This window comes from Macaca fascicularis, chromosome 16 (assembly GCF_037993035.2).
Source record: "Macaca fascicularis isolate 582-1 chromosome 16, T2T-MFA8v1.1".
Lineage (NCBI taxonomy): Eukaryota > Metazoa > Chordata > Mammalia > Primates > Cercopithecidae > Macaca > Macaca fascicularis.
In genome coordinates, this window is record NC_088390.1 from 89,608,487 (window position 1) to 89,662,358 (window position 53,872).

The 53,872-nt window shown below is 51.1% G+C and overlaps 1 long non-coding RNA gene across 1 annotated transcript; it reads left to right on the top strand.

Moving 5' to 3' along the window:
* The first annotated feature begins 1,677 nt into the window (after nt 1-1,677).
* Nucleotides 1,678-12,264, top strand: LOC135967803 (uncharacterized). Its single transcript, XR_010582091.2, has 3 exons — nt 1,678-2,705; nt 3,346-3,494; nt 8,024-12,264. It is a non-coding gene; the product is annotated as an uncharacterized lncRNA (long non-coding RNA).
* The last annotated feature ends 41,608 nt before the right edge of the window (nt 12,265-53,872 follow it).

Genomic DNA, 53,872 nt, shown 5'->3' on the forward strand with positions numbered 1-53,872 from the left:
CTGCCTTTGCCACATACCAGCAGCTCATACACGCATTGAGGTTTTTTTTCTGAACTATATTCTGTTCCATGAGTCTGGCCGGGCAGGTGCCAGGAGGTAGTTGATACCTTGCGCCTGTTTTGCGGACTGGAACACTGAGGTAGAGGCAATATCTTGCCCGTGGCCTGACAGCGGAGTGGCGCCAAGCTTCAGGCCCCAGGGTCCCATCACGCGCCCCCTCTTCCTGCCTCTGTGTTTATCATCAGGGTCCCTCCTTCCTCTCCCTGGTCATCGTCAGGAATGACTAGAAGGCAAAGCATCCCAGTTGCTCATCTGTGAGCTCACACCAGAAAGGCACCAAGTTGTCCAGGGGCTCACGGAGACGCCGCGTGGTACCGACAGGCCTCGACGCTTCTCCCGGAGGGAACTGTTTCTGTTGAGAACTTCACCAGACGGTTCTCTAACTCGAGGTGGAAGTTCGAGGTGGTCATTGCCTTCTGCTGCTCCTACACCCCCGCCAGCCGCCCGGCCTCGCACATCTGGGGTGCTCTCTGCCCCTCCCTGCTGGGATTTCCGCACCCATCGCCCACCTGTGGACGCACAGCACCTGCTCCGTGTCAGTCCTCTCGGAGACGTCCTGACCCTGCAGGCAGACTCGATGGCGTCGTCTCTTGAGGACCGCTGGCCTCCTCATGCAGCTTCTGTGGGACTGAAATAAGGTGTCTGCACGTCTCCATCTGCCAGCTGAGCCCAGAACACCTTGAAGCCAGGGCTAGGCTCTGTTTCTCGGCGTCCCCAGGGGTCAGAACTGCAGTGACTGACTACTCAGGGAACTGACTGAGGGGCCTCATGGCTTTTAGACTGTTTTATGAATTGCAGGTATTTGTTCAGCTTAAGACAAGCTGCATGCGTGTGCAGTTTTATTTAACTTCCGAATACCTGGCCTTCTGTCTGAGTCTGACTTCTGTGTTGCTGCATAACAAAGGTGGCTGAGCGTTGTCTGGCGCGGGAGGAGTCTCTACGGGACCTTCCTGAGTCCTCGCTGCCCCACTTCTCCCCACACCCCTATGTGCCCAACACCCTACACCCGCCGAGGCCCAACTGGGCAGAATTACCAAGCAGGTGAGGCGGGTTGGCCATTCTCCCCAAAGTACCCTTCGTCGAGTCTCTTTCCTCATCCCTGTTCTCCCAGCTCGTGGTCAGCTGACCCCTCGGGTGTGTTAGTGACTCTGGCTTGGCTGTTTTTGCCAAGCTATGATACCCAGCTCCTCCCGGTGCCGCCTGCAAATCTGTCCACCCTGGTGTCTGAAGTTGGCCTGTGGTCTTTGGCCAGGGGCTGTGGAAGGGCCTCCGGGGACTGAGGGTCTGGACCCATTTGGGGTCATTGAGAGTAAATCTACTTGTTAACGGGGCATCTTCCTCGACCCATTCCTCAGGGCCCCACATCCATGCTCACCAACTGCACACGCAGACCAGGAGGTGCATGAGCTGAAGTCTGTGGGCCACCGAGTCGTGGCCTCAGAAGGAGCCACAGTCCACCAGGCCGTGGATCTCAACACGTGGTGGGGAGAGGGCCCGACACGGCCACATCAGTACAAGTGGCTTTCGTAAAGTGCACGTCTCACACGCACAGCCTATGCGTGGCTCCTCCCAGGCGCCCACACCTGTGGGTTGTTCCACAGCGGCAGCGTCTCGCGCAGATGCCAGGTGGCGCTGACGGAGGCTCGGGCGCAGGCTGCAGTGCCACGGCTTTCTCAGGGAAACCGGTTTGTCTTAGCTGTGTCTTCTTAGGGAGTTACCTGCCAGGCGCATTAAAAGCACCGTGCCGCATGGCACAGAGTGATGACAAATTCCTTCAAGAAAAAGGAACCCTAAAACCGTAAGAACTCGAAGGTCTGGTCTGTGCTGGTGCAGTTTGTCCTGGGCATGGGTGGGGTCTGCCCAGCGTCACTCCAGCTGCAGGCTGGGAGCTCCTTGGAGCCCAGTCACTCCCAGCCCCCATCCTGCACCCCCACACCCGACTCTGGCCTGCATGATTAAAGCGCTGGGGAATGAAAGGGGGGAGTTGGAGGGCAGCTGCAGCTAGCCATGAACAAGGATGCACTTCTCCTGGTGAACGATGCTTGTTGGGTGCCCTGTCCCCTAAGGATATCTGAGTAAGAGCCAGACAGATGGGAGAAATTTGGGGATTAGGAGACCCTCAGTTTCTCATCCCTGTGGAACTACATGGAGCTTATTCTGAAAATCACCTTCTCCTGCCTCCTCTGAGGTGACTTAAGAACTCCGTTCCCCTCTAACCTGGGCTTCATGGGCCCTTCCGTGGAACCCCAGGCCGCTGGCTGCCTGGACTGACCATGTCCACTTGTGTCAGCCAACACGTGAGCCTGAGAGGCTGGAGCTCAGAATACACCCTGGGGCATGGGGACAAGTCCTGGGCAGTGGCTGGAGCTCTGTCTGTCATTTTCCTTCAACCAGCAAGTGTGTCTGAGCCAAAATAGAAGGATGGAGCAGACATTCAGAAGCATCTCTCCTGAAGACAGGCCAGCGTCCAGCTTCCCGTCACTCACTGAAGAGCACTGGGCGCCCGCGGGGGCTGCGTGGGCTGCTGCACGAGAGCTACAGTGAGCAGACAGGCAACGTCCCACTGCTCCAGGGACGCGTGTTCTACTGGGGCAGAGACAACAGCAACAAGCAGACAAGAAACGCCGCAGAGTGCTGTGTGCCAGGTGATGCTCAGGGTGGCCGTGTGGGCACCTGTGTCAGAGTACCAGGTGTCAGGTGCTGTGTGCCGGGTGATGCCCAGGGCAGCCGTGTGAGCACGTGTGTCAGGCGGGCTGCTGGGTGCTGGGGGTCGCTGCCTCACCCCTAGGGCTGAGGGGCAGTGGGTTGCTGGGCTCCCCATGGGGGTGACAACCTGGCAGTGAGGGACGGCCATGCAGACACGTGTTGGGTACTGAGCATCCCTGGTGGTGGAAGCCCTCCCATGCCGGGCTGTGGGGCAGGGCTCTGAGAGAGGACGCAGGATACCCCCTGCATGCCTGTCTCTGCAGATCAGCTTCACCTGCCCCCACCCTGGCCCGTGCTGCTCAATCTGCCGCCATTAGACCCACCTGCCCCCACCCTGGCCCACACCGCTCAATCTCCCGCCATTAGACCCACCTGCCCCCACCCTGGCCCGCACCGCTCAATCTGCCGCCATTAGACCCACCTGCCCCCACCCTGGCCCGCACCGCTCAATCTCCCATCATTAGACCCACGTGGTTTCTTGGTGATTAAACGTGTGTGTTGCTCTCTGTACATCCACGAACTGCAGAAAGAAGTTTTTCTCATTGCTGTGCTAAATGAAAGTGTAATTTTTAAAAATAGTGACACTATTCCTGCAGGAGAGAACTGTGACTGGATTCCGCCAGGGAGGAGCTGTGACCAGCGGGGCGGAGACGGGGGAGGGAAGAGCCGGTGTCACCTCCAGGCCTCCTGTGCCCGAGGGGAGGAAGAGCCAGCGTCCCTGGCCACAGGTGAGGAGACTGGGCTGCCCCCATAGGGAATGCAGGTCCATTCAAATGCACCCAGGGATGACTCATCCCCGGCCAGCTGCTCTGGCTTGCAAGGCCCGGGGTCTCAGAGCTGGGGGCTGCAGTGGGCACAGCAGCTCTCTACTTTCGAGAGATCATCCACAGCCGCATCAAGATCCCTGGTCACCATAAAATTTAACTTTATAACTTACTGATAGTAAATTATAAACAAAAGCCTCATAATTTACAGGCTTGTTGACTACTGAGTACTCGTGAATGGAGTACAGTTGCTTACTGTACCAAAACTGTACAGGTGAGAATCACCGCATCGGTGAGAGCTGTGGCCGCATCTGATCTAGATGCAGCAGCTGAAGGTCGGGAGTGCTTGTGGCTCACCTGTCGCAGGCTACGGAGCCCTCCTCGCAACCTTGCGGAGTACGGTTTCCTCCAGTGACTCGCCTGTATTTCATCTCTTCCCTGGTGGAACAGGTCACCCTGCAAACGTGGTTCATTAGTACCCTGGGGGAACGTCCCGGGGGAACGTCCTGGGGGACTGAATGGATTATGAGGGAAAAGCAAGCAGGACAGTGAAAGGGGAAGAGACCAGGCCGAGGACACCCCAGGGCTGAAGTGAAAGATCCCTGATGGGCAGGGGTGGCGTGACCGGGCTCCCAAGATCGGGTCCTGATCCGGGTTTTCATGTAGCAAGGTCACGTGTGGAGACCGGGGCCCCGGGGCTGTGGGCCGGGGTGACGCTGCCATGCGTGGGGGAAAGGGTGGCAAATTGTGGCCTCGGTCTCTTCCGAACTTTCCAGTTCAGTTGCTTTTTAAAAAGGTGCTCAGCCTTCCTTTTCAGGCCAACTTTAGTGTGACCTCTTTATCTTGGGGTGGGGCGGGTGGCTTGTTACGGGGGAAGGTATCACAAGGAGGGAGATGGTGTGGTTCGGTCAGGGTGGGGGGAGGGAAAGGGCTTCAACCTCTTCTCAGAACAAATGTTCTCCTAACTTGTGCCTCATGCCAGTTCACTGTGTTAAGAATAGAAAAATGAGCTAAAACCATTGAAAGAAAAATAAGTAAACACATAAAGAACCGAAGGCCCTGAGCGTTCGAGGGTGTGCCAGAGCGTTCGAGGGTGTGCCAGGACCCCCAGGGTTCTTCCAGGGCTTTCCGGGGATTGCGGGCATCCTGGGAACCAAGATGTCCACTGTCGGAGCTTCCACCTTCAGGAAATGCACCTGGTGACTCGGCTGAGCTCTTGCTAAGAACTCCTGTTGCCATGATGAACACCCTTGGTGCGGGGACTGCTCTGTGAAAGGTTCCAGCTCCATCTCCTGCCACAGCCTCAGACCTGGGATATGAACCACTTGGTATCTGGCCATTATCACTCTGATGGTGAACTGGGCACCTTCAATTTCAATATTGAAGCGTCCGTCGCTGGAAACTATATAGACAAGTAGATGTCAGCATAGGTCACAATTGTTCCACCCTTGTCTTAGGTCATTCTTGCCTTGCTGTAAAGAAACACTTGAGACTGGGTAATTTATAAGGAAAAGAGTTTTAATTGACTCACGGTTCTGCAGGCTTTATAGGCACCATGGTGCTGGCAACTGTACAGCTTCCAGGGAGGCCTCCGGCGGCTCACAATCGGGGCAGAAGGTGAAGGAGGAGAAAGCGCGCGGGAGGTGCCACCCACGTAAAACAGCCAGGTCTGTGAGAACTCACCCTCGTGAGGACAGCACGAGGTGCTGCTAAACCATTCACGAGAAATCCACCCCCAGGGTCCAGTCACCTCCACCAGACCCAGCCTTCAATACTGGCGATTACATTTCAACATGAGATTTGGGCGGGGACAAAAATACCAGTTATATCCCCCCTTGAGGCCCTTCTTTTCTGTTTAATTATCTTAGAGATTCAGGGACTCTTAAGGCACGACAGGATCTTAGAAACCCAGCCTTTTCCTTTTGAACACCAGGAAACTGAAGTCTGGAAGAAAGTGGCTTGTCTGAATTTCAGCAGCAGGTTCTAGCAAGCTCTATTCTGTTCTTCTAGGGTGGCACGCTCTACCTCGTCTCATGACCATGATCCTGGAATCCAAGTTTTCAGGGGACTCGGATACAGAGGGGCTGCTCAAAGCTCTGGGCTGGAACCCAGGATAGCAGCCGTGGGTTGCTGGGAAAGTTACAGCCGTTTGCAGGTGTAGACCCCACCCTGCTCCTCAGGACTTCAGTACCCTCACCCAGCCTGTGCGGTCTTATGAGTTGCGAAGAAATTACATCAAGATTAGATGTCTTCTCAGCTGAATTTTTAAAAATTTTTAATGTTGTTCTAATTCAATAATTAAAATTTTTAATTATTTTATGAGACAGGGTCTCACTATATGGCCCAGGGTGGTTTTGAACTCCTGTGCTCAAACAGTCTTCCCACTTTGGCCTCCCAAAGTGCTGAGATTACAGGTATGAGCCACCATGCGCGGCCTCAGCTGAATTTTAAGTCCAATGTTATTCAAATTTTTCCAACTTAATTTTATGAGCTTATTATTTAGTTCAATATGAAAGTCTGCTGCAGACAGTCTAGAACATTCCTATACCCCACTTTATTTTATGAATACAGATGCATTGCTTCCAGAGAAGATATTCGAAAATAAAATTCAGTCTTGCATCAAAAATAGAATATACTGTATTAATGATTGTTGTGTGACAAATTGCCCCAAACCTTAGTGGGTTAAATAGGAGATGATTATCTCCTGGTTTCTATGGGCCAGGAACCTTGGCATGGCCTTAACTGGGCTCTGCAGTGCAGGGTCTCTCTCAAGACTGTCAGGTGTCAGCTGAGACTGCAGTCATCTCAAGGCTCAACTGGGGCAGAACTTGCTTACAAGCTCACTCATGGCTTGGCAGGGGTTGTTGGGGGTTCCCTAAGGCTGTTCCCCTGAGGGCCGCCGGTCCCCACTGGCCGTTCCCCTGAGGGCCGCCGGTCCCCACTGGCTGTTTGCCGGAGGCTTCTCCTAAGGCGGCTCACAGCACAGCAGCCGGCTTCATCAACATGAAAGGGCGGGAGAGGCTGAGACTGAGAGTGTGTACCTGTAAGCAGGAGAGAGATGGAAGTCTCAGTCTTTTCTAACCTAATCTCAGAAGTGACACTCATCACTTCTGTCATAATCTATTTGTTAGAAGCAAGTCACTAGGCTCAGCCCACGCACAAGGGGAGGAAACAAAAGGGAGCGAATACCAGGAGGTGGGATCATTAGAAGCCACTTCAGAAGCTGCTGATCACGTATACTCTGATCAAGTTAGGTTTATTCTGGGAATGGGTTAGGGTGGTTCAATAATGGATTATCAACAAAACCATCACATCAACAATTTGTAAAGAATTAAATCATATCAATATATGTTGAAAAGACATGTAATACAACTTAACAGCCTTTCCTAATTAGAAAAAATAACTAAGTAAAATGGGAACAGAACGAGACTACTTAAGTGTAATAAAAACCAACCAACAAACCTTTCAGTTAAATTTAGGAGCTAGACAGGGATGCCTTAATTACTATTATTTAACATTGTGTTGGAGATTATAGAGAATGCAGCATAAGAAAACAAAAGGAAATATGTGGTATACAATTGGAAAAGGAAACATCAAACTACCTCTTGTGCTGATGACATGAATGTATATCTGCAAAACTCAAGAGATACTAATAACAAACTACTAAAATTAATGAAGAATTTGGTTAGGTGTCTGGATACAAAATAGCTATATAAAAACCAATAGCTTAAAAAACAAAACAAAACAGTCCAACAAACAAAGAAGTAACTTTCTTTCAACAAAGATGCCAAGAACACACAATGGGGAAAGGCAGTCTGTTTAATAAATGGTGTTGAGAAAACTGTATATCCATGTGAATCTGTATCTCACATCTTTACAAGAATCAACACAAAATGGATTGAAGACATAAGTTGAAGACCTGAAACTATACAACTACTAGAAGAACATATAGGGAAAAATCTCCATGACATTGATATGGGCAGTTATTTCTTGGATATGACCCCAAAGGCTCAGACAACAAAAGCAAAAACAGACAAATGGAATTACATGAAACTAAAAAGCATCTTCACCACAAAGAAAACAATTAATAGAGTGAAGCTGCAACTCACAGACTGAGAAAAAATATTTGCAAGTCATATATTGTGTAAGGGGCTACTTTTAAAAATATATAAAGGACTCAATAACAAAAATAAAAACCCTGTTAAAAACAGACAAAGGACTTGAATAGACATTTCTCAAAAGAAGACATATAACTGGCCAACAGATGAATGCAAAAATGCTCAACCTTTCTAATCGTTAGAGAAACACAAGTGAAAACCACAGTGAGAGATCTCGTACCTGTTAGGTTGGCTGTGATAGAAAAGATAAAAGATAAGTGTTGGCTAAGATGTGGAGAAAAGGCACAGTGTTGGTGGTGTTGTAAGTTAGCATAGCCATTTTGGAAAACAGTAGGAGGTTAGTAAAACTAAAACTAGGCTTATCATTTGTTTCAGCAACCGCACTACCGGGTATACACCCAAAGGAACTGAAATCATCTGTGGAAGAGGCAGCTGCGTTCCCAGGTTCGCTGCCACGTTATCCACAATAGCCAAGGTGTGGAGACAACCTCAGTGTCCGTCAGCAGGTGAATGGATTTTTAAAATGTGGCACACACACAATGCAACACTATTTAGCCTTAAAAACAGGAAATTCTGTCACTTGCAATAACACGAATACATCTGGAGGACGTTAAGTGAAGTGAAATAAGCCAGCTATGGAGAGAGAAAATACGTGTGATCGTACTTACATGTGGAATTTTTAAGAAGTCAGACTCATAGAAGTAGAGAGTAGACTGGTGGTTACCAGAGGCTGGGTGGGGCTGGGCATGGGGAGAGTGTGGATGAGGACGGGGAGATAGTGGTCAACGGTGCCAAGTTTCAGTTAGACGGGGGGAATGTGCTCTGGTGTTCTGTTGCACGGCATGGTGGCCAGAGTTGACAATAACGTATTACATATTTGAAAATAGCTAAAAGGGAGGATTTTAAATGTTCTCAACACAAAGAAATGATAAATATTTGAGGTGATGACTATGCTATTTAGTGTGATTTGATCATTCCACAATGTACACATGTACCAAAACATTACATTGACCCCATATATATACACTATTATTATTTGTCAATTAACACCTAAAATAAAAGCACACCTAGCTTCATCATAGTCCAACAGCCGAAAACAAAATGTAAAGAGAAAATTTCGAAAGCAGCCGGGGAAAATGCACAGGGAACGATGATAGAACAACCACTAACTTCTCCTCAGAGACCAGAAAACAGTGGAATGTTTAAAGTGCTGGGAGAACAAAAGAAAAACACTGTCAACCCGGTGTTCTACATCAGGAGAAAATATTACTCTAGAACAAAAACAAAATAAGAACTGCAAGCAATATACATCCTACCAATGGGAGAACAGTTGAAAAATAATAGTACATCCACGACATGGATATGTACTATTAAGCACCCATTAAAAAGCATGAGTTAGAACCATGTCAGTTGACAAAAAGGGGTAAGAAATAGTTTTACAAAAATAGGATGACAAAATCTAATATATTTGTCTATATTTGTGTGTGTGTGTGTTTATGTTTGAGTGGCATGCCAAGCGGGAACGTGGGTCAGTCTCTCCCAGGTGTTGACCATAATGGGGTAACTTGTAATGAATTGAAAAACAATAGTAAAAGTGGCGAGAAGTTGGCCTGCTTTTTATTGTCAGCGTACATTCTAAACGTGTCAGTGAGATGACGCTGTCCCCTACGGTGTTGGAAGGCCTCTCTGCTCGCTCTCTAGACAAGCCACTATGTATCTGCACATGGTTTCTATAAACATGGAGGGCATACAACTGGTTGTTAGCCCAGGTGACCTGGAAGGGGTTGGGGTTGGCATGGTGGAGGGAAAGATGGATCACAAAGCAAAAATGGAAGAGGAAGCAAAAGGGACTGCACTGAAATCCTGAACGGTGTCATGGTATCATGATGTATACACAGTTACTGAACTTACATGTGTATATAAGAGAAATTTTAAAAAGAAAAAAGAAAAAGCCCCAGACTCCCTTCTCAGAAAAACACACTTTCCCATTGAATTCCGAAGGGTTAGATTCCCCTAAAGGTCTTGTGCGGCTCAACCCCGGAGTTGAGCACGTCTGCTGTAGGCCTTGGACTTGCCTGGTCTACAATGTGGCATCTTCGTCTCTCAGTCTGAGGAACAGTTTCCCATCTGCCCAAGGGCACTTGCCTCACAGAGCAGCTTTGGGTCTCACAAACGGACAGCACACGTGAGTTTACTGCCAGGCGGTCCTCAGTTTGTGCACGGAACAGTCTACTTCAGAACTTCTAAGAATGATGTCTCCTCCCACCCTAGACTTCCTCAGACAGAATCTGCGAGGGGCTGGCCCAGGCAGAATTATCTTTTAGAAACTTTGCATATGAGGTGCTTGATAAAAGCTAGTTGGATTTGAATTTGGCCACAGCTCAGATAATCTGGGGAACTGCGGTGTCTGCCAAGGATATGTGACCATCTCCTGGTGTAAACCCTTCAAAGGATGGGGAGGCCGGCATCACTGAGTGAGAGTTGCGAAGACTCGCTTGTTCATGCTTGCTTGAAAGCAGCTGCGCCTCACTCAATTTCTCTGTTTCTAGAAATCTCTCATTCTTTCTTTAATCTCCCTTTCCCCACCCACTCTGCCTATGTTCTTTCTCCCTCCACCTAATCTTTTCTTTTTTCCTTTACTTATTCCTCATCTTAACAGGTCCTAAGTGTGTGCCGTATGTATTTAAAAACTTTTTATCTCTGTTTTTAATTAAAAGAAGTGGCGCTTGCTTCTGTTTCCAAACCCTTGCACGTGATACAAGGAACTGGTGACGGTGCTTGCTGGGCTTACGAAGTGCAGCTGTGTCCTCCCTCGCTCTGTAACACCCTCTCTGCCAGAAACAGCTCAGCAGGAAGGCAGCAGGGCACCCCGGAAGCGTGCCCCTGGGCCCCACCTTACAGCCTCTGCTCCACTCCCTTCGCGGCAGAGTGGCTCAGGAACAGTCTGCATCCCCCTGCTAGGAGGCCAGAAAAAGCCACTCCTGGCCCTGGGCAGCTACGTGGCTCTTGGTGGACCTCAGAACTCTGTGGGGGCCAGAGGGCTGAGTGAGTCAGGCCGTGGAGGGCAGGCACCATCCACACTCCCAGACACTTTGGGGTGTCGTCTGTCTCTTCCTTGATTAGAAGAAGCCTGGGACCAGTTCAGCTGGCGACTCTGGTGTTTCTGACTTTGGCTATCAGCAAACACTGCTGGGGCGTCCACACCCAGCTTCTGTGAGCACGGAGGAGACATAATCCGCAATGTCTGACACAGCCCATGCCTACGTCTCCACGTTGCAGCCTGACCATCCTTGACTGGCTACCTCCAGTGACACAAAGCTGAGAAGCAAAAACGCCCAGGAGGCAAGGCTGCAGTCCTTTAGGAGAGTGGACTGATTTCAGGGCCGTGCTGCCTGCAGCCTTTGTGGGACTCAGTGAGCGGATGAGCGGCCCATGCCAAGCCCACTCCCCGGGGATGCTGCCTGCAGCACTCACGCATCTCATACAGGGACACACGGGAACTGTGGGCTCCACCCTGCAGCCTCTGCACCAGCACGCGGTGGTCCCAGGAGATGCAGAGCCAGCCCTTCCTCTGCCGTTGCCCTGGGTAGGTGATGCTGCGGCTGTTATCCATCAGAAACGCACGGCCCACTGCTCCACCAGTCAAAGTTACGCCTACTCTGGAATTTTCTCTCAGCCATTTGCTGGGTGTAGGAAAAACCTAAGCTTCTGCCTCCCCGATTCACCACAGACGCTCCCCGTTATCACTCCTGTTACGTGTGAAGGCTGAGTTATCGCTAACTCTCAACAGGTCCTAGAATCCTTTATGTGCATTTGGGGGACTGGGGGAGGTCCTGGACACGGTGCCAGGTGCTGTGTCTCAAGGTTCACTGGACCCGACAGGGAGACTGGGAAGAAAGGCCCTGAGAGATGTGGGGGCAGCCTTCGTGTCTGAGCTGTCACTCAGCTCTCTGCTTTATGCCACTGGCATACCTGCTGGAGGAACTCCATGTGGAGAAAGGCTGGGTCCTGTGAGGGGCATTCGATGGGGACACTCTGGCCAGCCTCAGGCTGGGTCCACCTAGGAGGAGGAGGGGACAAGCCACCTCATGGATGTTGTACACAGTGGCCCCAAAGTGACCTTAAAAATGGATTTAAGGAATAAATCCAAATCCAAATAGAAGACATAAGCCATCCGAAGAAACAGCCTTGGAGATTGTCTCTGAACCTCCAGACCGTGGGGTGACTTGCGTCATACAGATTGCTGTGGAAGTGCTTATCTCAGTAACTTCACTGTGCTCTGTCTGAAGAGAAGACGTTTCAATGGCTGGGTGGCCGGCATTGCACCTGGTAAAAGCAGAGCCCAGGGAGACCACATCTGGCTTGTGTCTCTAGCATTGCTTGAGAGTGGGGACGTTTTGGCCCCGAACACAGGATTCTGACCTCTGTGGGGGGCACGTCCCTGTGTTGGAGGCGGGTGCCCCCAGCTTCTACGTATTAATGATGTCCGTTAGGGTTACTTTGCCCATCCCCTTGGCACTGATTCTCTGTTAATTTTCTGATTATAACTTATAACTTCAGGATTGTGGTTTTGGTGTGGCATCTAAGATTTCTTGTCTAATATAAGGTCACAAATATTTTGTCTCCTATATTTTCTTCTAAAAGTTGTAGAGATTTAGCTATTATGTTTCGGTCTGTATTAGTCCATTTTCACACTGCTGATATAGACATACCTGAGACTGGGTCATTTATAAAGAGAAAGAGGTTGAATGGACTCAGTTCTATTTGGCTGGGGCGGCCTCACAATCATGGCAGAAGGCAAAAGACATGCCTTACATGGCAGCAGACGAGAAAGCTCGTTCAGGGACCTCCCATGTATCAGATCGTGTGAGACTTATTCACTGTCTTAAGAACAGCATGGGAAAGACTCACACTCATGATTCAGTTACCTCCCACCAGGCCCTCCCATGACGGATGGGAATTACAGGAGCTGCAATTTGAGATTTGGGTGGGGACACGCCCAAACCACATCAAGGTCTATGATACTTTTTGAGTTATTTTGTGTGTATGGTGTGAGGAAAGGTTCTATATACACCTTTCTTGCATATGGGCAAGTTTTCCCAGCATTATTTGTTAAAAGACTATAATTTCCCCCACTGAACTGCCTTGGTACCTTTGTTGAAAATCAGCTGACTGTAAATATAAGGATTTATTTCTGGGCTCTCAATTCTGTTCCATTAATCTCTAAGTCCATCCTTAATGCCAGTTCCACACTGTTTTGATTATTGTGGCTTTGTAGTAAGTGTTGAAATTAGGAAATGTAAGTCTTACAACTTTGTTTTTCTGCTCCAAATTGTTTTGGCATTCTGGATCCTTTGCAGTTTCATATAAATTTTAGGATTGTCTTTTTATTTTCTGCAAAAAGAGCCTGCTGGGATTTGAGCATGGATCATGTTGAGTTTGAAGATTGATGTGGGGAGAATAACTATTTAACAATACTGAATCTTCCAATCCATGGACATTGGCTGTCTCTCCATGTATCTAGATCTTCTTTTAAGTCTCTCAGCAAGTTTTGTACTTGTTTTGTTAAATTTAACTTATCTTTTTTTCACATTTTGATGCTACTGTGAATATAATTATTTTCTTAATTTTCCTACTCATTGCTATTATAGAGCTACAATTGATGGTGTATAGAAATATAGTTGATTTTTGAAATTGTGTATCCTGTGATCTGGCTAAATTTGCTTATTAGTTTCAGTAGTACTTTTGGTGGATTTCTTAGAATTTTGTACAAAAAAATAACAGCAAAGAGTTTTACTTCTCTTTTTTCCAATAGAGATGCCTTTATTTTATTGGTTACCTTGTTGCATTGGCTGCAATCTCAAGTACAATGTTGAACAGAAGTGATGAGAGTGGGCATACTGTCCTCATTCTCCATCTTAGAGGAAAAAGTTTTAATCAGTCTTTCACCATTAGGTATTATGTTAGCTCTAGGTTTTACCCAGATGCCCTTTGTCAAACTGAGGAAGTTTCTCTTCCATTTGTAGTTTGTGGAGATATTTTATTATGAAAGAGTATTGGATATTTTCAAATGCTTTCCAATGTTTGGGTATAAATCCTGCTTTGTTAATATTTTGTTAAGGATTTTTGTATCCATATTCATGGCAGATATGGGGCTGTGCTTTTCTTTTCTTGTGATGTCTTCGGCCAGGATGTAAGGACAACACTGACCTCATCAGACGAATTGGGAGGTATTTCTTTCCTCCTCTGTTTTCGTGAACAGTTTGTAAAGGATTGGTATTATTTCTTTTGTTAATATTTGCCAGAATTCACCAATGAAGCCATCTGGCTTCTCCCTATAGGGTGATTTTAATTATTAATTCAATATCGTCACTAGTTATAAGTCTATTCACATACTCTGTCTTCTTGAGTCAGATCTGGTAATTTGTGTATTTCTTCGAATTTGTCCATCTCATCTAAGACGTCTAATTTACTGGCATACAGTTGTTAATATTATTGTTTTATAACCCTTTTAACGTGTGTAGGATCAATAGTGATTCTCTCTTCTTACCCCTGGTTTTAGTCACTTGTGCCCCATCTTTTTCCCCTACTGTAAAAGGACGCGAGGGGTAAACAGATTTTTATTTCACATCCCAGCCCTTGCCCGGGGCCCTGTTGTTTGACCCCCAGCATCCCCTGTGGTTGCTCATCTGACCCGGGCTTCCCGGTCACAGGTGATGACAGGGTGACCCCCACAGCACAGTGGCTAGCACTAGAACGGGGCTCAGTCAATGTTAGCTTCTCTTCTGTATTCGCCTTTCTTGACTCTGGGTCTACCAGGACTTGGGCAAACTCCCCACGTGGTCTGGCCAGGAAAGCCTTAAGCACCTCTCCGGACCGGGCTGTGGCCGTGTCACAGAGGCATATCCTCTCCACCACTTACAGGCAAACGCTCAAGTGCGGACGTCCAGATGCTTCAACCCAGGGCTGCCCTCCACCCTGCTTACTGCACTGAATGAGGATTGGAGGGGGCTGCGGTGGGACTGTGGGTGACGGGATGGTCACTGTTGGGGGCACAAGCTGGTTGTTGGTGCCAGGTGAGGGTTTAGGAGGCGGCTGGGTCAGGATCCCCGGGACGGACCAGGGCCAGTTGGCACTCAGGTGTTCTGTGCCTTTGTCCTGCGCTGGCCCTGAGGCACGCCGGACGTGGGGCCCAGCACACCCTTGCTGACTGCAGCTCCTAGCATGGGAGTAAGAGTGCCAGTCAGACCTGGGAAAGGGCGACCGACTGGTCCTCATAGCTTTGCTTTTCCTCTTTCCTGTCCCTTAAAGAGCCACACAGAAAATGGTCTCTGAATCAAACACAATCTCATTACAGATGCTTCTGGCCTGGAAGCACCCGCCAACTCGGCCGACTGGCTGGAGGCAGGCAGGCTTTGGCTGCTGTGCTCCTTGTTAACATTTTTGTTCCTATCTACACTAATTAGTCATAAACAGGGGACAAAAACTCCCCAAATGCCGGAGAAGCTAATGGCCTGTTAGGAGGCCGTGCCTGCGGAACTCATCTGATTCCTTTTGCAAGAACAGACGCTGGGCTTTAGTTTAGAAACAAGGACTGTGGATCTCGCCTGGGCCTTGAGTTTTCGGGTACCTCCAAGCTTTCAGAGCTGCTGGAGAAGATTTTCGGGGGTCTTGCTGGCTCCGTGACAAGCCCCCCGGAGTCTCACTCAGTGCTAAAGCCACACCCCAACGTGGCCGTCACCTGCAGGCCTGTCCAGCCCTGTCCTCATAGCGTGGTGCTGTCCTCGCCACGGTGAGTGCATTCTCACGGATCTGGTTGTATAAAAGTGGGGCACCTCCCTCCCCCTTGCTCCCACTGCTGACATGTGGGACACCTGCTCCCCTCACCTCCTGCCCTGACTGCAGCTTCCTGAGGCCTCCCCAGAAGCAGATGCAGGCACCCCGCTTCCTGGACAGCCTGCAGAACCACGAGCCAGCCAAACCTTTTCTCTTATAAATTGCACAGCCTCAGGTATTTACAGCAATGCAAGAACAGCCTCACGCAGCCTCAGCCAGCTCATCCTCCACCGGGGCCACCACAGCACGGGGCGAGGTGTCCTCCACTCTCGCCACAGCTGCTCCTCGTGGCCTCTCCAGCATGAGTGGGGGCTCCCCACGGGCCCACGTGTGATGGCGGAGCTGTGAGGAGCCTTGTGGCTTTCCAGGTTCGTTCTCCACGGGCCTCCTGGTCTCGTGTCCTGCTCACGCCTCCCTCCCCTGGTGGAGCAGCATCTCGTGCTGGGACTTTGTGGCTCCATTCCAGGGTCTCTCCTTCCCTGCTGGTGGCCCAGCTCCAGAGACTCAGAGGAACTCAGGGTGCACTGGGGTCCTCACAGGCCCGTGCCCAGGAAAGGCTAGGTGTCAGCAGAACAGAGCCCCTGGGACCAGATGGCCCACGACCGCCTCCCTTAAAGGACCGCAGTGGAACCCCTTGGCGTAGCTCTGTGCCCCTCGACAGACTGCCACGAAATCCTAAGCCCTGGAGAGCTTGGGTTCCGCCTCCTTTCTCCTGGAGCCGCCTTACAGAACCATTCCCTTCGTTCTGGAATCGACTGTCCTCCCGTCCTTCCCTCCTGTGAACTCCGCTGCTGTGGTTTAGGACCATTTCTCCTGTAGACATCAAGGTAGATGATAAGAGCATGACACATTGTCCTCAGATGGGGGGTGCAGCGCAGCTCCCAACCCCAGCCTCCCAGGAGCAGGGGCCCCCTTCAACCTGAGGGCAACCCTCAGAACAAGGAAGGTGGGGACGGCTGTGGCTGCACGGAGACCTGGTGCCATGGAGGTTCAGAAGATCACTTTGAAGACAGTCACTGCAGCCCCCACCTTGTGGCCTGGGAGGCCTTGTCTGGGCCAGGCCACGGGCCGCAGCGAGGGCCTCACCCACACAGCAGCATCCATGCAAGTCTAGGCCCTTTCCACACTGCATTGCTTCTCTCGTATTCGTTTTTCTGTAAATAATATGTAATCATGTTAAGAAAATGAAAACAGCATGAAGTGCATAAAATGTGCAGTGCAAGCTCGTGTTAACTCCCGCCATCCTCAGTCTGGTTTTCTTTTTTCTTTTCTTTTCTTTTTTTTTTTTTGAAGCAGGATTGCAGCCTGCCGCCCAGGTTGGAGTGCAGTGGTGCAATCAGCTCACCGTAGCCTCGACCTCCCCCCACCTCAGCTTCCCACGCAGCTGGGACCACAGGTGCGCACCCTCGTGGCTGGTTAAATTTGTTTATTTTTTATTTTTATTTTTTGCAGAGACAAGGTCTCGCTGTGTTGCTCAGGCTGTTCTCGAGCTGCTGGCCTCATGCGATCGTCCTGCCTCCCCCTCCCAAAGTGCTGGGATTACAGGCGTGAGCCCCCACACCCAGCTGGACATCAGCCCGGCTTTCGGCACCCCCACATGCATGTTTCTCTGTCAGAGCTTCTGTTTCTTATGGCAGAATTATCAGGTCTCCACATAATCCCTGCTTTCTGTGGCATGTCTCCTGCCAAACGCCTTTCTTTCCCTCCCCCGGACCTTCGTGTGATGCTCTGTGTTGTTCTTCAGTGAGGCCTGTTCCTCAGCGCAGCCCCCTTCAGAGCTGCCGGTCTGCTGGCCTCTGCGGCCGAGGCTGAGCCGGCTGTTCTGGCCAGCGAGACGCAGTGCGTGTGCCGCTCTGGGCGTCCCAGCTCCCGGCTGGGCCGGCGGCGAAGGAAGTCGCCACAGCACGCTGTAGACCTTCACACACCAAGGCAGCAGCCCCGAGGCGCTCCCCCAGCTGCAGGCGAGGAGGGAAAATACAACGGGAGCAATCGTGTGCAGTGTTTCTGGAACCTGAAAGCCGTTGGCCTAAGACGCAGGCTTCCATGTGTAAAATCTGAGCTGTGTATTTTCACGAGACCAAAGACACATCCACGTTGCCAGGCCGCGGGGCTCCCTGCAGCTCAGTGTGAGGTTCACTGACCTGGGCCTGGTCTGGGAGGATTCCTTGTTTACATTCTGACCCGGACCTCCAACATTCCTCAAATTGTTGGGAACCGGGGAGTGAGATCGGCACGAAGTTCAGACCCTCCCCTGCCGTCTGCACAGACACCAGCCTTGCGGCCGGGACCCGCAGCGGATTTTGTGCAGGAACTGCGGTGGCAGGGAGACAGCGGGCAGAACAAACCGGTGACCTTGGCAAAAACGGAACCTCACCCTCCCACGGGCAGCTGGGAGTCTGGGCCCTGCAGGGTCAAGGGGAGGACACGTCTGCCGCCCTCCCCCACAGACGGCCAAGGACGGTCCACACACCCTCTACTCCAGAGAAAACTCAGGTGTAGGCAGCAGGGCCTGCGAGGTCAGCTGCGTCTCTCTCTGGCCTGCGGCCCAGGGCCGGAGCCTCTGTCCTGTCCTGGGTGTCTCCCGCTGCCCGCTTTGGGCGGCCCTGGACTCAGGCAGCCCTGCTGGCAAAGTGCCCGAGGAGGTGAATGTGCTGCTGGGCCCGAGTTCCGGTCAGGAAATCTCAGTGGGGACAGAGGCTGCGGACGCACAAAGGGTCCCAGCAGCCAGAGGGAAGGGGAGCAAGGGGAGCAGGGGACGGGCCGCGGGAGAAGACACCTGGAGAGAACTCTCGGGGTGACAGTGGACGCCATCTGGGGGCAGGAGAGGGAGAGGGTCCAGGCCCCCAGGCCTCAGGGTGGAACCAGGCAGGAGACCCCCCCGCCCCGTGCAGGGCAGGCCGACGGGCCCGGTGGCAGAGGAGTCAGTTGGGGCACAGAGCTCAGAGCAGGGGCCGTGGGCTCCGCTCACGGACGGGGAGAGGCACAGGGTTGAGGAGAAACCCTTCCTGCCTCAGCCAGGCTGGCTGTGGAGATGGGCCGTGGCCCCCCCGTGTGTTTACGGGGCTGAGAATGGGGAGGGTGTCCCCAGCAGGGGACTCGGGGCCAGGAGGTGCCCATGGGCTGGAGATGCCGTGTCTGGAAAAGGGGAGCCCCAGTTGGGCAGCTGGATAGCCCACGGTGGTGTTCAGGCTGGGGCAGGGGCTGTGTATCCTTGGGGGGAACAGTCGGCCCAGGCGAGGGGCTGCCCCTCAGGCCCCCATCCCTCAACGGCCACAGGCATGGGGCTTCGAGGTCGATCTCGGGCTGGGACTGAAGCCTAGTGAGGACCTGACACCGTGGGGGAGGCCTGCGGTCCCCGTCCAGGGCCAGGCGGAGGGAGCAGGCGTCCCCTGCTCACCATCAGCTCCCTGAGATCCGCACACCTCGTGGCCGGTGCTTTGGTATCCGGGATACTTTACTGAAAAGAGATTTTTTTCCATTGTGGCTGAGAACGAGGGATTGAAAAACTGTCAAAGCCAAACCCCGTCTTTAGGAGAAAGCCGTCTCGTCCGCGCTGCTGGCTTCGTGCCCGGCCACGTCACCATCACTTTCCAAAAGTGTCGCTGCGGAAGGCTGGCTGGGAGCACGAGCGTCCGACCCCACCCTCACTTTCTCTGTTCCCTGTTTTCTCACCACTTCTTGTTAACTTGGGGCTGCTGCTTCCTTCTGCCCCTGCTCATGCTCTGAATTCTGGGCTCCGTCCTGCGGGCAGTTTTGTGAGCTTTTGATTGAATCCCTGATATGATTAAATACTCCAGGGCATGTGTGAGAGTTGCCGGCCCTGGTGCCTGGGTGACAGCTATGTGGGGACGTCGGTGCTGCCTGCCTCCTGCCCTCTCTCCTGGGGGGAGGGAGCCCCCACCTGTGCTGCAGGTGCGATGCCACGGGGACCAGCCCCTGGCGCTGGTGACTTCTCGGGGTGACAGGACCCCCTTGTCCTGCCTCCCTCCCGGATGTCTGATTTGGCCGGGGTTTGAGGCTGTGGGGGCCACCGCCGCCTGAGGCACGAGGCGTTCCTGTGGCAGGGGGCGTCAGGGAGACCTTGCTGTCACCACCACGGCTGGTCTGTCAGTCGGGGAACTTGCGAACCCCAGAATCCTGCAGGCCGAAGGGACCTTGCCCTGGAGACGGGTGAGGAACTGAGGCTGAGGTGACCTTTTCCAGTGTCGTTGGGGGTTGAAGTGGGACCTGGCCTTGGCATCTGCCCTTTTCAAGGGTCCTCCCTGCATGCCCGGCACCTGTCCCTCCCCACAGTGGGAAGCAGGGGAGCCCCACTCCACGTCCCCCATTTACTCTCCCCCAGCCCCCTTCCCAGTTGAGCCGTCTACCTCCTTCGTGGGAAAAACCTCTTCTGCCCAAGAAAATCCCCAGCGGCGGCCTCAGGCCTTCCCATCATGGCCCTCGTGGGTCAGGAAGGGCCCCAGCTGGGGTCCGAGTGGGATCCCCTGCACCCCTCACATGTGTGGAGCGGGAAGGGGCCTTCCAGGGCCTCTGGGACCCAATCCAGGAACTTGTTCTCAGAGTCACCAGCCAAGTCCCCCGGGCTTTCCTCCGCTGCTCCCACCAAGCCCTGGGCCACCCAGGAAGGGGACAGTTCTGGGCCCTGCGATGCCCCCTGCTCTGGGGAGATGGGGACGGTTTGTTAAAATCCCCTCCCGCTCTGTTGTAAAGGACGATTCCTGTCTTCCTGCCCCACTTGGCCTGTCTGTGAGGCCGCCATGTTCCCAGTCAAGCCCTGACCTCCTTCCCAAGAGAAACTTCTCCCAGCCCGGAAACTCTCAACCCCCAGGAGCTCCCCAAGTTCCCAGGCCCCTGTTCCAGGGCCCAGCTCAGTACTTCCACTGGAGAGCAGGTTAGAGAGCCTGGAACACCCCAGCTCCGCCTCCCACAGACCCTCAGACCCCGGGCGACGGGGGGTCCCCGGCTCCGCCTCCCACAGACCCTCAGACCCCGGGCGATGGGGGGTCCCCGGCTCCGCCTCCCACAGACCCTTAGACCCCGGGTGACGGGGGGTCCCCAGCTCCACCTCCCACAGGCCCTGGACCTCCTCAGGAAGGCGTCTCGTGGTTGCACTGACCCTGGGTGTGGGAGCCCATGTGAAACGGCAGTTTAGCCCACCTTCTGTTGTTCTCTCACCTGGCCCTGCCCCAGCTCAGACCTGAGCCAGCAGGTAGGTGCCCACGGCCGGTCCCAGGCAGAGGCTCCTCCAGTGCTCACAGCAGCCCTGGGCCCCATCCCGGCTCTTTCTGTTTGGGAATCTGGTGCCTATAAAGTGGCCTTGCTTGGGGTTTGCTTTGAATTTCCCTGACTGTAAGTAGAACTTGCCATCCTCACGCAACCCCCGAGTGCCTTCCTGTGCCCTCCGGCAGGGCTGCCTCTTGCTTTCTGAGTCACGGCTCCCTGTGGCTCCCAACACGAACCTCCTCGGCTGTGTGCGCTGCAGACGTTTCCTCCCAGTTCATGCCTTGCCATTGCCCTTGTCTTTTGTCTTCTGATGGTAGATTTGGATGTAGGACGTGTGTCAGCCTTTTGTATCTGAGCAAACCCTTCCCAGCCTTGAGTGTGCTCAAGTGTGGGAGATATTCTGCTGTAGCTTTTGCTTCCATCATCTTGCCCCCATCACAAGTCCTCATCCATCTGGAAGCAATTTCCTCGTGTTTGGTTGAAGATAGGGATCCAGTTTCGCTTTCCTAATGTGTCTGGCCAGTCCCTGGCACCGTGCGCAGGACTGCACCTCACCTCCGTCAGGCCCAGGGCTTCTCTGTGCGCCGGGCTGTTTCTGGGCTCCCTGGTCGGCTCCACTGGCCGTGTGCCTGTCCCTGCACCACTGCCCCCACATGCCATCCCTGGGCTTGGTTGTCGGTCTCAGCGTGCTACTGGGAAGCTCTCTGGCCTTGCCCTTCCCTGACTCACTCACTCCAGTATTCATCAAACACCCGCGTGTCAAGAAAAGTGTCACAAGGACATCTGCCTTCTTGAAGCCCATATTCAAATGCAGTTTTGTCTGTGTGGGAGAGAGATGGACTTTGTGATGGAAGGTTCTACTGGACAGAGGTAGAGCAAGAAGAATTGAGCATGATAGTGAGTGGCAGCCGCTGTTTAGATGGAACGGTCAGGGAGGCTCATTGAGAAGGAGGCATCTGAGCAAAACTTGAAGGAAAGGAGAGAGTGAGCCACGGATGTCCTCAGGGAAGACTGTTCCAGCGGAGGGGATTGGAGGGAGAGTGCTCCAGCGGAGGGGATTGGAGGGAGAGTGCTCCAGCGGAGGGGATTGGAGGGAGAGTGCTCCAGCGGAGGGGATTGGAGGGAGAGTGCTCCAGCGGAGGGGATTGGAGGGAGAGTGCTCCAGCGGAGGGGATTGGAGGGAGAGTGCTCCAGCGGAGGGGATTGGAGGGAGAGTGCTCCAGCGGAGGGGATTGGAGGGAGAGTGCTCCAGCGGAGGGGATTGGAGGGAGAGTGCTCCAGCGGAGGGGATTGGAGGGAGAGTGCTCCAGCGGAGGGGATTGGAGGGAGAGTGCTCCAGCGGAGGGGATTGGAGGGAGAGTGCTCCAGCGGAGGGGATTAGAGGGAGAGTGCTCCAGCGGAGGGGATTGGAGGGAGAGTGCTCCAGCGGAGGGGATTGGAGGGAGAGTGCTCCAGCGGAGGGGATTGGAGGGAGAGTGCTCCAGCGGAGGGAACAACAGGAGTAGAGGCCTGAGCCGAGGCCTGGTGTGGTCAGGGGCGGAGGAGGGGCCGGTGTGGCTGGTGAGAGTTGAGGGAGGGCAGGCGTTGGAGATGAGGTTGGAAGCCCCAGGGGTGTGTCTTGCAGGGCCTGTGACCTGTTGGAAGTCTGTGCATCTCACTTGGGGTGAAATGGGGAGACAGATGCATCTCACTTGGGGTGAAATGGGGCAACAGGGGGAGTTTGACTCCTCCCACTTATGATACTTTCTCCTCACCGAGGTCAGGATGGTCCCTACCTCTGCCTGTCTTGCATATTGTTTTAACATATGTGAGTGGAGCCCTTGTCTTCATGCCGCAGTCCATTGTGTGAACAGGCTGCACTTTGTGTGCACAGCCCATTGTGTGAACAGGCTGCACTACACCTGTCCGTTCGATTGTTGATGGCTATTTGGGTTGCTTAGTTTATGGCGGTTTGGAATATGCTACCCTGGCTGGGGGCACACACGCATTTCTGCTGGGTGTGTACCTAGGGCTGTGATTGCTGGGCAGAGCGGTGTCTGTTCAACGTTAGCTGGTGACGCCAAACCGTCTTTCTGAGTGGTTACGGATTCATACCCACCAGAGCGGGAGTCCCCACTGCTCCTCATCCTTGGCAACTCTTGATTTTACCAGTAATTTAAATTTTAGCCGTGTTGGTGGGTGTGGAGCGGTGTCTCATTGAGGCTAATTTTCACTTCCCTGATAACTGAAGATGCTGATCACTACTTCATGTGTTTATTAGTCATTCATACATCTTTTGTAAACTTCCTTTTTTTTGAGACAGAGTCTTGCTCTGTTGCCCAGGCTGGAGTGCAGTGGCACGATCGCAGCTCACTGCAAGTTCCACCTCCTGGGTTCATCCCATTCTCCTGCCTCAGCCTCCCAAGTAGCTGGGACTACAGGCGCCCGCCACCACACCCGGCTAATTTTTTGTATTTTTTTTGTTTGTTTTTTGTTTTTTTTAGAAGGAGTCTCACTCTGCCGCCCAGGCTGGAATGCAGTGGCCGGATCTCCGCTCACTGCAAGCTCCGCCTCCTGGGTTTACGCCATTCTCCTGCCTCAGCCTCCCGAGTAGCTGGGACTACAGGCACCCACCACCACGCCCGGCTAGTTTTTTGTATTTTTAGTAGAGACGGGGTTTCACCGTGTTAGCCAGGATGGTCTCGATCTCCTGACCTCGTGATCCACCCCCTTCGGCCTCCCAGAGTGCTGGGATTACAGGCGTGAGCCACCGCGCCTGGCCTGTAAACTTTCCATCTATTTTGCTCATTTGTTGAATTGAGTCGCTTATAAAAATTATGTATTTATTTATTTTTTGAGATGGAGTGTTGCTCTGTTGCCCAGGCTGGAGTACAGTGGTGCGATCTCGGCTCACTGCAGGCTCCGCCTCTCAGGTTCAGGAGATTCTCGTGCCTCAGCCTCCCGAGTAGCTGGGACTACAGGCGATAAAAATTATTTTGAATTGCAAGTGTTCTGTATATATTCTGGGTACAGGTCCTTTGTCCGATACGTGTATTGCGAATATTCTCTTCAGTCCATCTTTTAAAAAATTTTCTTAATAGTTCTTTTTGAAAAACAAAGGCTTTTAATTTTGATGAAGTATACTTTATTAACTTTTTCTTTTCACTAGATGATTTGTGTCCTGCTAAAAAACCTTTGCGAACACCAAAGCCACAAATATTTTCTCCTATGTTGTGTTTTAGTAGTTTCATGGTTTTAACTTTAACTTTTAGCTCCATGATCCCTTTTGACTTAATTTTTACGTATGGTATGAGGTAAGACTTGAGACTGTACTTTCACATTGAATTACCTTGGCACTGTATAAAATTGGCTATATGTATATATTGGTCTGTTTCTGGACTTTCTATGCTTATCCTAACACCAGTAGCCTACTGTTTGCTGCTTTATTGTATGTATTGAAATTAAGTAGTGTAAATCCTCCAAATTTGTTCTTCTTTTTCAAAATTGTTTTGGCTATACTGGGTCCTTTGCATTCCCACATAAATTTTAGAATCTGTTTTAGAATCAGTTTTTACAAAAACAAATGCCTGCCGGGATTTTGATAGGGATTGAGTCTAATCCATAGACGAATTTGAAAGAAAAGACATCTGAACAGTATTGAGTCTTCTAAGTCATAAACATGGTATGTCTTTCCATGAATTTAGTTCTTAATTTCTCTCAGCAATGTTTTGTAGTTTTTGGTATACAGGCCTCACACACATTTTGTTAAATTTATCCCCAAGTATATCACGCTTCTGGATACTTTTGTAAATATTTGTTTTTGTTACTTATTTTCATTTTCCAATTGTGCTGATATACAGAAATATAGCTGATTTTTGTATAGTTTTTATATTCCATGACCTTGTTAAGTTCACTTACTTATTTTAGTAGTTTTCTTAGATACATATTTTAGGATCGTATATGAATAGAATCATGTTACCTGTGAATAAAGACAGTTAACTTCTTTCTCAATCTGTATGACTTCCATTTCTTTTCTTGGTTTATGGCAGTGTCTAGACCAATCTCTGCCTTTTTTTTTTCTTTTGAGACAGAGTTTCGCTCTTATTGCCCAGGCTGGAGTGCAGTGGTGCAATCTTGGCTCACTGCAACCTCCGCCTCCCGGGTTCAAACGATTCTCCTACCCTAGCCTCCCAAGTAGCTGAGACTACAGGGTCCACCACCACGCCCAGCTAATTTTTTTGTATTTTTAGTAGAGACAGGGTTTCACCATGTTGGTCAGGCTGGTCTTGAACTCCTGACCTCAGGTGATCCACCCACCTCAGCCTCCCAAAGTGCTGGGATTATAGGCATGAGCCACTATGCACGGCCCAATCTCTGCCTTTTTTATGGGAGTATTTGGTCCATTTTCATTTAATATCATTATTGAAGGTTGGGATTGAGTCTTCCATCTTGTTATTTGCTTCTTTTATTCTTCTTTCCTCCTTTTTTCTTTTCCATTTTTTTTCTCCTTTTGGGTATACCGAGTGTTTTTCCATCTTATCTCTTCTGTTGGGTCATCAGCTATACCTCTTTCTTTAATGCTTTTAGTGCTTTCTTTAGGGTTTAAGGCATGCCTCTGTAACTTAACATTTCCTTTAAATGCTACTATACTGCTTGACTTATAATGTAAGACTCTTCAATAGTATGCTTCCATTTTCTCCCTTATATCCTTTTTGCTATTATTGTCATACGTCTTCTTCTATCTATGTTATAATTCTCCATAATAAATTGTGATTGTTTTTGCTTTAAAGAGACACATTTATGATAAGGACATTAAAAATGAGAAAAGGGGCTTTTATATTCACCACATATTTACTGTTCCCAGTGTTCCTCGTTACTTTGAACAGACCCAGTTCCTCTCTGGAATCATTTTTCTTCAGCATAAAGAACATTTCCACCCCTTGTATTTACATCTGCTGGTGGCCAGTGCTCTCCATGTTTGTTGGTCTGAAAATGCTATAATTGTATCATCACATTTTTGAAGGATTTTTGCTGAGTCTTGGATTCTACGTTGACAGTTGTATTTTTTTCCCCAGAACCTTCTATTACGGATGTTATTCCATTGTGTTCTGCCTTTCATTGTTTCTGGTGATAACTCAGCAATATTTCTTATTGCTCCTTACCAAGGTCTGTCCACTCTGATTGGTCAGACTGCCCCTCCTAGCCCTGCGGGGCTCTGAGCGTTGTTCAGATGACAGCTCCCACTGAGAGCTCTTTGCCCGGCCACACGGAGTCTCCCACAGGTGCAGCCACACGGAGTCTCCCACAGGTGCAGCCACACGGAGTCTCCCACAGGTGCAGCCACACGGAGTCTCCCACAGGTGCAGCCACACGGAGTCTCCCACAGGTGCAGCCACACGGAGTCTCCCACAGGTGCAGCCAAAGGCACAAGGGACCTCCATGGAGACTTCTGGAGTTCTTTCCGCACATAGTTTTTCCATCTCTGGTACTTTGCCCACACTTTTCAGGAGCCTTGGCCTCTCTGAGCCCTGGCACCCGTCTTCTCAGCCCAGTTAAACTGTTTTGCTCTTCTTGAGCTCCTCTACCTGTGCTGGGGCCAGAAAGTGCCTCCAGGAAGAAAGCTGTGGTGTCATGGGGTTCACCTTGCTTGCTGTCTTTGTCTTAGAGATCCCAGCTCTGTCTGTTGTCTATTGTCTTAGAACGAATGTTTCCTATTTTTTCCTCCAGTTTATAATGTTTGTGGTAGGAGGGATAGTCTCATACCAGATACTCTGTTGTAGTGGGAGTCTCTTCTTCATGTTTCTTCATTCCATTTTAACAGATTCCTTCTCACTGAGTGTCTGTTCTGCATTCTGGGTAACTTGTTTAGATCTATCTTCAAGTTCAATAATTCTCTTTTTATCTTTGCCCAATCTGCTGCTTAGTCCATTAAAGAGTTTAGCGTTTTAATTCTTAGATACACCATCTCTAATCTAGTCTGAACCACTGATACTCAACTACTTGATAAGTCTTTGGTCATTTGCATCTCCTAGCTAACTGCTCCCTAAATCCTTGCACCCTCTACCCAAAAGCTACGCCTCACTCTGAGCAAGGACCTCACCATCTCCTTGACATCCAGGAAAACCAAAGACGTGATCAGGGGACTTCTCCCCACAGTGTCCCACAGGACGTGCTCTCCTGGTCCCCTTCTCTGTATGTCTCCTCCTGTCCCCGCGCCTTCTTCCAATGGTGCCGCCGCCCCTCAGGCCCCACTCCTGTGTGCTCAGTCCCTGTCGGAGTTGATTCCTCTCTTCAGCTTCAGAGGCTTTCCCTGTCCCTCCAAGACTGCCTGAGCTTCTGTCCTCCGTGGGGCTTCCCGTGCCGCCCGTGTGCCGTGAGGGAGATGTCCCCTCACATCTCTGCTTTCACCTCACCCCAACCCATCACTCTAGCTCCAGTTACATCATTTGCTGCTGGCTCTGCTCTCCCCCAGACTGCCAGCAGACCCCTGCAGCCTTTCACTTGTGTTATCTGTACACTTTTTTCACTCTTTCTTCTTCTAGGGACTCTTGTCACCTCGGCTTTCATGACCATCAGTGCCCCGTCCACTTTGCTGTGGCCTTTTCTTTCTCAATATGCCTTGAAGTCTCCAGGTCAGGGAAGATGCTGCCCGGGGCAGGTGGGGGAGGGCTGGCCTAAACGGAGAAGGGGGCTGAACAGAGACAGGAGGGGTGGTTGTGAGGGTGGCAGGAGTGTGGGATTGAAGGGAGGGGCTGGCATGGGCTGGGGCCCAGGGAAGGTGGTGTGGCAGGCCAGAGGCTCTTGACTGGGAATGCTGGCCACGCACGGTCTGGTGACAGGTGCACATCTGTGCAGGTCCAAGCCGGTGCTGGCCAGAGCAGCCAAGGCGTCCCCGATCACAGGCGCGGCTCTCCCTGCCGTGGCCTGCAGCTGGACAGTGGCTGAGCTACGATTCAGCCGAAGCCGCTGATCCTGCCAGAGGCTTTCTTCTCACATCAGGGCCTTACAGCCGCCCCCACCCTGGCCCAGGTTTGTCACGGTTGTCCTGGGATCCCCTGAGGTTTCCCTGTTTCTGCTGCTTCTTCTGGACACACAGGTCTCAGGGGGCTCTCCTGAGCTGTCCTCAGCTCAGGCCTCCCAGACACCACCAGCTTCAGCTTCTAATTCAGACCCCAGTGACCGCTGCCCCGCGCCAGGTGCTGGCCTTGATTAAGCACCACTGCGCACCAGGGCTGGGCCCAGGCACTTCCAGCCCTACTGTGTACCTTCCCCTCCCCAGTACTGACGAAACTGTTCTCCGTGGTTTTGGCCTCTGTCGGAGGGGCTGCCCCAGATTCGCAGGTTTTGAGATGGATTTGTGGCTGCAGTGTTCCTCTGGGTCCGGGCTGTGGCCCCACGCCTGGGAACCATGTCCGACCCGAGTGTCTGGTGTCCTGTGCCTGGGGCGAGGCTCACGCCCACCGCATCCCACCAGCTCAACACTGGAGGCCCGGCGCTCTCCCCATCTCCCTTCCGTTCTCATTGTGATTCATCGTCTGTTTATTAAACATGTGGATTTTTGATTTGCAGTTTTGGGGGCTGTGAAGGCTGATCCCACCAGCTGTTTACAATCTATCATCCAGCACAAATGGTTTCCATGCGGTTGTTATGCTGGCTTATGACTGGGAAACAGAAACTTGGTGTCCAAATATTGGACTTTCGGCTTAAAAATGAGTGCAGTTCTCAGCGTTCCCATCCCCGTATTGACAGCAAATTTGCATATTCTCCTTGTGTGCTTTGCAGCTCAAGGTCGATGCTGTAGCCAGGATGTCACTGTAAATGGGCGGCCCCTGGGAGACAGAACCAATGGCTGTCGCCTCAGCGTTAAATTGGGGGAGCCAATCACAGGCTCCTGGGGGGGAGGGTGCTCGGGTCTGGTGCCGTCCGGCAGGAACAGGCTTCTCCAGGCCTCGGGGGGACATTGCTCCCCTCACGACTGGTACAGCCCAGAGAGAGGCCCTTTCCAAGGACCCTGAGCTACTGTCCCCAGAGAACACAACTTTTTCCCAACAGAGGGATGGGCAGAGGCCACAAGCAGATAGTTCAGAGCTATGAAAACCCAGGTGGCTAAAAACATGAAAAACATGGTCTCACCAGTAATCCAAGAAGTGCAAAACAAAACAGTACGGCCCTGGCGTTTGTGAAACAGTCCCTGAGCCTGCGAGGTGTGGCCACCGAGACTGACAGGCACCACAGCCCGGGAGGGAGGCGGCCAGCGTGCTCCAGGAAGTTCACACCTTCGACCTGTGTGTTCCCCTGGACAAGCCACCCCCGAGAAAAGGGAGTGGACAAAACTCAGCGTCCAAACATGTTCTCACAGCATTGTTCATAATCAGGGAAATTAGGACACATTTAAGTATTCAACATCAGAGCAGTGTTTAAGCAGACTCCCCAGTGCCTCTCAGAATTATTATAATTGTTGAGAGAATGAATGAAGGGCTGTGATGCAGCACGGAAGTCACATGGAGGAGGGGTCTGGAGATCACGGGTTGCCTGTGACCACATCGAAGGAAAAGCGTGATGGGAAAATCCATCAGCGGCTCTCGAGGACAGAGCAGGGGAGGGTGACTTCCAGGACGGGAGAAAGATTCCAGATGCGGATGCGGTGCTCGTGAGCGGTGCACATACTTGTCAAAACTCATCAAATTGCACTAAAGGTCTGTGCTTTGTATTGTATATAAATTATGTCCTCTTAAAGTTGATTAAAATCTATTATGTAAAATTATATATAGACTTTTCCTCCATCTTAAAATATATAGGAAAAAGACAAAGGAAATATATTTAAATATCGCTAATGGTTCATTTGGAATCATGAGATTTGGAGAGTTGGACAATTTCTTCTTCATACTTTGTTTTCCACAGTAGGTTTGCTCAGTGGTGGCCCCTGGAAAAGAAATGTTTGCATCCTAGCCTCTGAATTTGAATGTCACCGTATTTGGGAAAAGGGTCTTTTCAGATGTAATCTTAATATGAGATCTTAATGTACGATCATCTGGGATTACTTGGTTTTTAGTAAGTAAACTTTAATTTTTAGAACAATTTTAGGTTCACAGCAAAATTAGATAGAAGTTACACAAGTTTCTCGTATTACAGCCCCACACAGGCGCACAACCTCCCCCTTATCACTATTTCCCATTAGAGGGTACATTTGTTACAGCGAATGAACCTACAGTGACACACGATCATTGCCCAACTCCATGGTTTACGTCAGGATTTACTCTTGGTGTTGTCCATTGTAAGGGTGGATAAATTTATAATGACGTGCAGCTGCCGCGGCAGCATCGTGGGATAGTCTCACCGCCCTAAAACCCCTGTGCTTCCCTGGTCGCCCCTCCCTCCCCCAGCCCCTGGCAACCACTGACTTTTTATGTCTCCATAGTTTTGCCTTTTGCAGGATGGCGTACAGTGGGGATCATACAGCATGTAGCCCTTTCAGATTGGTTTCTTAGTAATACATTTGAGTTTCTTTCATGGCTTGACATCTCATTTCTCCTCAGCACTGAACAACACTCCATTGTCTGGACGTGCCACTCACTTCCTGAAGGACCTCTTTGTTGTTCCCAAGCTTTGGCAATTTTGAGCAAAGCTCCTATAAACGTCTGTGTGCAGGGTTCTCTGTGTACACACTCCTTCAGTTCATTTGCCTAAATACCAAAGACAGCGATTGCCAGATTCTGTGGGGAGGGCATGTTCCATTTTGGAAGAGACGGCCGGACTGCCTTCCAATGGTGCTGCACCATCTTGTGTTCCCAGCGGCTGTGAACGAGAGCTCTGGTGCTACACGTCCTGGCCAGCACTTTGTGTTCTCAGAACACATTTTGGCCACTCCAATAGATGTAGAGTGGTACCGTTGTTTTAATTTGCAATCTCTAGTGATGTATGACGTTGAACATGTTTTCACACGCTTACTTGCCATCTGTGTATCTTCTTTGATGGGGTGTCTGTTTTGGTCTCTTGCCCAATTTAAAATCAAGTTCATTTTTTAATTGTTGGGTTTTAATAGTTCTTCACGTATTTTGGATGTCAGTTCTTTATCAGATGCGCCTGTGGCTTGCCTCCTCATTTTCTTGAAAGTGTCTTTCACAGACAGGAATTTCTAATTTCAGCGAAGCCCAGCTTATCAATTATTTCTTGCATGGATTGTGCCTTTAATGTTGTATCTAGAAAGTCATCACCCTACCCAAGGTCATCTAGGCTTTTGCTGTGTTAACTTCTAAGAGTTTTATAGTTTGCATTTTACATGAGGTCTATGATCCATTTTTCTTTTCTTTTTTTTTTTTTTTTTCTGGAGACAGAGTCTCGCTCTGTCGCCCAGGCTGGAGTGCAGTGGCCGGATCTCGGCTCACTGCAAGCTCTGTCTCCCGGGTTCACGCCATTCTCCTGCCTCAGCCTCCCGAGTAGCTGGGACTACAGGCGCCCGCCACCTCGCCCGGCTAGTTTTTTGTATTTTTTAGTAGAGACGGAGTTTCACTGTGTTAGCCAGGATGGTCTCGATCTCCTGACCTCGTGATCCGCCCGTCTCGGCCTCCCAAAGTGCTGGGATTACAGGCTTGAGCCACCGCGCCCGGCTATGATCCATTTTTCGTTCGTTTTGTGATAGATATAAAGTCTGTGTCTGGATTTAATTTCTGTATGCAGATGTCCAGTTGCTGTAGCCTCCTTTGTTGAAAAGACGATTTTTGGCCACTGTATTGTCTCTGCTCCTTTGCCAAAGATCAGTTGATAAAATTATGTGAGTCTATTTCAGAACTTTATTCTATTCTGTTGCTTTATTTGCCTTTTATTATGTCAGTATGTTGATTATGGTGTCTTTTGCCTCTTTATATAAACTTTAGTTTGTCAATATCTATAAATTAACTTGCTGAGATTTTTATCAGGAGTATGTTCAATCTACAGATTAGTCTAGAACAACTGACTCAACAATACATGAGAGGGTCTCCAAAAGGATCGTGGCAAATGTGTATCATGAAACAATGCATAGATTTCAATTTCAAAATAAACTCATACTGCCTTTTTATAACACATCTGAACAGGCTCTAGTCTGAGGCACTAAGAATAAGACAACAGTTTCAAAAGAGCCGCTTTCAGGGCAACATGAATTCTACTAATTGAACTGAAGCCAGAACAAATATCAAATTTATGGTGAAATTTGGGAAGAGGGATGTGAAATCAATGATGCTTTACTAAAAGTTCATGCGGACAATGCCCCAAAGAAATCAGCAGTTTACAAATGGATAACTCATTTTAAGAAGGGACAAGATGATGTTGAAGATGAAGCCCACAGTGGCAGGCTATCCACATCAATTGGTGAGGAACAAATTTCATTTTACTCATGTCCTAATTGAAGAGGACCAGTGATTAGCAGCAGAAACAATAGCCAACACCATAGAGATCTTAACTTTTATACACAATTTGAACTGGAAAATTAAAGTTGAGCAAACTTTCCCACTTGGTGGGCATCAAAACCATTGTGCTCAGATTGGCTGCCAACAAAAGTAAAGCCAGGGGATCAAGATCCTGAAGCATTTTTTCAAATCATAAAAGGAGATGAAACATGGCTTTACCAGTATCATCCTGAAGACAAAGCACAATCAAAGCAGTGGCTACCAAGGTGTAGAAGTGGTTTAGTCACAGCAAAAGTGGACCATTCGAGAGCAAAAGCCATGGCAACAGGTTTTTGGAATGCTCAGGGCATTTTGCTTGTTGACTTTCTGGAGGGCAAAAGAACAAAAACTTTTACTTATTATGAAAGTGTTCTAAGAAAGTTAGCCAAAGCTTTAGCAGAAAAATGCCTGGGGAAGTTTCACCAAGGGGCCCTTCTCTGTCATGGCAGTGCTTCTGTTCATTCCTCTCATCAAACAAGGGCAGTTTTGTGAGAGTTGTGATGGGAAATTGTTAGGCATCCACCAGTATCCAACGTACAGTCCTGATTTGGCTACTTCTGACTGCTTTTTGTTCTTAATTTTAAAAAATCTTTAAAGGGCATTCATTTTCCTTGAGTTGAAAATGTGAAAAAGACTGCATTGACATGGTTAAATTCTCAGGACCCTCAGTTCTTTAGGGATGGACTAAATGGCTGGGATCATCACTTACAAAAGTGTCTTGAACTTGGTGGAGATTATGTTGAGAAATCTAGTTTACATTTTAAAATTTTTATCCTTTTATTTTCTTCACAAACATTTTGAAGTCCTTTCATATAAGTCTTCTTATCCATGAACATGGAAAATTTCTCGATTTATTTAGTTCTTTGATATTTTAGTTTTCCTTATATATATCATACATATTTTGATAGGTTTATGACTAAGTATTTCATTTCTGGGGTACTAACGTAAATGGTAATGCATTTTTAATTTCAAATTCCACTGTTCATTGCTGGTATGTAGGAAAATGATTGACTTTTGTATATTAACTTTATATCTTGCAACCTTGCTATAGTAGGAAAATGATTGACTTTTATATATTAACTTTATATCTTGCAACCTTGCTATAGTAGGAAAATGATTGACTTTTGTATATTAACTTTATATCTTGCAACCTTGCTATAGTACGAAAATGATTGACTTTTGTATATTAACTTTATATCTTGCAACCTTGCTATAATCACTTATTAGTTGCAGGAGACGTGTTTTCTCTGTTTTTTTTTTTTCTTCTTTCACTTCTTTTGGATTTTCTACATATTACCTGTGAACAAAGACAGTTTTATTTTCTCCCATCCTAACTGTATATCTTTTATTTATTTTTCTTTTTTCTTTTTTTTTTTGAGACAGAGTCTTGCTGTGTCTCCCAGGCTGGAGTGCAGTGGCGTGATCTCGGCTCACTGAAAGCTCCGCCTCCCGGGTTCACGCCATTCTCCCGCCTCAGCCTCCCAAGTAGCTGAGACTACAGGCGCCCGCCACCACGCCCGGCTAGTTTTTTGTATTTTTAGTAGAGACGGGGTTTCACCATGTTAGCCAGGATAGTCTCGATCTCCTGACCTCGTGATCCACCCGCCTCGGCCTCCCAAAGTGCTGGGATTACAGGCTTGAGCCACCGCGCCCGGCTCTTTTATTTATTTTTCTTGTGTTATTCCATTAGCTGGGATTTCCAGTACGATGTTGAAAAGCCGTGATAAGAGAGGACGTCCTTGTCTTGTTCCTGATCTTAGTGGGAAATCTTTGAGTTTCTCACCATTAAGTGGAATATTTGTTTTAGTTTTTTGGTAGATACTCTTTCACAATCAAATTCTCCTCTATTCCTAGTTTGCTGAGAGTTTTTATCATGAGAGTGTTAGGTTTTGTCAAAAGTGTTTTTGCATCCATCCATGGATATGATGATGAGATTTTTCTTCTTTAGCCTATTGATGTGATTGTGATGTTTACTGATTTTCAAATGTTGAACCAGCCTTGGATGCCTGGAATAAACCCTACTTGGTCATAATATATAATTGTTTTTACATATTGTTGAATTGGTTTGCTAATATTTTGTTGAGGATTTTTACATGTATGCTCTTGAGAGACATTTGTCTGTAGTTTTTTTTCTTGTAATATCTTTGTCTGGTTTTGGTATTGGGGTAACGCTGGCCTCATAGGATGATTGAGAAAGTGTCCCTGCCGCTTCTGCACTCTGGGGGAGATTGTAGAGGATTGGTGTAATTTTTTCCTTAAATGTTTGGTAGAATTCAACAATGAACCCATCTGGGCCTGGTGCTTTCTGTTTTGGAAGGTTATTAATTATTGATGCAATTTCTTTAATATAAATAGGCCTATCCAGATGATTTATTTCTTCTTGTGTGAATTTTGGCAGATTGTGTCTTTCAAGGAACTGCTCCATTTTATTTAGGTTATCAAATTGGTGGGCATAGCATTTTTCAATATATTCCTTTATTATTCCTTTAATGTTCATGAGATCAATGGTGATGTCCCCTCTTTCATTTCTGATATTAGTAATTTGTCTCTCTCTCTTTTTTTCTTAGCCTGGCAGAGGCTTACCAATTTTATTCAGTTTTTAAAAGAACCAGCATTTGTTTTTGTTAATATTCTCTATAATTGCTGGTTTCAATTTTATTGATTTCTGCTCTAGTTTTTATTATTTCTTCTATTATGGTTAGTTGGGATTTAATTTGCTCTTCTTTTTCTAGTTTCATAAGGTGGAAACTTAGATTATTGATTTTAGATCGTTCTTCTTTTCTAATACATGCATTCAATGCTGTAAATTTCTAAGCACTGCTTTAACTGTGTCCCATAAATTTTGATAGGTTGTATTTTTATTTTTATTTAATTAAAAAATTTTTTTAGAAACAGGGTCTTGCTCTGTCACCCAGGCTGGAGTGCAATGGCATGATCACGGCTCACTGCAGCTTCAAACTCTTGGGCTCAAGCCATCCTCTTGCCTCAGTCTCCTGAGTAGTTGGTACTACAGGTACACATAAGCATGCCCAGCTAATTTTTAAATGTTTTTGTAAGATGGGGGTCTTGCTGTGTTGCCCAGGCTGGTCTCAAACTCCTGGCCTCAAATGATCCTCATGCTTCAGCCTCCTAAAGTGTTAATTCAAAATATTTAAAAATTTCTCTTGAGATTTCTTCTTTGACCCATGTACTATTTAAAGTGTGTTGTTTAATCTTCAAGTATTTGGGAATTTTCCAGCAATCTTTCTGTTACTGATTTTGAGTTTAATCCATTGTGGTTGGAAAGCAAACATTATATGATTTCTGATCTATAAATCTGTTAAAATGTGTTTCATGGCCCAGAATGTGGTCTCTCTTGGTCAATATTCAATGCAAGCTTGAGAAGAATGTGCAATCTGCTGTTGTTGGGTGTGGTATTTAGATGTCAATTATATTCAGTTGATCGATGGTGTTGTTGAGTTCATCTATGTCCTTATTGACTTTCTGCCTGCTGGATCTGCTCATTTCTGATAGAGGAGTGTAGAAGTCTCCAACTCTAATAGTGGATTCATCTATTTCTCATTGCAGTGCTATTAGTGATGTTTTTGCCTTGTATATATTTGACACTCGGTTGTTAGGCACATACACACTAAGGATTGTTACATCTTCTTGGAGTATTGATTCCTTTATCACCTGTAATACCTCCCTTTGTCTCTGATAACTTTCTTTGCTCTGAAGTCTGCTCTGTCTGAAATTAATATAGCCACTCCCACTTTCTTTGATTAGTGTTAGCGTGGTATATCTTTCTCCATCCATTTACAGCAGATCCCCAAATAACATCAACATAATTTTATTTCGTTATAATGATGATAAGTTTTGTGCATTCTCCCCGTGTCTGTGTGGATTTTCTCTAGGTATTCCAGTTCTTCTGATACACCAAAGATGTGCACACTAGGTGAGCTGGGGTGTCCCCATTGTCTCACTGTAAGTGAGTGGGGGTGTGTGTGAAATGTGCCCTGCAATGGAGAAGAGTCCTGTCCAGGACTGGGTCCCACCTTGTACCCTAAGCTGCTGGGATAGGCTCCAGCCACCTGCAACCCTGAACTGGAGTAAGTGCATTGAAAAATAAATGAATTATTAATAAAGTATTTTAAAGTAACAATTCATAAACTATACAACAATCATAAAAATACATGATCACAAACAATATGGTACAAAAGTGCTCATCAAGCCTGCCATGTTTGTTACCGTTTGTTTTTGAATTGAGTGGTGGTAGGAGGTGCTCCTTACAATTTTCACTTTACGAACATTTATTCCTTGATTTAACCCACCACCACTGTGATCACTGTCATTGACAATTCATCAAATATTGAGTAAATGATTGTCTTACTTGTTTTAATTTTTCTTAAATGTATGTATATCTTACATTTATTTCAATGTTTAATATTATAAGTATTTTGAGCCTATATTTAGAAGTTTGGTGATACTATTGTGACCAGAAATATGTCATTAAAAACTTAACTCTTGTTTTTAACAATTAGCCTATAGGAAAAGTGGATTTGTTATACATCACTTTACTCAAAAAGCCACAGTTTCCAAGAAACTATCACTGATGTTTAGTGAAGACGTACTGAACTTTTAATCTATATGTGTCGTTATATGAAAGTGGGTTTCTTGTAGATGACATATAATTAGGTATTGTTTTTTGATCTACTCTGACAATCTGGCTTTTCATTGATGTATTTACACCACTGATATTTCAGGGATTATTAGCCTAATTGGGTTAATAGCTGCTATATTGTTTACTGCTTTCTATTTGTTGCCCTTGATCTTTGTTTCTAATTTTGTCACATTTTCTCTACCTTTTATGGTTTTAATTGAGCATTTGGTATTATTTCATTTTCCCCATTCTGAGCATGTCAATTGCACTTCTTTAAAAAATTTCTTGGGTGGTTTCCCTTGAGTTTGCAACATACATTATACAATAATCTGTAAGTCTACTTTCAAATAACACTATACAGCTTCATGGGTAGTGCAAATATCTTATAATAAAAAATATTTCTAATTCTTAACCTCCTTCTTCCTGTATCATCACTGTCATTCACTTCATTTATACATAAGCATATATATGCATACATAATCCAGTTCATTGTTGCTGTTATTATTTTGCACTGTTTTCTGTTAGCTAAATGAAGAAAAAGAGGAAGTTTTTATTTCACTTCATTTGTTATGTTCCAGTGCTCTCCTCACTTTGCGTAGCTCCAAGTTTCTGACCTAGTTAATTTTCCTTCTCTCTAAATAATTTCTACTATTTCTTGTAAGGAATCTATTGACAACAAATTCCCTCAATTTTTATTTGTTTGAGACTTTATTTTTCCTTCACTTTTAGAGGATAATTTCACAGAGTACTTAATTCTTGTTTGGTGTTTTTTCTCTCAGCACTTTAAATATTTCACTCCACCACTATTTTCTTGCTTATACAATTTTCCTTCCTTCCTTCCTTCCTTCCTTCCTGCCTTCCTGCCTGCCTGCCTGCCTGCCTGCCTGCCTTCTTTCCTTCCCTCCTTCGTCCGTCCGTCCTTCCTTCCTTCTTTCCTTCCTTCCTTCCTTCCTTCCTTCCTTCCTTCCTCCCTCCCTCCCTCCCTCCCTCCCTCCCTCCCTCCCTCCCTCCTTTCTTTCCCTTTCTTTTTGAAACCCTGTTGCATAGGCTGCAGTGCAGTGGTGCACCCACAGCTCATCACAGCCTAGACTTCCCTGGGCTCAGGTGATCCTTCCACCTCAGCTTCCCAAGTAGCCAGGATTACAGGCGCTTTCCACCACACCTGGCTACTTTTTGTATTTTTTGTAGAGATAGAGTCCTGTCATGTTGCCCAGGCTGATATTGAACTCCTGGGCTCAAACATTCCACCTGCCTCAGCTTCCCAAAGTGTCGGGATTATAGGCGCGAGTCACCATGCCCAGCTGCTTACACAATTCTGAGAAGTCAGATGTGATTCTTACCCGTGCTCCTCCGTAAGTAAGGTGATTGTTTCCCTCCGGCTTTTTTCAAGATTTTTTCTTTATCTCTGACTTTCTACAGTTGGAATGTGGTATACCTAGGTGGTGTTTTTGGTTGTGAGGAGTTTTTTTGGCATTTATTCTGCTTGGTCTTCTCGAAGCTTTCTGGATTTATGGTTTGGTGTCTGACATTGATTTGGAAAAGTTCTTGGTCATTATTGCTTCAAATTTCTTTCTTCTTCTTGTGTTCCCATCACACATGTGCTACATCTTTTGTAGTTGTCCCGCAGTTATTGAATATTCTGTTTTTTTATTTCCCTTTTCTCCTTCCTTTTCAGTTTGGGAAGTTTCTGTTGTCATATCCTTAAGCTAAGACTCATTTCCACAGCCATGCATGCTTAGTCTGCTAATGAACCCATCAAAGGCATTCTTCATATCTGTTTTAGTGGTTTTGATCACTAGCATTTCTTCTTTATTCTTTCTCAGAATTTTCCACATCTCTGCTTACATTACCCATCTGTTCTTGTCATTCCTGATATGATAATTTCAACATTCCTGCCATATCTGACTCTGGTTCTGATGGTATTCCATCTTTTTAAACTATGTCTTTTGTCTTTTAGTATGCCTTGTAATGTTTTGTTGAAAGGCAGACATAATGTAGTGGGCAAAAGAAACTGCAGTAAATGGCCCTTTAGCAATGTAGTGATCCAAGCCAGGTGCGGTAGCTCATGCCTGTAATCCCAGCACTTTGGGAGGCCCACGCGGGTGGATCACGAGATCAGGAGATCGAGACCTTCCTGGCTAACACGGTGAAATTCTGTCTCTACTAAAAATACAAACAATTAGCCACGGTGGTGGCGGGTACCTGTAGTAACAGCTACTCGGAAGGCTGAGGCAGGAGAATTGCTTGAACCAGGGAGGCAGAGGCTGCAGTGAGCCAAGATTGCGCCACTGCATTCCAGCCTGGGCAACAGAGCAAGACTCCATCACACACACACACAAAAAAGAGAAATGTAGTGGTCCAACATGGGGCCAGGAGAGGCACTCTCTAGTCCTCTGAATAGTCTCAGTCTTTTGAACCTGTGCCCTGGACTGTGAACTTCACCGATGCTTTTCAGTTTTTATCCTCCTTAAAGTTTGGACAGGATGACCAGAAGGGCCTGCAGTTGGGTTTTTCCCTTCTCCCAGGTCATCTGGGCCCCAATAAAACCTCAGCAGGCCAGGCTGATTAAATAGCTTATCTTGGGGGCAGCCTTGTTAAGAACAGAATGCTCTGGCATGCTTTAAAACGATTCCTTTCTCCCTCCCCCCACAGAAAGCACGAGGGGATTTTTCTCTGACATTCACTGTGAGGACCTGGTAGAGCTCCTGGAGACAAAATTCACAAAGGCGCGTTTCCCACAACTGGGTCCCCCTAGAGTTTTTAACTCTCAAAGTTGTCCACACTGAACCGCAGCGCATCAGTTTCTTCCAGGTTTTCTTATCCTGGCAGAGGTTCCTGCGGAGGTGTCTGCCCTTGGGAAGCTGTGATTCTCTGTGTCTGTCAGAATTTCTCTTCAATTTGGGAGCAGTTTGTCCTGTGACCTAATTTCTCTGAAAGACTAAGAAGAGGTGATTTTTCCATTTTTCAGTGTTTTACTTGTTAGGACAGAGTGGCAACTTCTAAGTTCTCCACATCTTTTCAATTTTGTGCATTATATTTTGATTTCTAAAAATCTTAATTGGCTGTTTAACAAATCTGTTGGTCCTGTGTGTTAATTAACAGAAAACTATATTTTCTGTTATTTTCAAGTTGATCTTTTACTTCTTTAAGCATAATGATAGCTAAAAATAATATGTGTTGATAATTCCATTTTTTTAAGTCTTTGTGGATTTTTGCTTACTATTTTTTCTGCCAGTTCTAACTCACGGTGCCTTGCATCTTTGTATATTTAGCTATTTTTTACTGTGGGCTGCTCATGTTGCTTATACAGTTATTTGGGGAAATTCTTGTTTGAGATGAATTTGCATCCCTTCACAGGCTGTATTTGCTTTTCCCAGGCTCCTGCAGCCCCATCAATCTGAAATCTTTTTAAACTAATTTCACAGCCTAAGGATTTTTGGACTCCCAAGGAACAGAGTCTCTGTGGTTCGTGGCCTGGGCAGCCTGGCTTGTCCAGATGGAGCCCACGGCTGGGGCCTCACCTGCAACTCGGTGTGGGCAGTGGCCAGGATGTGACCGTGCTGAGACCAGGCCTTGCCAGAGCACACACTCGGCAAACACGGCTCCTCACTTGTTGTATGTGGCGGGAGCTTCTGGTGCGTTCCTTACGTTGGAGCCGGCATGGAGGAGCAGGGCGGTCCCTGGGGACCAGCTCCTCATTTGCACCCCTCTTTTTAATTAAGTACATTGTTTATTTTTGGTACCTACTTATAGCCTAGTTTAGGGCCCACCGCATATTCTAAAGTGACGCACCCAGTGGTGTCCAGAGACCGACTAGCCTGGAGTTGGATGGGGGGCCAGTCTGGGGATGCAAAGGTCTAGAGAAGCCCAGGCCAAGGGCAGGCAGAGCAGGGTGGGAGTGGGGGCAGGAGGGGATGCTGGGGTGATGGCAGCACATGTGTCCCAAACCACTGCCTTCTACGTGGGGTGGGATGGGCTCCAACACACCACCTGGCTGCGCCCTGTGTGGGGGTCAGAGGTGTGGCGAGGAGGGTGGGTGAGCAGTGGGGGTGGAGTCAGGGATACAGCGAGGAGTCAGGGATACAGCAGTGGGTTCAGGGGTGCGGCGAGGAGGGCTGGGTGTGCAGTGGGGTCAGGGGTGCGGCGAGGAGGGCTGGGTGTGCAGTGGGGTCGGGGGTGCGGCGAGGAGGGCTGGGTGAGCAGTGGGTTCAGGGGTGTGGCGAGGAGGGCTGGGTGTGCAGTGGGGTCGGGGGTGCAGCGAGGAGGGCTGGGTGAGCAGTGGGGTCAGGGGTGCGGCGAGGAGGGCTGGGTCCGCAGTGGGGTCAGGGGTGCGGCGAGGAGGGCTGGGTGTGCAGTGGGGTCGGGGGTGCGGCGAGGAGGGCTGGGTGAGCAGTGGGTTCAGGGGTGTGGCGAGGAGGGCTGGGTGTGCAGTGGGGTCGGGGGTGCGGCGAGGAGGGCTGGGTCCGCAGTGGGGTCAGGGGTGCGGCGAGGAGGGCTGGGTGTGCAGTGGGGTCGGGGGTGCGGCGAGGAGGGCTGGGTGAGCAGTGGGTTCAGGGGTGTGGCGAGGAGGGCTGGGTGTGCAGTGGGGTCGGGGGTGCGGCGAGGAGGGCTGGGTGAGCAGTGGGGTCAGGGGTGCGGCGAGGAGGGCTGGGTCCGCAGTGGGGTCAGGGGTGCGGCGAGGAGGGCTGGGTGTGCAGTGGGGTCGGGGGTGCGGCGAGGAGGGCTGGGTGAGCAGTGGGTTCAGGGGTGTGGCGAGGAGGGCTGGGTGTGCAGTGGGGTCGGGGGTGCGGCGAGGAGGGCTGGGTCCGCAGTGGGGTCAGGGGTGCGGCGAGGAGGGCTGGGTGTGCAGTGGGGTCGGGGGTGCGGCGAGGAGGGCTGGGTGAGCAGTGGGTTCAGGGGTGTGGCGAGGAGGGCTGGGTGTGCAGTGGGGTCGGGGGTGCGGCGAGGAGGGCTGGGTGAGCAGTGGGGTCAGGGGTGCGGCGAGGAGGGCTGGGTCCGCAGTGGGGTCAGGGGTGCGGCGAGGAGGGCTGGGTGTGCAGTGGGGTCGGGGGTGCGGCGAGGAGGGCTGGGTGAGCAGTGGGTTCAGGGGTGTGGCGAGGAGGGCTGGGTGTGCAGTGGGGTCGGGGGTGCGGCGAGGAGGGCTGGGTCCGCAGTGGGGTCAGGGGTGCGGCGAGGAGGGCTGGGTCCGCAGTGGGGTCAGGGGTGCGGCGAGGAGGGCTGGGTGTGCAGTGGGATCAGGGGTGCGGCGAGGAGGGCTGGGTGAGCAGTGGGGTCAGGGGTGCGGCGAGGAGGGTGGGTGAGCAGTGGGGGTCGGGTGTGGCGAGGAGGGCTGGGTGAGCAGTGGGGTCAGGGGTGGCGAGGAGGGCTGGGTCTGCAGTGGGGTCAGGGGTGCGGCGAGGAGGGTGGGTGTGCAGTGGGGTCGGGTGCGGCGAGGAGGGCTGGGTGAGCAGTGGGGTCAGGGGTGGCGAGGAGGGCTGGGTCTGCAGTGGGGTCAGGGGTGCGGCGAGGAGGGTGGGTGAGCAGTGGGGTCGGGTGTGGCGAGGAGGGCTGGGTGAGCAGTGGGAGTGGAGTCAGGGATACAGCGAGGAGGGCTGGGTGTGCAGTGGGGGTCGGGTGCAGCAAGGAGGGCTGGGTGAGCAGTGGGGTCAGGGGTGCGGCGAGGAGGGCTGGGTGAGCAGTGGGAGTGGAGTCAGGGATACAGCGAGGAGGGCTGGGTGTGCAGTGTTGGCCTCTTCTCCACTCTGCACGGTACCTAGAGTGCTGCCACGTCTGGTGAAGACTCAGTAAATACTTGGAGAAAGATCAGATGAAGACGGAAAAGTTGTCAAAGCTGAGGCAGGAGAAGCCGACCTCAGCATCTGAGCCTGCGTGGCGGTGGGACAGGGTCCTGCCCAGATACGGGCGATCCCCTTCCTGAGGGAGGGGGCTGGCAAGGTGCTCAGGAGTGAGGGCTGCAGCACCACTGGAGCTTTGTTCATCCCACCTCTGTCCCCCACGCCAGGCTCTGCCCCAAGCGGGCTGAGGCGGACGGCCCGGCAGCTGTTGGTGAACCCTCCGTGGCTCCAGGGCCTGCGCAGGCCCCGTGGGGGGCAGGTTGCTGTGGGGAGGCTTGAGGACCCTCACTTCTGACCCTTGGAGGCCCGGATGAGGCAGCCCTTGATGTTCAACTGGGCAGTATTCCCCTGAGCAGAGTGGGGCCTCCAGACCCAGACTGTGTGGCCAGTCCTGGGCTGGGATTAGGTCCCCACAGGCCTCACTCAGCCTAGAGGAAGGTGGGCCTGTCTCCTGCTTTGCCTCAGTGGCATTGGCTGCTCCTCACTCCTGCACTGTGGCTCCCATGTGTTGAATGACAGTTTCCTTAGGTGAGAACAGTTCCCTCCCAGCACACCACCGGCCTTTGCCATGTACGGCATTTACCCAATGCCGGTGAACACGAGCGGCCTCCATACCCTTGCACTAAGGCTGGAGAAGGACCCAGCCTGCAACACACGGCTCACGAGGCATCGGGGACTGAGCACCCACCGTCCTAATGACTGGGGGACGGTGCCCAGGCCTGTCTGCCGACTGTCTAGTGGACGGGGTTGGGGGCATTTCAGGCTGGCTGAGCAGGTTACATAACAGTGCACACATGAGTTTACTTTACTTGAAACCCTAAACCCTCTGCACGCAGCCCCCTCCCTAATCCCTCCCCGTTGACTCTGTAGATGAGCCCAGGGTGCTGAAAGATGCAGCTGCAGCTACACGACTCCGCGGCCAGGCCCGGGGCCTGCAACATCCTGCAGCTGAATGCGGGTCCCCCGGGAGCCTCTGTGACCTCGCTGGTTACGATGGAGGCCAGAGGACTAGGTGCACGGGCTGTCTCAGCTCTGCCTGCCTCCCTGTTCGTGCCTCTCTCCTACCCGGTGGGGGAGTCTCTGTCGGCCTCAGAGGGGTCGCCGGTGCGCACCCCAATCGCACTGACCACGAGCACCCTCCCACCCACGGGGCCACTTCTGTCTCTGCACTTGGCTTCCCTGCCCACAACATGCCACCCAGACAAAGCCCACAGAGAGGTCGGTTCTTGGCAACACACTGGTGCCCTCCCCATCCAGATACCTGCATTTAATAGAAGGTGCAGAGACACAGTCTCAGCCAAAGGAATGAATCTCTAGTGGTGAAATAGCATCTGGTAAGAGGAGGGATTTCTGAAAGGAGGCCCCTTTCTCCTTCTCGCCCCTCCTTGCTCTGGAGGCTGAGTCCAGCTGCTCCTCCCATGCCCTGCCTGGAGGGCGACTTGCACCAGGGCCTGAGAGCACAAATTCTAGGTGGGATCACGTGTCAGCTCCGCAGGGCTGGGCACACGAGCGACGCGGCAGGCTGCAGAGTTTGGCTCATTTTCTACTTGGTCACTTTTCGATGCCTGTGATTTATTTATAACAATAGTTTGCATAATTCCAAATGTGGTGACACGGCATGCAGACTCTGAGTGAAATAAAGATAGAGCAGATCTTTCAGAGGGGAAGTGGTGTGGAGCGGGCAGGGCGGCGAGTGAGGGAACTGAGCCCCAGGTTGTGCTTGGAGCCTCTTGGTGCCAGAACACTGGGCTTCCATGGGACCTGAGGGGCTGAGACGGTGCTGGACCCGGACCCTTCCTCACAGTCACCCTCAGGCAGCCCATCTCAGAGAGGAGGGGACCCCTTGTCCTCCATCCCCATGTTCGGAGCGTGCTGAGCTGCACACAGTCCTCCCTGGGTCTGAGACCGCTGGTCCTGCCCCCACCCAGCTCTGTCCCCTCTGGGTCTTGGGTTCCAGCTGTGCTGTCATCCTGCTTACCTGGAGTCCAGAGGGGTTGGCTGGGGGAGGGTGGCGCTCTTGTTTGTCCAGAGTTCCTTGTGGCTGCCCAGTCTTAGCGCCCACTGCGATGCCTGACCCTCCGTGAGAGCCGGCGCTGGGGTCAGAGACCGTAACGTGTCCCCCGAGCTGCCCAGGCTCAGGGCATGTTTGTGCCTCATCGACAAGCGAGGTTTTGGAAGAGGACAAGTTCACATGCACTTGACCACCGACAGACACAGGGAGGATTCATGTAGCCCTCGACCGTGGGGGAGCGGTTTTCCCCTGGGGCCCAGTGTGTGGCCCCGTCCAAGCTCACCCCGCCTCCCCTTGAGGGAACGCCGCAGATTCCAGATTCTCAGGCCATGCTGGAAGCTCAGGCCCTTGCAACACCTCAGATCCTACTCCAGCCTTTCTAGAAGCTGGAGTTTAATATATCCCAGCAGACGGGAACGTCCTGTCACTGAGAGAAAAGGCTGGGCAAGGCCTCTCTGGGGATGAAACCCCTTAGTGCTGTTCTCTTGGGTTATTTAAGTGCAGATGATTCGGAAACACTCAGGCTTCATTTCTTGACATGGGGCTGGAGGAGGTGAGAAGGGCGTTTACCAAATGAAATTTGGGTTTGGTCCAAGTCGGAAATGTGTGAGATGAATGGGGACAGGTTTCCCGAGCCCACGTAGATCTGTGCACGGCTAACAGCAGCGGCGGGGGCGGGACACCAGGGTGGGGCTCCTTGATGGGACATAAAGAAGGGTTGCCCCTTCTGCCATAAACCACAGGCAGGGCGGATTTTACAGAAGCATTTTCTAGCATTGTTTCTTTCAGCCCAAAAGAAACCTTCAGAAATCAAGTTTCTGAGAGGTGGGGACACCCAAGAATCCTGGAGGTTGGAATGGCCGGGAAAACGGGGTCTTTGGGCCCGACAGCTGCCCACTTCCAGGCCCTTCCCCAGCCTGCCCCTGCAGGGCACAGCCTCCCTATGTCGATGGGGTTCCATGGCACAAGCAGGCTGGCGCGCACGTCTGTGTTTTGGCTGCGGGAGCTGCGGAGAGCGGTGATGTCGGGTCCACGTTGTGTACAGAGAACTCCGACGTGGCCCAGCCGGTGCTCGGGTGCCGTGTCCAGCAGCTTGGTGGGCTTCCTCAGCCCCTCAGACCCCAAAAGCCATTTTCTTTTTTTGCATCCATCAGCGTCCTGCACAGGAGCAGGCCCCTGCTGGGTGAGGTGGGCTTGGATGCAGGAGGGAAGTGGTAAAGACCCATCCCAGAGATAGTGCAGAATTGGCCGGCACAGGTGGGGCACTGGAAGCCAGCTCTGGGGGTGCTGACTCAGGAAGATGTCCCTCAGCTGAGCCCCAGGCATTAGGAATTGGCTGCAGGCACGGACGGTGGACACGGAGCAGGGAGGCGCGACGCTACCTGCCTACAAAACCTGCCTGGCAGCAGGACAGCGGCCTCCACCTCGACCCTGCCGACGAGGTGCCACACACGTGCCAGCGTCCCAGCTGCAGGGGAGCCTGGGACGTGGGCTTCTGTTCTGCAGCCTGCAGAGCCTGCTGGAGCTGGGCTGCTGTCGAGGACCACCCGGCCCCCACCAGGCCCCCTCGTGGCTTGTTTTCTGGGAAAGCAATGGACTGAATGCTTGCGTCCCCCCAAATTCGTGGGTTGAAATCCTAACCCTCAGGGTGATGGCATTTGGGGGTGCAGCCTTTAGGAGGTGATGGGGTCAGGAGGGCGGAGGCTCCCGAATGGGGTTAGTGCCCTGACAGAAGAGGCCTAAGGCTGCCTGCAAGCCAGGAAGAGGGCTCTCGCCAGAACCCAGCTCAGCTGGCACCGTCTCCAGCTCCCAAACTCCAGAACTGTGAGAAGTAAATTTCTGTTGTTAAATCGTCTACGGGGTTTTGCTAGAGCAGCCTCAGCTAAGGCAGGTGCCTTCCATTCTCCCACCTGGTCCTCCTGGGGCAAGGCCTGGGTGAGGCCCCAGTAAGCCAGTGAGTGGCTTCAAGCTTGTGGCACAGCCAGTTTCAAGCCATCCCTGGGGTACCTGGCACACACGAGAGCCGGGCTGTGTGACCTGCAGCCCACAGCTCCACAGAGGGGCTGTGCCGCCCCGGGCGCTTCCTCTGCAGGTCTCCGGCTTCAACCCTCCTTGCCGCTTGTGTGCTGGGGTGCACTTTTGGGGCAGCCTTTTAGCCTCAGCTCCTCCGTGGGGACAGAGCCAAGACCGACCGCAAGGCCATGTCCTAGGGCATGTCCAGGGGAGGCCCTCAGGTCTGTCCTTCCTGCCGGCCCGGCTCCTGCTCATTCCGTTTACAGGCATTTCCCTGATGAAACCCTCAGGAGGTTAGTCCTGTCTGGGCAGCAGCTGCTCAGAGCACAGGGCTGTCCTCTGGCCCCTCTGGAAGCACGGCCTCGAAGCACCGGGGAAGCCTCGCCAGGCAGAGGTGGCTCAGCCCCACGGCCTGTGCCCCCGGCTTCTGGCCCTCCCTGGCCCGGCCGGCACCTGGCGCTGCTGTGAGGAGCACGGTCAAATCTGCACCTGCTGTGGGCCACAAGGGAGGAGCAGGTGCTGAGTGCCCCTGGGCCCCTGACCAAGAGGTGCCCTTGTGTCCCTTCCCCTCCCCCGGACATGCCTCTCAGGACCTTCAGGCCACGGTGCTATTTATTAACGACTTGAGGACAAGCTCAGAGGCAACCCACAGGCCTGTGTGGCAGGACTGGCCACACCTGGGCCCAGAAACGCTGCAGCTTTGCGACTCCGGCCACAGATCCTGGGGACTGACTGGGTTTGCAGGCCTTGGGCCAGTCCCTGAACCTGGCCGTGCCTCACAGAGCTTTGGTGGGGATTACATGAGCGGATACATTCGGAGGGTTTAAAACGGTGCCTGCACAGCCGCCATTGCATCAGTGTTGTTGTGATTCTGTTTGAACTGGTGCTTTCCAGACTGGTTTCTCTCTGTGACGATGCAGGATCTGTGTTCCGTGCCCAGGCACAGGAGCGAGGAGAGGCCAACAGGGAGGAGAGGAGTGCTCCTGCCTCAGGGAAACGGAGCCCGTGCAGGAGGGCCTGGCCGGGCAGCCTGGGGCTCAGGACAGATGCCTGTGGTGGGTGACCTCACAGCTGAGGGCCCCCCAGCCTCAGGGTTCCACGGAGCAGGTTGGGCAAGTGTGTTAGGACCATCAGCAACCTGTTTGCAGCCAAGGACAGAGCCAGGACCTCCAGCTTCTGCCTCCTCTCCCTGTGCCACCGCTTCCGGCTGACGGCTGGAGAGAGAAGGCCACAGAGCAAGGGTGGCAGCCCTCGGGGCGTGGGCTCAGTGCCGGCTGCAGGGGGACTGAGAGGACGTCAGGCGAGGGAGCTGCGAGGAGGCTGCGGCGGTCCCAGTCCGTCTGTTTCCTGAGCTGATGACAAACCGTTTGCTGTTTTCTATGAAAGGTACTTTGCTGGGAAAAACGCTCACACAGTGATACAGCCCTGAGGTATTTTTATTCTCAGTTTCCTCTATTCTCAAAGACCACCTCACATTTCTTCTTATTTACGTGGATAAGGATGGATGAGCTGGATGTTCTCCCACCTTCCTCTTGGTGCAGCTTTCTCCTCCTCCCTCTTGGAAGGCCTTTCACTTTGTATTATTATTTTAAAACTTTTTTTTTTTTTTTTTTTGAGACGGAGTCTTGCTGTGTCGCCCGGGCTGGAGTGCAGTGGCCGGATCTCAGCTCACTGCAAGCTCCGCCTCCCGGGTTTACGCCATTCTCCTGCCTCAGCCTCCCGAGTAGCTGGGACTGCAGGTGCCGCCACCTCGCCCGGCTAGTTTTTTTTTTTTTTGTATTTTTTAGTAGAGACGGGGTTTCACCGTGTTAGCCAGGATGGATTTTAAAACTTTTAAACAACAATCTCCCAGGCGCCCAACAAAGGCATTGCCAGTGCCAGGTGCTTGGCGCCCGCCTTCCCTGACAACACACCGGCCACGTCCTCAGCCCACCCCCTGCCCGGTGGCCTGTGACTCTCGCCCCAGTGCCAGACTCGTTATTTCATTTTGTTAGCATGGTGGGAAACACTGGATTTCCAGGAGGTGACCCCGCTTTCAAGAGCCAACCTTTGGAGGAAACAGGACACAGAAGCTGGTTTTGGCTGTGAGGCCCTGGCGCCCGGGTGCAGGTCGCACAGGCCCCACGTCCTCCTCACAGCCTGCCTTTCCAGCTGGCTCAGGAGTTCTGCGGCTTGAGTTTGTCCAGAAGCTTCCCTTTCTCCCATAAGAGCTACTTGTGGAAGAGAGCAGTTTTCAGTGATTTTGTTGAATTTGACCTTCTGGGTATTTCAGTGAAAACAAAACCTCTTCCACAATGCAAAAACTTGGATCCAACAACCATCAAGCGTTCCCTCCGGACGCCTCACGTTGCTGGGACGATGACCACTTGGAGTTCAGCGGACTCACCGTTGGGTGTCGGCACTGAGTCTTGCAGAGCAGGGACTAGCACGGAGCACGGGGCCTGGTGTGACTCCCACCTCCCTCACCCACTGGCCAGGGAACCCGCAGCCAGCACTCAGCACCTCTGAGCCTTCGTTTCTTCCTCGGCACGGGGGGCTCGGCGGTGGCACCCACTTCATTTCAGTGGTTCCCCCTTAGTGGTTCCATAAAAATGCTGCCCCAAAAGTAACCAAGACAGGTCAGGATAAGATATGCACAACTTCTAAACCCAATTCGGGATTAATTAGGAACATACAAGAAATTCCCCCAATTCATAAGAAAAAGACAGGAACTCCGGTGGATGGATGGACAAAGGATATTAACAGGCAATTTTCAGAGGAATTTAAAGCAGCAGACAGACCCATCATACCTGCCAGACAGGTGTGCGCTGCCTGGTGTGACTCTGCTGGAGGCAGTGAGGGCGGCAGGGACAGCGGCACCCGACAGCTAGGACTCGGCCAAGCTGAAGTTCACACACCCGAGAGCCACAGCCTCCGCCCCAGACAGGGATCAGAAGTAGATTTACACCCCCCTCGGAAACAACAACCGACAGAACACACAAAGCACATTTTTCAAAACCTTGGGCCTCAGTCACCCGCAACCCGCCACGGTGAGTCCACTGTGTGGACCAGGAACCTTGACTTCTCTTGTTTCTGTGAGGCTGGGACTTACGGGTGACGTGCAGAGGGGTCAGAGCTGGTATTTAGAGAGGAAATTTGGGGGCAATTAAAATAGGGGTTCTTGACAAGTCTGGCCTCCCTGAGCCCGGGGACCACCATGGAGCTCCGAACAGAGGAATGAGGTGGTTGCCGTGAGAGGAGGCTTTGCCAGAGCTGGGCCAGCAGGAAACAGAGCAGGTTCAATCAGGACTTGGGGGTGGGGTGGGAGGAGGAGGTCGGGAACAGTCCTTGACGTCTGACACTGACATCACTGGGGAGGGGCCGACGGGAGGGTTAGTGACGGGCTCGATTTTGTGCCCTCTTGAGTTTGAGGTGTCTGTGGGGCCTCTGGCTACAGATGTTTGTGTGTTGGAAAAGGTCTGCAGACCCTGAAACCTGGGGAGGCCCCTGGTCTTGTCTGATGGTTGCGGGTCATGGCGACCTCCCCCGGGGCATCCGCATTCCCCTGAGCCACACTGAGACTTCGGGTTTGAGACTCCCCAGCCGTGATGATGAGGGTTCAGCTCTGCTAAGCCATGTGCAGCCTCCCCCTCACAGAGCAGGTGCACGCCCACCCGGGGCCCCAAACACCCTGGCCCAGCGGGTCTGCTCACTCCTCGATGAGCTTACCTTCCTCCATCACCCCAACATGCAGAGAGAAACCCTCTCCATCACCCCAGCACATAGAGAGAATCCCTCTCCATCACCCCAACATGCAGAGAGAATCCCTCTCCATCACCCCAGCATGCAGAGAGAAACCCTCTCCATCACCCCAGCACATAGAGAGAATCCCTCTCCATCACCCCAACACGCAGAGAGAATCCCTCTCCATCACCCCAGCACACAGAGAGAATCCCTCTCCATCACCCCAACACGCAGAGAGAATCCCTCTCCATCACCCCAGCACACAGAGAGAATCCCTCTCCATCACCCCAACACGCAGAGAGAATCCCTCTCCATCACCCCAACATGCAGAGAGAATCCCTCTCCATCACCCCAACACATAGAGAGAATCCCTCTCCATCACCCCAACATGCAGAGAGAATCCCTCTCCATCACCCCAACACGCAGAGAGAATCCCTCTCCATCACCCCAACATGCAGAGAGAATCCCTCTCCATTACCCCAGCACACAGAGAGAATCCCTCTCCATCACCCCAACACGCAGAGAGAATCCCTCTCCATCACCCCAACATGCAGAGAGAAACCCTCTCCATCACCCCAGCACATAGAGAGAATCCCTCTCCATCACCCCAACACGCAGAGAGAATCCCTCTCCATCACCCCAACATGCAGAGAGAAACCCTCTCCTTCACCCCAACATGCAGAGAGAATCCCTCTCCATCACCCCAGCACACAGAGAGAATCCCTCTCCATCACCCCAACACGCAGAGAGAATCCCTCTCCATCACCCCAACATGCAGAGAGAAACCCTCTCCTTCACCCCAACATGCAGAGAGAATCCCTCTCCATCACCCCAGCACATAGAGAGAATCCCTCTCCATCACCCCAGCACATAGAGAGAATCCCTCTCCATCACCCCAGCACACAGAGAGAATCCCTCTCCATCACCCCAGCACATAGAGAGAATCCCTCTCCATCAACCCAACATGCAGAGAGAATCCCTCTCCATCACCCCAGCATGCAGAGAGAATCCCTTGCCTTTCTTGGAGGGAGGGTCAGATGCTCACTCTGCACGGTCCCTGAAGACAAGCAGACACTCCCAGAGTGGCCTGTCTGAGGGATTCAGCTGGCAGCTGGGCATCCTCGTGTGTGGTTCCTGAGTGAGCGCCGGTGGTGGGGAACGGGCCTGGATTTCCACACCTGGGGGTGTGTGTCCATCACCTAGATACCACCTCTGGCATTCCTGGAGGGCATTCGGGCATCGCCCGAGGGTGGGTAGCACTGCCCTGACCCACACGGCCCCCAGCAGCAGCTGCCACTGTCAGCCCTGGGCTCCGGGTGTCAGCGTGGTGCTCTGGGCTTTTCCCACACTGGGGGGCCGTTTCAGGATGTGGATCCCTCCAGGAAGGGCTTGCTGAGTGGCCGTTTGCTGGGATGGGTGAGGGGCGGACAAAAGGCACTCAGGAGCCATGGCTGGGACAGAGCTTCCGTTCGTCAGCCACCTTGGAGGGGCGACCTGGAGAGCTCGGACAGCCTCGCAGCACCCGCCAGAGAGCTTAGCACCAGGACCCGGCAGAGCTCTCCCACGTGCACTTAGACTCACTGCTGGTGTGTAAGAGGGGAAATAACTGTGGCCGAGCTTTCCGAAGTTAGGGCCTGGCACAGAGGGTCCCAGATGGCCCAGAGAACCAAGTCCTGTGCAGCTATCCAGAGAAGGTCAGGTCACCAGAGACAGACAGATGGAGTTCCAGGGTCCTGGAGGTAACAATTGCCTTTGTTTTACATGAAGACATTGAGCTTCCCCAGGAGGGCAAACGCCCTGGCCAGAGAAACTGGCAACATCAGGAAGGAATTCACAGGGCCCTTGTGGCCCGTGCAGGGTGCAGTCAATTCGATGAGCTCAGCTGGTCCAGGCAGAGACACTCGCCTCCAGCTGCAGTAGGGGTATGTCTGGGAGCCTGTGAGGGCGGCTTTGCTCCTCCACCTTGGGCCAGGGCAGCCTGTGGCAAAGACGGTCTCACAGTGTGTGGTCTCCTTGAGGTCTGGGCCTGTCCACAGACAGGAAATAATGAGACGGGCTCAGGACAGGGCCAGGCTGGCCTCTGTGTTTTGTGAAAGTTCTAGTTTCTACACCCTCTGAGAAGACGCCCTGAGGGAGGGTGTGGACCAGAAGGAAGTCACAGGGTGAGTGGAGGGGGAGGGAAGCTTGTGTGCCATTTTAAGGTGACAGCAGAAACGGGAAAATCCTATTCCTCTGAATCCTATGTGATTCCACTTGAATTTTTTATAATTTAGACAAATGTAAATTGGAGTTTACTTTTGCATTAGCCATAAGGAGCAGAGGGACAAATTTGCTATCTAGAATATGAGTGTTGACGTGTTGCTGACATCAAAACAGAATTAAAACTTTGAGCAAAGAGAAATGCCAGTGCTGCCACAAAGGCACGGATGCCTGAGACAGCAGGGCTGGTGTTTCTTCACGCACACCCTTCGTGCTGCTATTGGCCATCTGAGGTCACGAAACTGGGTTTCTTCCAGTGCATTCCAGAATGTACACCCCTCACCATGACAGCCCCACATGTTTCTTCCTGGTTTGATCCCTGGAGTGCATACGCTTTGTCTCCAAGTCACCCCTGGGATTTTGCCAGTTTTCCAGGATTATCCCATTTTTTTGAACAAAGTAAATCGGTTTCCGACAATGCCACTGTTAGGGTTTCTCCGCCTGTCGCCTGGCTCTGGCCGGGGTTGTGTGTGACGCTTCCCACAGACGCCCGCACATTCATGGAGCAGGCGCTGGTCTTGGTTCCTTATAATCCTGTCATCGCCCCGTCGTCGGCCCCCTCCTTCTCCTGCTCTTCCTCCGTTGCCTCAGCGAGACTTTCAAAGAACCAGCTATTGCTCAAGTGGTCTTTGAGAAAATGTGCACACACCTCAGCCACTCCACAACACCTCAAGATTGCAGTGGTTGCGTTTCGGGTTCACAAACGTGTGTACTGAGACTCAGGGAAGTCCAGGGCCACACAGGAAGTGGCAAAGCCAAGATTTAGACCTGGTCCGGCTCCACATCCCAGCCTCTCTGTGGCTTGCCATGCGGGATGAGCTGTTTCCCAGGCAGGCCGAGCAAACGTCCAGGATGGCAGGTTCTTGGCAGTGCCCTGGGGGCTGAGGCCACTGAAGGCCTCCTCGCAGGAGTGGGGGTGAAGGGCTCCAGGTCCAGGCTGGATGACCTTCTGCCCTTCCTGACGTGGGTGACCTGGCTGTGCTGGTTTGAAGCAAAAACGTGGTTGGCAGAGAATTGAGACACGGGGAAGGTCAGTTCAGGGCAGGGATGTTGGTGTCTGCGGGTGGCGACTGCAGCCTCCCCGTGTTTCCCAGTTGGCACACCTCTGTTTATTGTCCACGCCAGCCTCATACCCGCTTTCCCTCAGCGTATTTCCTTCATAACAGGATGGCAGACTCAGCGGCTGCTATGGGCTGTTCCAACTACTGAGAACACTGAGATAAGCCCCACGGTGGCAGAAATCCCTGAGGCTGCCAAGGACGCCCACCTCCCAGACGCCGGGGC